The 72,089-nt window shown below is 32.8% G+C and overlaps 2 protein-coding genes and 1 pseudogene across 2 annotated transcripts; 2 read left to right on the plus strand and 1 right to left on the minus strand.

Annotated features, from left to right (window-relative positions):
* The first annotated feature begins 12,894 nt into the window (after positions 1-12,894).
* On the plus strand, positions 12,895-14,397 carry LOC145099645 (phospholipid-transporting ATPase 1-like). Its single transcript, XM_079037182.1, has 4 exons — positions 12,895-12,952; positions 13,090-13,403; positions 13,516-14,125; positions 14,189-14,397. The coding sequence occupies exons 1-4, from the start codon at positions 12,895-12,897 to the stop codon at positions 14,395-14,397; spliced, it is 1,191 nt and encodes a 396-aa protein (XP_078893308.1).
* A 1,151-nt stretch (positions 14,398-15,548) lies between these two features.
* LOC145099646 (oil body-associated protein 1A-like) lies at positions 15,549-34,015 on the minus strand (annotated as a pseudogene).
* Positions 34,016-54,924: 20,909 nt separating this feature from the next.
* Positions 54,925-56,427, plus strand: LOC145097524 (karrikin insensitive 2 receptor CA-like). The gene is made up of 2 exons (XM_079035100.1): positions 54,925-55,579; positions 55,822-56,427. The coding sequence occupies exons 1-2, from the start codon at positions 55,209-55,211 to the stop codon at positions 56,264-56,266; spliced, it is 816 nt and encodes a 271-aa protein (XP_078891226.1). The 5' UTR covers positions 54,925-55,208; the 3' UTR covers positions 56,267-56,427.
* Positions 56,428-72,089: the final 15,662 nt, after the last annotated feature.

Raw genomic sequence — 72,089 nt, forward strand, 5'->3', positions numbered from 1 at the left:
TCCTACCTCATCTTCATTTATCTTTACCATCTAATCATTTTTCAAATTATTGTTTTACTGATTAATTTAATGATTACATATTTTTAATAATCATTAGTAGTTTTAATAACTAATTTATGATTAATAGTTCTTTTTTTAAATTCACAGATAAATCTATTTATTATAATATTATTTAGTTTATTATAGATAACTTATTAACACTATTTCTATAACTAAAAAAATATAAAAATATTTTTACTAAGATATTAATAATTAATAGTTTTTTAATTTAAATATTTATAAATTTATTTACTAAAATATTATTTATTTCACATATTCTATAGATAATTTATTAATACTACTTTATAAAAGATGTGTAAATATTTGTATTCATTTAAAAAAAAAAAAAAAAAAAAAAAAACGACACATTAAACTATTAAAAAGCTATTATTAAAATTGATATTTTATTAGAAAAAGACTACAAAAACTATATTAAATAATGTTTTGATAAAAAAATTGATGTTTTTTGTTAATATATATATATATATATATATATATATATATATATATATATATATATATATATATATATATATATATATATATAAACGATATTGTGCCCGATTGTCTCTGTGTGTCTTTCTTGGGTATCCTATAAACCATAAAGATTATCGTTGTCGTAATCTCCATATTATGAAAATAAATAGCTTTCGTCACATTGTTTTTTACGAAACTGTTTTCCCATTCGGTTTCATGACTCCTGACGCTTCTCCCTCCTATTCATTTCTTGAACATATCCCTTTACATGCTCCCATTGTTTATTCTTATGATCAACCCTTTGTAAGAGGTGTTGCTCCCTCTAATTCAGTTGGTTGCGACCAAACCTCATCCCACGTGCCACTTTCTTCTCCTGCCAAATAGCCCTCATCGCCAACTGATCAATCTTCAGTTCCTCATCCTATTTCGTTTTCTCTGACTCTCTCGTCTCAACAGCCTAACATAGGTTTCACTCCATTGCCGCAAAATGCGCCTGTCTCTCCCACTTATGTGTCCACTCCTCTTAGCGTGTCTACTCCTACTTAGGTGCAACAACCCTCTTCTTCAATTCCACCACCCACCCAGTCTTATCATCTTATGCTTATGCGAGGCAAACATTGAATTGTTAAAACTCTTCATAAACTCAACCTTCATGTATATAGATCTTCCTCCCTTCTTCCTAAAAATTATTTACAATCCTTTAAAGATCCGAATTGGCTAAATGCAATGACCGAAGAATATTCTGCTCTTATTTCTACCATGACTTCGGTTCTTGTACCTCATGCTAATGTTATTAACTGTATTTGGTTGTTTAAAAAGAAAATAATTGCATAGTTGATTCATAACATCCACCACTATCACTCATATTAGTAGTTTTCATATAGATCTTCAATTAATTTTTAACACGACAACAACTTACAAAACGCAAGAAAAAAAATTTCAAATTAAAAAAATTGAATATAATTGACCCTACATGAAATATGATTAACGGATGACTTGTTAAACACATAACATAATAAAAACACATTTTCTCCAAATTCTAATAAAAAAATAATTTATTCTCTTTTTTCTATGTGTCACTCTATTATCGCTCATAATTAATGTCATACCATTTGTCAATGTATTGATTCTCTATTTTAAATTTTAAATTTTAAATTTCTCACTCTAATTACATTAAACTAATAACAATAGAATAAAAATTAAAATAAAATTAATACAGATTATAAGGTCACATATTTATTTAAATTAATGATTATATTTTTATATAATTAAGAAATATCTGTTAATTAATAATTTATTTAAAAAAACTGATTAATCATTTTATGTTTTTACTACGAAAATTTAATTAATTTTGTAACCGTAGTTTCGTGATTATAAGCTAGTTTTTAATGAATAGACAATCAAAACAAACAAATATCTATAAAATTATTTAATGCACTAGAATCCGTTACTATTTACAAAGCAAAAATATATTTGCTATAAATATAAGTACTTTGATTATTTCTTTGAATGTGTTACTGACTTTAAAAGAAATCATGGATAGTTGAATTTAGGTTTCATTTATTCTTACCCCATCTTCATTTATCCTTACCATCTAATCATTTTTCTAATTATTGTTTTACTAATGAATTTAATGACTACATATTTTACTAATTTTTTGTATTTTTAATAACTAATTTATGATTAAATGTTCTTTTTTTTTATTTCACAAATAAATCTATTTATTATAATATTATTTACTTTATTATAGATAAGTTATTAGCATTATTTTTATAACTAAAAAATATATAAAAATATTTTTACTAACATATATATAATTAATAGTTTTTTTAATTTAAATATTTATAAATTTATTTACTAAAATATTATTTATTTTATATATTCTATAGATAATTTATTAATACTAATTTATAAAAGATGTGTAAATATTTGTATTCATTTTTTAAAAATAAAAATAAAACATGACACATTAAACTATTAAAAAGCTATTATTAAAATTGATATTTTATTAGAAAAAGACTACATAAACTATATTAAATAATGTTTTGAAAAAAAATTGATGTTTTTAGTTTATATATATATATATATATATATATATATATATATATATATATATATATATATATATATATATACAGATACGATATTGTGTCTGATTGTCTCTGTGTGTCTTTTTTTAGTATTCTATAAACCATAAAGGTTATCGTTGTCGTAATCTCCGTATTAAGAAAATAATGATCTCTCGACACATGGTTTTTGACGAAACTGTTTTCCGATTCCGTTTCATGACTGCTGATGCTTCTCCCTCCTATTCATTTCTTGAACATATCCCTTTACATTCTCCCATTGTATAGTCTTATGATCAACCATTTGTAAGAGGTGTTGCTCCCTCTAATTTAGTTGGTACCGACCAAACCTCCTCCCATGTGCCACTTTCTTCTCCTGCCGAATAACCCTCCTCGACATCTGATCAATCTTTAGTTTCTCATCCTATTTCGTTTTCTGACTGTTTCGTCCCAACAGCCTAACATGGGTTCCGCTCCTTAGCCGCAAAATGCACCTGTCTCTCCCACTTATGTGTCCACTTCACCTAGTGTGTTTGCTCCTACTTAAGTGCAACAACCCTCTTCTCCCAATCCACCACCCACACAGTCTTATCATCTTATGCTTACACGAGGCAAACATTAAATTATTAAACCTCTTCATAAACTCAACCTTCATGTATATAGATCTTCTTCCCTTCCTTCTAAAAATTATTTACAATCCTTTAAAGATCTGAATTGGCTAAATGAAATGACCGAAGAATATTATGCTCTTATTTCTAACTTGACTACGGTTCTTGTACCTCGACCCCTGAGGCTAATGTTATTAATTGTATTTCGCTGTTTAAAAAGAAAATGAATGCATAGGTTATTCACAACATCCACCACCATCACCCATATTAGTAGTTTTCATATAGATCTTCAATTTATTTTTAACACGCCAACAAGTTACAAAATGCAAGAAAAAAAAAATTCAAATTAAAAAAATTGAATATAATTAACCCTACATGAAATATGATTAACGGATGACTTGTTAAACACATAACATAATAAAAACACACTTTCTCCCAATTCTAATAAAAGAATAAGTTTATTCTCCTTTTTGTATGTGTCACTCTATTATGGCTCCTAATTAATGTCATACGAGTTGTCAATCTATTGATTCTCTATTTTAAATTTTAAATTTCTCACTCTAATTACATTAAACTAATAACAATAGAATAAAAATTAAAATAAAATTAATACAGATTATAAGGTCACATATTTATTTAAATCAAAGATTATAATTTTATATAATTAAAAAATATCTCTTAATTAATAATTTATTTAAAATAACTTATTAATCATTTTAAGTTTTTATTACGAAAATTTAATTAATTTTATAACTGTAGTTTCATGATTAGAAGCTAGTTTTTAATGAATAGACAATCAAAACAAACAAATATCTATAAAATTACTTAGTGCACTAGAATCTGTTACTATTTACAAAGCAAAAACATATTTGCTATAATTATAAGTACTTTGATTATTTCTTTGAATGCGTTACTGACTTTAAAAGAAATCATGGATAGTTGTATTTAGGTTTCATTTATTCCTATCCCGTCTTCATTTATCCTTACCATCTAATCATTTTTTTAATTATTGTTTTACTAATTAGTTTAATGATAACATATCTTTGCTAATCATTAGTAGTTTTAATAACTAATTTATGATTAATAGTTCTTTTTTTTTTTTAATTCACAAATAAATCTGTTTGTTATAATATTATTTAGTTTATTATAGATCACTTATTAACATTATTTCTATAACTAAAAAATATATATATATAAATATTTTTACAAATATATTTATATTTCATAGTTTTTTTAATTTAAATATTTATAATTTATTTACTAAAATATTATTTCTTTTATATATTCTATAGATAATTTATTAATACTAATTTATAAAAGATGTGTAAATATTTGTATTCATTTTTAAAAAATAAAAATAAAACACAACACATTAATCTATTAAAAAGCTATTATTAAAATTGATATTTTATTAGAAAATGACTACATAAACTATATTAAATAATGTTTTGATAAAAAAAATTGATGTTTTTAGTCTATATATATATATATATATATATATATATATATATATATATATATATATATATATATATATATATATATATATATATAGAAACGGTATTGTGCCCGATTGTCTCTGTGTGTCTTTCTTGGGTATCCTATAAACCATAAAGCTTATCGTTGATGTAATCTCAATATTAAGAAAATAATGATCTCTCATCACATAGTTTTTGACGAAACTATTTTCCCATTCGGTTTCATGACTCCTAACGCTTCTCCTTCATATTCATTTCTTGAACATATCCCTTTACATGCTCCCATTGTTTAGTCTTATGATCAACCCTTTGTAAGAGGTTTGGCTCCCTCTAACTCAGTTGGTACCGACCAAACCTCCTCCCACGTGCCACTTTCTTCTCCTGCCAAGTAACCCTCCTCGCCATCTGATCAATCTTAAGTTTCTCATCCTATTTCGTTTTCTCTGACTCTCTCGTCTCAACAGCCTAACATGGGTTCTGCTCCTAAGCCGCAAAATGTGGCTGTCTCTCCCATTTATATCTCCACTCCTCCTAGCGTGTATGCTCCTACTTATGTGAAACAACCCACTTCTCCCAATCCACCACCCACTCAATCTTATCATCATATGCTTACGCGAGCCAAACATTGAATTGTTAAACCTCTTCACAAACTCAACCTTCATGTATATAGATCTTCCTCCCTTCTTCCTAAAAATTATTTACAATCCTTCAAAGATCCGAATTGGCTAAATTCAATGACCGAAGAATATTCTGCTCTTATTTCTAACATGACTTCGGTTCTTGTACCTCAACCACTGATGTTATTGTTATTAACCGTATTTGGCAATTTAAAAAAGAAAATGAATGCATAGTTGATTCACAACATCCACCACAATCACCCATATTAGTAGTTTTCATATAGATCTTCAATTTAGTTTTAACACACCAACAATTTACAAAACGTAAGAAAAAAAAAATTTCAAATTAAAAAAATTAAATATATTTGACCCTACATGACATATGATTAACGGATGACTTGTTAAACACATAACATAATAAAAACACATTTTCTCCCAATTCTAATAAAAAAATAAGTTTAATGTCATACCATTTGTCACATTATTGATTCTCTATTTTAAATTTTAAATTTTAAATTTCTAATTCTAATTACATTAAACTAATAACAATAGAAAAAAAATTAAAATTAAATTAATACAGATTATAAGGTCACATATTTATTTAAATCAACGATTATAATTTTATACAATTAAAAAGTATCTCTTAATTAATAATTTATTTAAAATAACTTATTAATCATTTGAAGTTTTTATTATGAAAATTTAATTAATTTTGTAATCGTAGTTTCACGATTATAAGTTAGTTTTTAGTGAATAGACAATCAAAACAAACAAATATCTACAAAATTATTTAATGCACTAGAATCCGTTACTATTTACAAAGCAAAAACATATTTAGAATAAATATAAGTACTTTGATTATTTCTTTGAATGCGTTACTGACTTTAAAATAAATCATGGATAGTTAAATTTAGGTTTCATTTATTCCTACCCCATCTTCATTTATCCTTACCATCTAATTGTTGTTTTACTAATTAATTTAATGATTACATATTTTTACTAATCATTAATAGTTTTAATAACTAATTGATGATTAATAGGTCTTTTTTTTAGTTCACAAATAAATCTATTTATTATAATATTATTTAGTTTATTAAAGATAACTTATTAACACTATTTCTATAAATAAAAAAATATATAAATATTTTTAGTAACATATTTATAATTAATAGTTTTTTTAATTTAAATATTTATAAATTTATTTACTCAAATATTATGTATTTTATGTACTCTATAGATAATTTATTATTACTAATTGATAGAAGACGTGTAAATGTTTGTATTCATTTTTAAAAAATAAAAATAAAACATGGCACATTAAACTACTAAAAAGCTATTATTAAAATTGATATTTTATTAGAAAAAGACTACATAAACTATGTTATTAACTGTATTTGGATGTTTAAAAAGAAAATGAATGCATAGTTGATTCACAACATCCACCACCATCACCTATATTAGTAGTTTTTATATAGATCTTCAATTTATTTTTAACACGGCAACAAGTTACAAAACGCAAGAAAAAAAATTCAAATTAAAAAAATTGAATATAATTAACCCTACATGAAATATGATTAACGGATGACTTGTTAAACACATAACATAATAAAAACACATTTTCTCCTAATTCTAATAAAAGAATAAGTTTATTCTCATTTTTGTATGTGTCACTCTATTATGACTCCTAATTAATGTCATACCAGTTGTCAATCTATAGATTCTCTATTTTAAATTTTAGATTTTAAATTTCTAATTTTGATTACATTAAACAAATAACAATAGAATAAAAATTAAAATAAAATTAATACAAATTATAAGGTCACATGTTTATTTAAATCAACGATTATAATTTTATATAATTAAAAAATATCTCTTAATTAATAATTTATTTAAAATAACTAATTAATCATTTTAAGTTTTTACTAGGAAAATTTAATTAATTTTGTAACCATAGTTTTACGATTATAAGCTAGTTTTTAGTGAATAGACAGTCAAAACAGACAAATATCTATAAAATTATTTAGTGTACTAGAATTTGTTACTATTTACAAAGCAAAAACATATTTGCTATAAATATAAGTACTTTGATTATTTCTTTGAATGTATTAATGACTTTAAAAAAAAATCATGGATAGTTAAATTTAGGTTTCATTTATTCCTACCCCATCTTCATTTGTCCTTACCATCTAATTATTGTTTTACTAATTAATTTAATGATTACATATTTTTACTAATCATTAGTAGTTTTAATAACTAATTTATGATTAATAGTTCTTTTTATTTAGTTCACAAATAAATCTATTTATTATAATATTTTTTTGTTTATTACTGATAACTTATTAACACTATTTCTATTACTAAACAAATATATAAATATTTTTACTAATATATTTATAATTAATAGTTTTTTTAACTTAAATATTTATAAATATATTTACCAAAATATTATTTATTTTATATATTCTATAGATAACTTATGAATACTAATTTATAAAAGATGTACAAATATTTTATTCATTTTTAAAAAATAAAAATAAAACACGACACATTAAACCATTATAAAGCTATTATTAAAATTCATATTTTATTAGAAACATACTACATAAACTATATTAAATAATGTTTTGATAAAAAAAATTGATGTTTTTAATTAATATATATATATATATATATATATATATATATATATATATATATATATATATATATATATATATATATATATATATATATATATATATAAACGATATTGTGCCCGATTGTCTCTGTGTGTCATTCTTGGGTATCCTATAAACCATAAAGGTTATCGTTGCCATAATCTCCATATTAAAAAAATAATTATCTCTTGTCACATTGTTTTTGACGAAACTGTTTTCCTATTCGGTTTCATGACTCCTGACGCTTCTCTCTCATATTCATTTCTTGAACATATCCCTTTGTATGCTCCCATTGTTTAGTCTTATGATCAACCCTTTGTAAGAGGTGTTGCTCCCTCTAATTCAGATGGTACCGACCAAACCTCTTCCCATATGTCACTTTCTTCTCCTTCCTTCTTCCTAAAAATTATTTACAATCCTTTAAAGATCGGGATTGGCTAAATGCAATGATTGAATAATATGTTGCTCTTATTTCTAACTTGACTTCGGTTCTTGTACCTCGAACCCTGATGCTAATGTTATTAACTATATTTGGATGTTTAAAAAGAAAATGAATGCATAGTTGATTCACAACATCCACCACCATCACCCATATTAGTAGTTTTCATATAGATCTTCAATTTATTTTTAACACGGCAACAACTTAAAAAACGCAAGAAAAAAATTTCAAATTAAAAAAATTGATATAATTGACCCTACATGAAATATGATTAACGGATGACTTGTTAAACACATAACATAATAAAAACACATTTTCTCCCAATTCTAATAAAAAAATAATTTGATTCACCTTTTTCTATGTATCACTTTATTATGAATCCTAATTAATGTCATACCATTTGTCAATCTATTAATTCTCTATTTTAAATTTTAGATTTTAAAATTTTCATTCTAATTACATTAAACTAATAACCATAGAATAAAAATTAAAATAAAATTACTACAGATTATAAGGTCACATATTTATTTAAATCAACGATTATAATTTTATATCATTAAAAAATATCTCTTAATTAATAATTTATTTAAAATAACTGATTAATTATTTTAAGTTTTTACTATGTAAATTTAACTAATTTTGTAACCGTAGTTTCACGATTATAAGCTAGTTTTTAGTGAATAGACAATCAAAACAAACAAATATCTATAAAAATATTTAATTCACTTGAATTCGTTACTATTTACAAAGCAAAAACATATTTGCTATAAATATAAGTACTTTGATTATTACTTTGAATACGTTACTGACTTTAAAAGAAATCATGGATAGTTAAATTTAGGTTTCATTTATTCTTACCCCATCTTCATTTATCCATAACATCTAATTATTGTTTTACTAATTAATTTAATGATTACATATTTTCACTAATCATTAGAAGTTTTAATAACTAATTTAAGATTAATAGTTCTTTTTTTAATTCACAAATAAATCTATTTATTATAATATTATTTAGTTTATTAAAGATAACTTATTAAAACTATTTCTATAACTAAAAAAATCTATACATACTTTTACTAACATATTTATAATTAATGGTTTTTTAATTTAAATATTTATAAATTTATTTACTAAAATATTATTTATTTTATATATTCTATAGATAATTTATTAATACTAATTTATAAAAGATGTGTAAATATTTGTATTCATTTTTAAAAAATAAAAATAAAACACGACACATTAAACTACAAAAAAGCTATTATTAAAATTGATATTTTTTTAGAAAAAGACTACATAAAGTGTATTATATTAAATAATGTCTTGATAAAAAAATTGATGTTTTTAGTTTATATATATATATATATATATATATATATATATATATATATATATATATATATATATATATATATATATATATATATATATATAGAAACGATATTGTGCCAGATTATCTCAGTGTGTCTATCTTGGGTATCCTATAAACCATAAAGGTTATCGTTGCCGTAATCTCCATATTAAGAAAATAATGATCTCTCGTCACATTGTTTTTGACGAAACTATTTTCCAATTCGGTTTCATGATTCTCGACGCTTCCCCCTCCTATTCATTTTTTGAACATATCCCTTTACATCACTACTAGAAAAACAGCCTTTTACGATGCTCATTGCGTGTCGTAAAAGGCTCAGACGACGCACAAATGCGCGTCAAGGAAGGCTCTGTCATAAAGGAAGATGTCACACTTTTGCGCGTCGTCTATAAACGACGCGCATTTATGACGCTCATTTACGACGCGCATTTACGACACGCAATGCGTATCAAGGAAGGCCTTGTCATAAACGAAGACGACACGCATTCGCGTGTCGTAACCTTACGACGCGTGTGTTAATGACACGCAATGCGTATCAAGAAAAGCCCCTGTCAAGAAAGGCCATGTCATAAATGAAGATGACACACATTTTTGCGTATCATAATTTTAAATGTTTAAAAAAAGTATTATTTATAGATTTACTAATTGTCAAATTAAATAATACATTAAAAATCTCATAATACAAAATTAAATACCATAAATAACAAAGATAATTCATTTCACTAAGATGTCAAATACAAATAATTATTCCAATAGTGAGTAAATGTTATAAAAAAATGAACTCATTTATATACAATTGCATTATCTAGCTTACTATGTGCCAACAACTCTCTGTGTGTTTACTTTTGCTTGAGTCTCGTTTCCTCCAAAGCTTTTAGCCACGCCAAAATATGATATCTTAGGGTTCATGTCCAAATCAAGTAAAACATTGCTAGCTTAAATTCATCATGTCCTTGGCGTGAAGTCTTAGATAGAATCTTAACTGCAATCTCCAATCCTTCTAGCAGACCCTAAAGATCATTATTGGCCATGTACCAGGATCAACCTGCAATCTCTTATTACTTGCAACATCTTCTGCCTGTTTGACCAAGGTTGTGCCTTCAGCAGCAACATGTTGCATTGCGTCAAAAAGATAAAAACAGATGACAACAAATACAAATAACTGCATTCTACTTAAAAAAAAAATAGAATCCAAGTCCTAAATCACAAACCTTTTTAAACATACAAGAGACAGGATCCAATCCATGGGGTATTTTTGGAAAATAGTCTGAACATTCTTGACAAATCATCAACCTGCAAGTGAAGGTTAGAAAGGGAATTGGAGCTTGGTAATGCTCATGCTGGTAATTGAAGCTTCAAACGCTAAGCCAGGTAGGTGATGCTCATGCTGGAAATTGAAGCTTGGAATTGCTTTTCCAATTGTACGTACACATACACATGAGATGAGAATAAGAAACTAATGTATTTGATTAGGTTTAGCTAATAATAAGCTAAGGAAGGGGAATGTGCTAAGAAGTAATTATGTATAGAATGAGAAAGAATAATAACCAAAAATCCTGTCTTAGACTTATTAACTTTTCACCTATTTGTCTTTCTTCCTAAAAATATTCATTGGATCTGAATAAATATTATGAAACTTGGTTTATTGAAAGCAAGGATTATATGGTCATGGTCATGGTCATGGTCATGGTCATGTAATGTAGTAGTAGTCTTATTCAATCTGGAAAATTGCAAATTTTGTCCCACTGCCACCCAGGCGAAGAGTAAAGACGTAAATCCCCTTCCTCATAAAGCTTGTGTTATTATGATTATGCTTAAAGTAAAAGACAGAACAGAAAGAATGGGAATGGAGGTTGAGTACCTTATGAAGTAATAGTAGAAGAAATCAACATAAAGAGCTGTTTGTATTAAGCCAGAGAAACGGGCTGAAAACAAACAAACAAACAAACAAACAAAAAAGTCAAATGAAATACATGTATAGACAATAAGAATAAGAGAAAAGCTTTAACTTACATATCCATCCATTGAAATGGGGCTGTGTGACATACCGACAAATCCATTTGAGAATATTCAATGCATGGTATGCCCTAACAATATAATCCAAACAAACAAATTTTCATTCATAGCATCCTATTTTCTAAATGATTATTATACTATTTTTGATCATTTAAAAAACCATTTTTCATGGTTATCCAGCTTCATAATGATATCATGCCAAAATATAGAAGGGAGAATACCCAAGAAAGAAAACATATTGACCGATCAAATTGTCAACATTTCCACTTCGCTGCAGCAGAACCAACTGTGGGAGAATAGCAACAGCTTCCAAATAGATAGAAAATGCCCAAGATATCTGCACATTCCTAATAATATTAAAACTGTACAACCTTATCTATAGCTACATTTTTATATCTTTATAACACTCCAATTAGGCTAAGCTTTTTTTGAGGAGGGCATTCAGGTCTTTTGGACAAGAGCCAGTCCATGTTCTTTTCATATCTTCTTAATAATCAATATAACCGCACTTATTCTCATATATAATTTTGTAATGATTAATTGATTATAACATGTTTCAGCACAAAGACAATGAATTAATTTAACTGTAGTCTGCTTATAATCCTGGCACAAGGTGAAATCTTTATAACATCGGGTGGGTCCACACTGATATTCAAACATAAAACAAGAGCAACACATCCTGTTTTCATCTGTAGTTAAAAAACATCATTTTAGAGCTAACTATAAAAAAATACACTACCAACAACAACCCAACAAATCATAGCCTCTGATTTCAAATGCATAGCTGTATTAGCAATGAATGATCATAATTACAAGAACAGCAACACTAATAGCATGTTGGGTTTAGCATATAGCAACAGAAGCCTCCATCAAATCTCTAAAGCAAATTACTTTGACGATCATGTGAACTCCAACTAACAAAACTAAACCACCCACTACAAGCTTTTTGCTTAATAACTGTTGGTGCAAGTAAGCCAGGTATGGCAAAATACAGCTTTATGTGGCAAGCATACATGATTACTGGTTACCCTACTCATCTAATCAGTAATAGTGGGAAACTAATAGGTCCAACAGAAACAAGGCATACACCTTGTCTGATAGCAGATTATCTCATAAGCATATAAAATGCAAAAGCAAATCGAAAATGATGAAAGGGTAAATGCAGGAAACAACAGATTACCAGGTCCTTAGGCCGCCATTTGGAGACCAACCCACTTTCAGCAGGAAACAAGATCACCACTAGCAAATACACACTTATAAACTTCCTACCCAAGAATCTCTTCATTCAGTTTCATCAAGTGGCTTACATATACTTTTTAGCCATTGCAACTCTCAATCAGCTTCCTCCTCTTGTAGTCTTTGGAAGAACAGTCTCTCTCTTCGCTCTCCTTTTTATTCTCACAGTAACTGCTATAAAAGATGGATACGAGGATTGGAGAAGACACAGATCAAACAGAAATAAGAACAACAAGGAATCTCTTGTGACAATCCCTTGTGACATGGTGCTGATGTGGACAAGTGATCCTAGTGGCATTGCTTACATACAAACCATGAATTTAGATGGAGAGTCGAATTTAAAGACACGTTATGCTAGACAAGAAACATCCTTAATGCCATTAGGGTCAATATCAGGGGTAATTAGATGTGAACAACCTAATAGAAACATATATGAGTTCACAGCTAAGAGAGTTAAATGGTCATAAAGTTTACCTTAGTTAATCAAACATTATCTTACGTGGGTGTCAGGTGAAAAACACAAAATGGGTTATAGGTGTTGTTCTGTATGTTGGACAAGAGACAAAAGCTATGCTAAATAGTGCGATTTCCCCTTCAAAAAGAAGCAGACTTGAACAAGCAATGAACTTAGAAACTATCTGGTTATCTGTTTTTCTATTCATATTGTGTCTTTTTGTTGCTATTGGGATGTGTTTATGGCTGATGAGTCATCAGGATGCAATTGATACGATTCCTTATTACAGAAAGAGCTATCTTATAAAGGGAAAGTTTCCAGGAAAACCGTATAAATACTATGGGATTCCAATGGAGACGTTTTTTGCGTTTTTGCGTTCTGTTATTGTGTTTCAGATCATGATTCCGATATCTTTATACATCACCATGGAATTGGTTCGATTAGGTCAATCTTATTTCATGATAGAAGACAAACACATGTATGATAGCAGTACAAACTCAAGGTTTCAATGCAGATCCTTAAGTATAAATGAAGATTTAGGTCAAATTTGTTATGTGTTTTCTGATAAAACTGGAACACTTACTGAAAACAAAATGGAATTCAGAAAAGCTTCTATTTTCGGGAAGCATTATCATAATCCACCAATTCTGGATAAAGAGAATCCATGTTTGACTTTTTGACATTTGACTTTCTTTTAGTAGTTTTATTTTATAACATTCTTTTTGTCAGTTTATAACATTCTTGTTTCAACAGAAGCAGACATGAAAGGAAAGAAGATAAAATCTGATATTACTGTGGATCCTGATCTCATGGGGTTGCTTCATAAAGGGCTAAATGGGAATGAAAGAATTTCTGCTCATGAGTTTTTTCTAACACTAGCAGCATGTAACACTGTGATTCCAATTCTTAGTCAAAGACATGTTATCCCTTACAATTAAGATATACACAATTAATTATTGGAAAATGTGAGATTTTGTTACCATATATTGAGTCGACGCACCCAACGCACAAATGATGTTCAAATCGGCGTTCCAAAACATTAATCGGTGTTCCCAAACTTCAATCGGCGATCTAAATCATCGTATAATAATTACATAACCAAATTATGTAGTGAAATCACACATTAAAGCAAATTTCAGTTGTATGAACACAAAATAAAGGCAAGTTAAACAAAAGTATGCATAGATTGCTGGAAAGGGATATAGATACATGATGAACTCACCAAAATCATAAACACAGATAGTGACATAGCGAATTTGCAGCGAGAACTGAGAAGGAGAGAAAACCTTATCAGAGAATGAAAGGATGCATCTCTATGGTATGAGCTGATTGTGAGAGAGGTGTCGTTATATAGCTGAATGGTGATGGCGGTTTACTTGATTTCTTCAATTTTACCCCAGACCATGACTATTGACTAGCCTCTAAAAATCAGGTGTGCATGCTGAAATGGTGTTGACACGTGTATATATATATTGTGTGTGTGTGTGTGTGTTGAAGAATAGTTGAAATGAAAAACTTACATGCCAACTAGAAATGGCTCTACATAAGAAAACAAGTGAACTTAAATCCACTAATGTGTTCACTTTCACCTGCAAACCAAAAAAACATAAGTAAGTTTCTGCTTCAAATCAAATCAAAAGTCAAAACCAAACAAAAGTAGATGCATACCATTGCACAGAGATCTCGAAAAGCATCCTCCTTTTGAATATCATCCCGAATTTTGTTGACATTAAGAAATTTAAGTATTGTCAAATGATGTTTTAAGTAAAAATTCTAAGAAAAAGGAAATGAGGTTGAAGTTGTAAAAATTTTGGGACTTACATGGATAAAGCAATATGCCATGCTTGCATGAAATGCTCCGTGTGAGGTGATACAAGCTGAGGACAAACTCATGCAAGTCTACACAGGGTGATTGCACTATTTTCAGTGACTTATTAAGCCCTTCACAAATAACATCAAAAAATACTAGATGATTCAGATGATAAACAAAAAAACAAATAAATAAATAAAGGACATTTGACACTTATAAAAAAGATAACTGATACTTGTCGCCATACTAGTTACTTAGCAGCAACCTCAAGAAACTCAGCTAGGCGTGGGTGCAAATGAGTTGGACAAACCTAATAAACAAAAAACACCAAAAAAAAGTTAATATATAGTTAACATAAACGATTGTTAACAACTAGGCGTAATGAAATTGGATGACTATATTCCCAAATTACCCTTGCCAGGTCTCCAAGCAATGCAAATTGATATCTCGTACAATAGTTTTGAGTCCAACTCCATCAGCATGTGCTTTTGAGTGAATTCCTTGGGATAAAACTTCCATATACGCTCTGTTATCCCTGTTGGTGGGCAAGGCTAACAGCAAATTGACAGGGGTATAATGGGAACAAGATAGCCGAATGATTACTTTATTGAATGATTAAAACTGAATTGTTACACATACTAAAACAGCTAAGACAAAGTAATTTAAATAGGCTAAACTATAACTGAAAGCAAAAAAATAAGCAACGGATCTTTTTACTGGGCAAGTAGTCCACGTGCCCTTTTATTCTCCTAATTACTTGGTCAACATTGACTATCATTTCTCCTCCTCAATGTTGACCTTCTTCTTCAGACATTCCATGCCTATGAGTGCTCTCATTTCAGCAAATTTTATTCTTGGCATTGCTTTTGACAACACATCTGCCTTTTGTTAATCTCCACTCACATGCACCACCTGAATTTGCTCTCTTTCCACACACATACGGATGAAATGATACTTTGTATCTATGTGTTTACTCCTCCCATGATAAACCGGATTCTTTATAAGAGCAATGGCAGATTGATTATCCACAAGTAACTTCACCCTTTGAGCTTTTCTTCCAACAAGGTCACTTAGCAAATTTCTCAACCATAGTCCTTGACAAGAAGCTGCAGTTGCAGCCATGTACTCCGCCTCACACGAGCTTATAGCAACAGTTTGTTGCTTTTGTGAGGCCCATGTTATTACACTCTTCCATTCCTACTAGCTTTAAGATTTTCTTTACATACCCTTGCTGTGTGAGCATAATTCCATCTTTTCCTTGAAATACCTCTATTCCCAGGTAATAGGATAGAAGTCCCAAGTCACTCATATCAAACACCTGCTTCATTTTTTTCTTGAATTCTAGGATTCCCTCTTCACTTGAGCCAGTAACTATAAGGTCATCCACATATACCCCTACAATGAGAATTTGTAGATGTAAAATTGTAAAAGTCGAATATAGTGTTTTGTATAGTTTTGCATTTTATGTTATTTTACTAAGTCATCTTTATGCGAAGTTAAATGTCTAGACTTAGTATATTTTTTGTACACTCATGTTCCCTATAAATAGGGACTGAGGTTAGAAGTAGAAAGAGACTTTTTCGTAACAAATATCTCTTTTCTGCTTATGTTGTAATCAATCTATATCAATATGAGATCTGATTAATATTTACTCTTCGTGTTCTAAATCTTCAATTACTCAAATCAAACTTTGCTTTCTCAAATCTCGGTAACAATTCTCATCAATTGGTATCAGAGCAGGATTCAAACTGCTTCGATCTGATTTTCGTGTTAGAATCATTTGCTTTTTGAGTTGCAACTTTAATCAAAATTTTCCGCGTATTTTGGTTTTGAAAATCACATTTGATCTTCAGATTTGAATTGATTTTGTCTTTGAATTGTTAAGTCGAGTAATCGATTAGTCATTTGTGATCAATTCAATTGATCAAATTCTCTATTTCATCAAGTTTTTCAAGCTTTCTGAAAATTTATGTGTTCATCAATGGCGAACTTCAACATGAATACAATGACTTCCTTCTCTCACTTGCTTGGTTCCTCAACCAAAATTTCGATGTTAATTCCAGAATACTATGATCAGTGGGCTGATAGAATGGAAGATTACTTAAATGGAATTGGTGAAGAACTTTGGAATTGTATCGATGGAACAGTGCAAGCTCCTGTTAATGTTCAACCAATTGGTCCATCTACTACTTTTACTGAAGTTGCTGATCAAGAAAAACGGTTGAAGAATGATGAAAAGAGGTGCATGAGGGAACTAAGAGGTGCTCTACCTCCTGTGGTTTACAATTACATCCGTAGTTGTAAAATAGCCAAGGAGATCTGGAACACTCTAAAAGAGAAGTATCAAGGTAGCGAAAAGACGAAGATCAACTCTGTGAAGCAATGTCTAGTTGAACTGAAGGAATTCAGACAAAAGGATGCAGAAACTCTTGAAAATTACTATGATCGTCTGAATGAGCTTATGTTTCGCTGCAATAGGTATGGAATCACTAGGTCTCTCATGGAGTTCAATTTAACTTTCATTATGGGTCTTCGCAAGGATTGGCGAAGTGTGAGCACGATGATTAAGAATCAACAGAGTTTTGATACAACTAAATTGAATGATCTCTACAATCAATTGAAAACACATGAATGTGAAGTTTCAGAAATGTATGAAGAATCAAAACAAAGTATTGGAGGTCCTTTGGCTCTTGTTTCAAAGGTACCAGAAACTGATGTTAATGAAAAAGATGGTTCAGATGATGAAGGATTTTTGATGAACTCTGATGATGAAGCTGTGGCATTCTATTCAAACAACAGAGTTAAGAAGTTTTTCAAAAAGCCTTTTAATCCAAAAGGAAAGGCTAGTGATGTGAAGAATGCAGTCACAAGAACTGGAGGGGAGGAGAGGAAGAAATTGGAGAAAGCTGATGAGAAACAAAAAGATGAGAAAGAAGTGAAGAAGCTGAAAGGTGATTCAAGAATTTACTGTCACTACTGCAACGGTGCGAATCATTTTGCAGCTGATTGCATGTTGCGAAAGAAAGAAGAGAAGAAGGAAAAAGTTAAAGATGAAGCATACTACTCTGAAAAGATTAAAGAGATACGTACTAAGACCAAATGAGTGTCTTTGGTTGCGAAAGGTGAAACTGACAATGAAGAAAGTGGTACGTATTAGATCTGGTCTTCAGGATCTGATGACGAGGAAATGAGGCATCCCACACATGGAGCAATGTTCGCAAGTTTTGAAGATTGCGAAGAGGAAATTTTAGGAAGGTGCTTAGTATCCAAATCCACAGACAAATCACCCATGACAACCAAGGTACGTGCAATACTTAAATCTTTTAATATTCCTTTATCTGCTTATGATGCTGAAATTGTTTCATTTGATGAAACAGTGGCTTATTTTGATTCTATTATTGTGTCTGCTAGTACTGAAGCTCAAAAATTAAGTATGCAACTAGGTGAGACAATGAGAGAATTAGAAATAAAGAGGAGCAGAGTAGAAAAACTTGAAATGCAGATCAAAAATATAGATTGTGATAGGAATAATCTTACAAATGATGTTAGGTTGCTGCTAGCACAAAGGAACATATATTGTAATTCTGCCAAACGGCTATATGCAAAATTAACTGCTTTACATCATTCTTCTGACATTAGCAAAGAACAACATAGAAAACTGTTACCTTTTCTTGAATATGAACGTGAAAAAGTTGATGTTGTTTCTTATGATTGTGAAAGTACAATTGCTCAATTTGACAAAATACCTGATGATAGATATACATATGGTATTGTCAAAATTGATGAATTTCTGAATGCTGATGAGTTAGTTAACATTGTCAATGAAAGTTTGACAAAGAGTGAACAAGTGAAAATCTTAAAGAAAACAGAAAATTCAACTCTTGCCTCTCAATTCAATTATGCTGATATTGATGAAAATTCAAATAATATGAGTGAAATCAGTGAGATAGAAGAGGAAGAAGAGGTAGATTGTTCTCAATTGTCAATAGTTAATATCACATATAAGATTAAAGGTAAAGAAATTATTGTTGATTCAATATTAGAGGATGAAATTGATAAACCTTTAACTTCACAACATTGTAAGTTTGATAATGTGGAAGTTGAAAGCTGGAAATCTGATGATAATGAAGAAAACAGAGAAGAAAAGAAAGATTCAAATGAAACACCTCAACGAGTTGTGGTTGATCAAGTGTTTGAAAATACAAAAGAATTTGACAAAATTTTAAATGACAAAGGCGCACATTATTTGGAAACCAACACAGTGGTATATCCAAATTTTGTATGTACTGATAAAACCATTTTTCCAAATCAAGTTTTTGTCACTACTGGAAATGCTGAGAAAGTTCATCCTGAATTCAACAAAATGATTGAAAAAGATAATCTAAAGTCAACCACAGAAGGTTTTTTTTGCAAATCAAAACACAGAAGAAAACAATTTAACTCAAAATTCTTATGTGTTTCAAAAACAAAAATCATTACAAAAATGGGTGGTTAAAGGTGAAAAACCAAACAAAATTTTTGAAAAAGTTGAAAAATCAAAGGCTGAAATGAAATTAAATTCTCATGAATTCAAATTGATGGTTGGAAATTATTCAACAGAAAATAATGTTTCAAAAAGAAAAGCAAGAAAAGCAGTTTTCTGGCAAGTTGTGTCAAATGACAAACCAAGAGATGAAAAAGAATAAATTTCAAAAACAAAATCATCTAAATTTCAGAGCAATAATAAACAAACAAATTTTGTTGATAAAAGTCCATATGTTCGCAAATATGACAACAATCGAAAATTTGAGAATTCGCAAAAATTTGCAAATAATCAAAAGTTTCAAAATGTTGGCAAATTCACGAAAACTTCATCAAGTTTGACAGATTCAACTCAAGAAAAAATAGAATTTTCACCAAAACTACCAAATTTTCCAAATCCTTCAGTTTCAAAACAGACCAAAGTTTCATATACAAAAGGAAAATCTGATGTAAGTACAATCAATCGATTGTTTGAAGGGAAAGGAAAAAAAATATCAAAGTGGGAAGTTTTCAAAGCAACAAATCAAGAATGCATTTGACAAGTTCGCAAATAACTCTTGCACTACTAGTTCATCATCTTATCATTTGCAAGTTCCAGTTCAAAAATGGAAACCAGTTATCAAAAATGTGAATGTTGTGAAGGATAAGATTACAATCAATGAAAATCCAAAACTATTGAATGACTATATCTCAATATCTAGATCTAATGATGTTGATATAATGGATTCTGTCACAAACAAAGTGAAAACATGGTTTTTAAATTCAAAGAATTTGTTTCATTCTACTAATGATGGACCCAACAAGTATTGGGTTCCTAAATTCTTTCAATAAATGCAGGTGATGTGTGATGAGCAATATGATTTGAAATGGTATATTGATAGTGGTTGCTCTCGTCATATGACTGGAAGAAGGGAAAACTTGCGAGATTATAGAAGCTTGGAAAATGCAGGAGTAGTCAAATTTGGGAATAATCACAAGTGTCAAGTGAAAGGCTATGGGAAAGTCACAAATGGAAAATTCACTGTGAATAGAGTTGCTTATGTTGAAGGACTTCAACACAATTTGATAAGCGTGTCACAACTTGTTGTTGGTACTGGAAATCAAGTTGTATTTAATGAAGATGGAAGTATCATTTCAAATGCGAAGTCAAATGAAATACTTCTCAAATCCAAAAGATATGGTGATATGTTTACACTGGACATCAAACCAATTGTGGGAAAACCTGCTGTGTGTTTACTATCAAAAGCATCTAATGATCTCAGCTGGCTTTGGCATAGAAGATTGTCACACTTGAACTTTCGAAATATTAATAAACTTGTCACTGAAGATCTAGTTCGAGGGTTACCAGTACTAAAATTTGACAATGATTCTTTGTGTGCAGCTTGCAAACAAGGAAAACAACATCGAAAAGGTCATCCGATTGTGATAGATTCAAAAATCGTAGAACCATTGGAACTTCTTCACATTGACTTATGTGGACCGTCGACTGTTGCTACAATCAATAGAAAGCGGTATATTTTAGTTGTTGTAGATGATTTCTCTCGATTCACATGGGTGATTTTTCTCAGGTTGAAATATGAAGTTGCTCAGACGATGATTGATTTTATTAAAAAGATTGAACTTAGTCTGAAGAAGAATGTACGAAAAATTAAAAGTGATAATGGTTCTGAGTTTAAAAATCAAACTCTTGATATTTTTCTCACAAGCAAAGGCATTTCGCATAATTTCTCATCACCATATACTCCACAACAAAATGGTGTTGTTGAAAGAACAAATCGATCTCTATGCGAAGCAGCCAGGACCATGTTAACATATGCGAATCTACCTCAATATCTTTGGGCAGAAGCAGTGTCCACTGCATGTTTTACTCAGAATCGATCGTTCATTCATCGAAGATTCAATGTTACTCCATATGAAATAATCAATAATCATAAACCTAATGTAAAATTCTTTCATGTTTTTGGTTGCAGGTGCTTTATCATGAATCTCAAAGATAATTTGTCCAAGTTCCAAGCTAAAGCTGATGAAGGCATATTCTTAGGATATTCACAGAATTCAGTTGCATACAGAGTGCTTAATAAAAGAACAAGAAAAGTTGAAGAAACTTTCAATTTAACGTTTGATGATTACTATCTTAAACAAATAGACAGTAAATTTGAAAATAAATCAATACTTGTAGATTCAAATACTCAAATTGATAATTCTGAAATCAATGATTATGATTATGACTTAATTTTCGGAATTCCTGACAGGGCAATTGAAGCAGAAAATAAAGCTCCTGATAATCAAACATCAGAATCCTCAAAACATACTGATGATTCGACAATAACTACAACATCAATAACTTGTGAAAGTACGCCTGATATTCGTATGGAGGAGGAACATACGAGTATTAATGAAGATAGTCAGCCAACTTTCGAGGGGGAGAATGAAGTTATGAATCATCAAGTTAAGGGGGAGCATTCGCAGAATCAACAGGAACATCAAGTTGAAGGGGAGCATTCGCAGAATCAACAGGAACATCATTTTGAGGGGGAGCATCAAGATGAAGATCATGTTGAGGGGGAGCATGATGAAACAGAGACAATTAATCTTGATGAAAATGATGACTTTCATGAACTAAATGATAATTTTTCTGTTGCAGGATCTGAAAATGAAGATATGTATGAAGATGCACCATTAGAATTTGATCATAATTTTCCACCACTTGAGAAATGGACAAGAAATCATCCAAAAGAACAGGTAATTGGTAATCCACAAGATGGTGTGTTGACTAGAGCTCAAATTCGTGCGAAAAATGAGGTACTGAATGCGAACCAAGAACTATGTATGTTTAATGTCTTTATTTCGAAAATAGAGCCAAAGACAGTAAAAGATGCTATGGAACACTCAGATTGGGTTGTTGCTATGCAATCTGAACTGGCTGAATTTGAACGAAACAAGGTTTGGAGATTAGTTTCTAAACCTTCTGATGTTTCAATTGTCAGATTAAAATGGATTTTTAAAAAACAAAACCGACAAAGATGGCAATATTATTCGAAATAAAGCTAGACTAGTGGTTAAAGGTTATTCGCAACAAGAAGGGATAGACTATGAAGAAACATTTGCACCTGTTGCAAGACTTGAAGTAGTTCGCATATTTTTAGCCTATGCAGCTCACAAAGACTTTGATGTTTATCAAATGGATGTTAAATGTGCATTCTTAAATGGAGAACTAGAAGAAACAGTGTATGTTGAACAACCACCAGGATTTATAAGCAATGAACATCCTAATCATGTTTACATCCTAGATAAGGCTGTATATGGATTAAAACAAGCACCAAGAGCCTGGTACGCAACACTTACAAATTTCTTGAAACAATCTAAATTTAAACAAGGATCAGTTGACCCCACATTATTTCGCAAGAAAGTTGGGTGTCATCTAATGCTTGTTCAAATTTATGTTGATGATATTATCTTTGGCTCAACTGATCCAACATTATCAATTGAATTTGAAAATCTAATAAAAAGTCAGTTTGAAATGAGCATGATGGGAAAAATTAATAATTTTCTTGGCTTAAACATAACACAGAACAGGGATGGAATCTTAATCAATCAAGAAAAATGTACGAAGAATTTGCTTGAAAAGTTTGGAATGTCTAATAGCACGAAACTCAGAGTACCAATGGCAGTAGGAACAAGACTAACTCCTTCGTTAGATGCTCCTGCTGTTGATTTAACACTTTATCGAAGCATGATAGGGTCTTTATTGTACTTAACTGCAAGTAGACCTGATATTATGTTTTCGGTTTGCAATTGTGCTAGATATCAAGCTAATCCCAGAAAACCTCATTTGACTGCAGTGAAAAATATTTTTTGCTATCTTAAGGGAACAGTTTCTTTAGGACTTTGGTATCCTACGAAAACGGGGTTTTTCATTCAAGCTTTTTCAGATTCTGATCTAGGAGGATGTACTTTGGATAGGAAAAGTACGAGTGGTGGATGTCAACTATTGGATGGGAAGTTGGTGAGTTGGCAATCAAAGAAACAAACTTGTGTGGCAATATCAACCGCTGAGGCAGAATACATTGCTGCTGCTGCTTGCACTTCGCAAATTATTTGGATTCAGAGTCAACTTCGTGACTATGCAATAAACATGAAAAAGATTCCTTTGTATTGTGATTCGCAAAGTGCAATTCGCATTTGTCATAATCCAGTACAACATTCAAAGACAAAACACATTGCTCTTCGATATCATTTTATCAAAGATCATGTGGAAGATGGGAATATTGAAATTCATTTTGTTAAAACAACTGAACAACTTGCTGATATTTTTACAAAACCTCATGATGAAAAATCATTTGTTAGAATTTTAGCAGGTTTGGGGATGATTAATGCGAATTCAATTTCAAAAACCCATGCCTAAAAGTCTGGTTCAGCAGTTATGAGTCAAATTTGTTCAGCGGTTACTGTTCATTCAGAGACTTCGCATGGCTTCGCATCCACATCTTTTCGCATCTGAGATCCTAACAACTAAGGTAAGGTTTACGACTAATTTTTTTTTAACTTTTGAAAAATTAAAAATCCAAAAAGATTTTATTTTTTATGTTTTTTTAATTTTGAAAAATTCAAAAATCACAAAAATATTTTTGTTTTCTTTGTTCTTTAAACTTTGTGTGCTGAGAATTTAATACAGGGCTAAAATGCGAAGATGTCATAGTTATGTGTTTCTACGGGAAGGTATCAAATTTCCTTTAAAAAACTAGTTAGGATGTCCCTAGAAGCATGTTGCTGTATGTAGACCAAAAGCCTCAACAAGACTCTATGTGTGAAAAGAAAGCCTTAATGAAATTATCACATGAAAATTTCTTCCCAAAAAGGCTTATATTCGCATAAGTCAAAAGAGCTACTTTACTCTTCTCAAATGAGTTCAGAGTTTTCTGTTTTGTCCATTATAACAGAGGTATACTTTGATTCTTATCCAATCTTTTTATACCAAACAATTCTTACACTCCAAATTTTTGAAGAGATTTATCCTTGAGGTCTTTGATCAAACCAATCAAAACCTAGACAAATCACAAGTCTATGTTTATGATCTACCATCATGAGTCCGTGATGGAAGTGAAACCCAAAAATCATAAACCTTAAGGAATTGACGGGGAACTTTGTTCCAGATTTTTACGAAACCTTTGTTTCAGTATCAAAAATTTCGAAACTTCAAATCATATTCAATTCGCATGTGTGGTCTTGATCAAATATTCACAACCAACAATGTTTGTTACCCAACAAGATCCAGAACAATTTTTTTTGAATATGATTTCTGTGCAAGTTTCATTCGCAAATCCAAGTCATGATAAATATTTTCACAAGCCAACTTGTCACTGACTACACTGGTCAAACAAGTAATTTCATTTACAATTTCTCACCTTATGTTAAGGCTGATATGTAATGAAATTTAAAACCAATCCAAAATGTCTTTTAAAAGAATCCCTTCGATACTTCTCTACAAGTATTCGATTGTAATTCACAGGAAACTACACAAGCTGTTGATTATCTCTCTTGATGATTAACGAAGCAACCTTTGCCTGGGGTTTCACTGCATTCATGTCAAATTAAATTTTTGACATCACAAAATTCCAAATTTTTTGTTTCTCATCTTATTCTGTTGACACAATGCACACACGAAATCCTTGAGGTTCTGAGTAAAACCAACTCAGACTGATGATTTCGCAAATCTGGCATATGACTTCACTTTATATCCCAAAAGTGAAAGAGCCTTGACTCCATGCGAAGGGTTTTAACGGTTTAGATTCTATAACGGGAAACTTGACAGGCTGTGTACTCAAGATGCCATGATCCGATTTTCAAGGTGCCACATCGGATAACATTAAATGCATCCCGCTTTAATTTCAAATCAATTTGAGTAACCTATAAAAGGGGGATCAAGAACACTATATACGGTTACGCAAACAGATTTCTCACAAACCTCTAAAGTTTCAACCTTGATCAAACTTCATCTTTTTCAAACCCTAAAAATGGGAGCCACTCAATCCAACACTGATGAAGTTCTTTCTCAATCCCTGATGAAAATCCAAAGCACAAACTATCTAGTTGATCCAAATGTATCTTCTTATCCTGAAGGCTTGAAGATGCTTATCGTTGCCCTGAAACGATCACCTCTGTCAACTGCCATGTTTAGTTCCTTCTCTGTTCCGATGACATGGTTATCCTTGGCAGCTTCAACGACATCATACAATCATACAGTGGATGTGATAACATTCAACTTAATCAACAACAAACGGGTCAAACTGTCCAAGAAGATGTTTGTTGAATTCTTGCAGATTCCAAACAACCCTCCATTTGTCAAACCTGTTAACTCTCAAATCATTCACATGTTCAACAAGATGGATCATCAACCAGAGCTTGAGAAGATCAGTGACTTTCGAAAGTCTGGGTTGCCGTGCATATGGAATTTCTTATTTGGAAATTTTCTCAGATGTCTTACAGGAAGATCAGTTGGACTGGATAGAGGACGAATGGAAGTATATGCCATGGTTATGGGCATATACTATGATATAAACGTTGATTATGCAACCCAATTATGGAAGGAATTTGTTAAGAGTCTTAAAAACACAAATTCGAAAAAGGAGATTTCTTGTGCAAGATATTGGAGCTTGATTATGGAGAAGGTCTATGAAAAAGAAGCAATTCCAGTAATGGAGCTGAATGAGGTGCCTTTGGAGGGATAATTGAAGACATTCATTTTGATTCAGAGGAGGAGGATATTCCTGATCATATGCTTATGACAGAAAAACAATTTAAAATCCTGAATCAGAAGTTGAATGCTATTATTCAGTCGCAAGCTGATTCCGGCAGGATGTCTTCTATATCAGCAATGGAGATTGATGTAATGATCAAAGGTGCTGAGAAGCGTATTATGGAGAAGGTTGATCAATCTGACAAGAATAATGAGCTTCGCATTCAAGCACAAGGGAGCAATTTTTCTTCAGTGGTCAAGGATTTGAAAGCTGTTGCAAAAGAACGTCATGCTCTTTTTGTACAGGGTGTGAAGAAAGTTCGGGAGGATGTCAACTATAAGCTTCAAGAGTTGAAATCTGAACTTGCGAAGGAGCTTCAGGATATTCATACTCAAAATGTTGAAGTTCAAAAGCAGATTGCGGAGGTTTCTTCAAGAGTACAAGATTTTGTTGATGTTCCTATTCTTGAAGCCCATAACGAAGAAACAAAGGAGAAGCTTGATCAGCTAACCAAGTTGGTGTCTGAGCTTAAAATGGTGGTTTCACAATCTTCAACTACACAAATTCTCACTCCTGATTTCTTGTCTCTAAGGATTAATACTTTCGAACAAGCAATTCAGAAAGCTCTTGCTCCACTCGCCAATTTTACTTCTTTACTACCAAAGGGTGCCCCACCTGCTTTCACAGGGGTGCAAGGGGGAGAGAAAAGTTTAAGTAAAGAAGAGGATGCGAAGACAGTTGGAAAAGTTATATCTACTCAGCATATAACTACTCTTCCCATACTTACGAAGCCAATTTCCTCAACCACAAAAACGATTGCCAAAGGAATCGTTATTGGAGAAAAAGAAGGAGGTTCAAGTTCAAAACCTCAAACAGATATGGTGGGAAAAGGAAAAGGGATTTTATATGAAAAATCAAAGGAGGAGAAGAAAGCTGAGGCTGAAGCAGAGTTGGAAAGGATGAGGCAAATACAAAGCATCATGAGGCAGAGGGCAAGTGATCCTCCCACGATGAACAAAGGAGATCCTGCGAAGCTTTACTCTTACGAAACTATAGAGTCAAAAGTGGTAGGGAGGAAATGTATGAATTCGAGAAGAAGCCAAAGAGAAGTTATGATATTGCGAATTCAGACAATTGTCAGCTGGATTTTCCAATAAATGAAATGCTATTCATCACTGCTCAGTACAAGACTAGTGAGAAGTTTGATAATCCTGATGATTATATACACATGAAAATCAGATTTCATGCTGTTTTGGGGAAGAATCCAGATGAAGTTTGGTCTTTAATGAAGATCAAAAAGGTGCTGACAATCAAGAAACACATATTGTTTGAAAACATGCTTCAAAATTTTCGTTATTTTGTTATCCGAGCAGACAACAAGCAGTATGACTTCACTGTAGCAGATTTTCCTATGATGAACTGCAATGATTTAATTCAAGTGGCTCTGATTTTGAAGCATATGGAAGAAAATAATCTCAAAGGCTCTGAGACTGAAGTGTTCAAGATAGGTTTCGCACATGTTAAGACATACATCGATAATTACTTCGATTGTTTGGCCCTTATAGATGAAGAACCGGCTAATGTGTTGGGAAGAGAAGTAAACGTTCCTTGGGAAGAAACTTTATCTCAATCAACATTATCGAAATATGTTGTTGGAGAAATATGTCTGAAACCGTTCAGCATGGTGTTTTCTGGAAGAGATACAAAAGGGAAACCTAAGAAGTTCTTGTTTAAAGTCTCAGAGGTGGAAAGATATAATTCTTCGCAATATACGCACTTTATTGTTCGTATGAACAATTGCAAGAAGAACAATGAAGGAGACAAGAAAGATCTCAAGAAGGTGATCTCCTGGTATGGAGAAGTGCGAAATACAATCCACTCAGCTGTTCAAAAGCTTATGGGATGAATAGCTTCGACTGTTTACAAAGGGGGATAATGTAGATGTAAAATTGTAAAAGTCGAATATAGTGTTTTGTATAGTTTCGCATTTTATGTTATTTTACTAAGTCATCTTTATGCGAAGTTAAATGTCTAGACTTAGTATATTTTTTGTACACTCATGTTCCCTATAAATAGGGACTGAGGTTAGAAGTAGAAAGAGACTTTTTCGTAACAAATATCTCTTTTCTGCTTATGTTGTAATCAGTCTTTATCAATATGAGATCTGATTAATATTTACTCTTAATGTTCTAAATCTTCAATTACTCAAATCAAACTTTGCTTTCTCAAATCTCGGTAACAATTCTCATCAGAATTAAGTTGGATTTATGTACCTTATAGATTGCTTGTTCTTGAGCACATCTGGTGAATCCTAGTTGCTTGAGTGACTGGTTTAGCTTCATGTTCTAGGCTCTTGGAGCCTGTCTTAGCCCGTACAGAGCCTTCCGGAGGCGATATACCATATTCTCCTTTCCCTTTACTAAGAACCCTGTTGGCTGAGATACATACACCTCCTCCTTGAGGTCACCGTGTAGAAACGCAGACTTGACATCTAAGGGATGTACAAGCCATTTTTCTCTTGTTGCTAGTGCTAGTATTAACCTTATAGTTTCCAAACGAGCCACTGGTGCGAAAGCATCTTCAAAGTCGACGCCTTTTTCTTGAACATACCCCTTTGCGACTAATCGGGCCTTGTGCTTGATCACGTTTCCTGTTGCATCTCTTTTCAACTTAAATACCCATTTTAACCCAATTGCCTTTCGGTTTGGTGGCAATTTGGTGAAAACCCAGGTATTGTTTTTCTCGATCGATTTCAGTTCCGCCTCCATAGCTAGCTTCCAATTTCTTTCAACTGATGCTTCCTCAAATGTTGTGGGTTCATCATCGATCAACAGCAATTCTTGATTTTGTTCATACAGCCTTCGTACCTCGTCATCACTCATTCTCTCGGTATTCTCGTAGATTTCATTAATTGAACGAAGTCCCTTTACTAGGGTGTCATCAAATGAGGCTACTGACCCACCATATCCATAATTTCTTGAGGATTGACCTGAAGGTGTTGCTCTCAACCCATCTCCGGGTGAGGTTACCAAAGGCGATTCTTCAACAGGTGTGTTACCTGTTCCAAGCTCAGAAACATGCGAGTAATTGTTAGTCGGTGTCGAAGGGGTTACGATCACATCATCTGGAGGTTGTTGTTCTTGGGCCGGCTGTAGTTAGGTTGTATCTTGGACTAAAACATTAGTCCAATAAGGTGTGGTAAGTGGCTCTCCAATTATTTCTTCATTCCAGGCCCACGATTTTGATTCATCAAAGACAACGTCCCTCACTATTACAATTCGCCGACTTCTGGGATTGTAAAGCCGATATCCCTTTGTTCCTTCTTCCATTCTGAAGTGAATCATAGTTTCACTTCGATCGCTCAGCTTGGTTAAGCCACGCAATTTCTTGACAAACCCTATGCACCCAAAAACCTTTAGGTGTGCGATCGAGGGTTTGGAACCCTTCCAGGCCTCATACGGAGTCGCATCCTTGAGCGCTTTCGTGCCAATTCTGTTCAACAGGTACACCGAATGACGCACAGCTTCACCCCAAAACTGGTCTGATATCTTCATGGCTTTGAGTAAGGACCTTGTCATCTCCAAAATCGTTCAATTGCATCGTTCCACAACGCCATTTTGTTGGGGCGTGTGTGGAGTCGTCAATTGACGTCGTATGCTAGCTTCTTCTCAAGAATTCAAGAATTGAGTGGAGTTGAACTCACCCCCCGGTCGGTTCTCAACATCTTGATCTTACGATCGCTTTCTTTTTCCACCTGTAACTTGAATTTCTTGAACATGCCAAAAGCTTCATCTTTGGATTTGATCAGGTACACCCACATGTATCGGGAATAATCATCGACAATTAGCAAGAAGTACTGATTGCCACCCTTTGTTGCAGGTGTGATGGGTCCACAGAGGTCCGTATGTAATAATTGGAGCGGTTCCTTAGCTCTCCATTGGGCCGCTTTTGGAAAGCTCTGTCTAGGTTGCTTAGCTACCATACACCCTTCACACACCTGTGTTGGATGAGATATGAGAGGCATTCCTGTCACCATCTGCTTTCATCTCATTTCTTCCAACATTCTGAAATTCGTGTGGCCCATTCGTGCATGCCATAGCCATGAGTCATCAACCATACTCACAGCCAAACACGTAGGCTTCCCAGGTTTGAGTTTTATCTTATATAATCTATTTCTTGACCTCTGTACCTTCATAATCAAACACCCAGCTTCATCATACATCCTCAGGAATTCCCTCTTCATTCCTATATCATATCCCTCCTCAGTCATCTGTCTCAGGCTTATTATATTGCTATGTAGAGCTGGGATATAATATACATCTGGGATAATGAACTGATCACCATTTTTGCAATCAAACAGTAAAGTTCCTTTTCCTTTGATAGGAACCTTAGAACCGTCTCCAAATCTTACTTGTCCAGACACTTTTTCATCTAGTTCTGCAAATAACTCTTTAGAACCAGTCATGTGGTTACTAGCCCCATTGTCTAGGTACCACATGTTGTTATCTTCTCTTTCCTTTAACTGGTTCGGATACACCTTCTCCTCATTTAGAAGAACCATACTTGTTTCTTCTTCTCCATGTACAGTTAACAGTAGGGCAGGTCCATCTTCATCTGCAGCTAAGTTCACCTCCTGATCTTGCTGCTTTTTGGCTTTACATTCGGAAGCATAATGGCCGAGTTCTTGTCACTCGAAACACCTTATATGGCTTTTTTCTCGTGGCTTCCGATGGGAGTTATTTGCTTCCTGTCGTGAACTACCACCAGAACGTCCGCCTCTTCCACGAGTCGACCCCCGACCCCATGGACCACCTCTTCCACCTCTGTCACTACGTGTACCTCTCCCCCGACCCCCAGTCTTGCTTGGACTTCGATGACTTATGGAGCCCTCCGATTTTGTAAGTAACAGGGCATTATCAGCACCTGAGTTTGCCTTCCGGAGCTGGAGTCAGTCTTCATAAGCCTTTAAGTGCCCAATTGCCTCCTCAAATGGCATAGATTCCATATCGGAGCTTCGCTCAATTGATGCCACAAGATTTATAAACTTTTCCGGGATAATATCGAATAGCTTCCTTACCAATTCTTCATCTTCCAGAATTGCCCCTGCACTTCCAAACTTTGAAATCATAGCAGATATCTTCCATGCATATTCATCTATGGTCTCCGTTTCCTTCATCTGGAGTGCCTCGAATTCGCTTTTTAGTACCCATAACCTCGCCTTTTGGACCCTCTCTGCACCCACATACCGTGACTTTAGAGAGTCCCAAACCTCCTTGGCTGTCTTCTTCTTCGCAGCCTGTGCTAGCATCTATTTCGGGATCGACTGAAAGATTAAGGCTCGAGCTTGCTTTCTCTTTTTCTCATCCACAACTACACCGGTTTGCAGCTCAATGGCATCCCACAACCCATGGGCATCCATAATGGCTTCCATCTTGATCAACCATGTATTGTAATTTGATGATGTTAGCATCAGCCATTGGAGAGGATACGGGCTATCTTTGGGTGGGTTTGATGAGGATGAAATTGTCATGGTGTCGTATCTGATGATCTTGGGCATACACAAATGATCAGAACCTCAAAGCTCTGATACCACTTGTTGGTGGGCAAGGCTAACAGCAAATTGACAGGGGTATAATGGGAACAAGATAGCCGAATGATTACTTTTATTGAATGATTAAAACTGAAATCTTACACATACTAAAACAGCTAAGACAAAGTAATTTAAATAAGCTAAACTATAACTGAAAGCAGAAAAATAAGCAACGGATCTTTTTACTGGGCAAGTAGTCCACGTGCCCTTTTATTCTCCTAATTACTTGGTCAGCATTGACTATCAATCCCTTTCCTTTTTGAACAAAACACCATAGAGAGAATCCAAATATGTAATAATAATCGATCGATAGAGTTTCTACATAAGTTTTAGGTGATCAAAAATGGCGGAAATCAGGAAATGTAAATTGTACCTTTAGCGAGATTAGGGTAAAGCCATCACGAATTAGATCCATCATTACCTGTGGGAGACCTAGGGGAAGTTGATCGCCTCTATCCACCTGCCAAAAAAGTGAATCGTCTTCCCATAAGTTTTCGGCGCTTTCTCCCGATCTTGCCGCTCAACCGGACCAGGGACACCGGGAAGGAAAAGGACGTCGCTCTTCACCACATACTCATGGATGTGCCACATCGGCTTTTCTGATTTCGGCAAGGTAAACAATAGTTTTTATGTTATGATGTTTTCAACTCCTATTAACCGGCCATCAGCGACTGGACGATCGTAGATCAAGCACTGTCTCATATCCTCGTTTTGATAGCGACGGAGACGGCGACATAAATGGAAGGGGGATATCAGAGCACAAAATAGAGAGACAGGGGAGGCGATAGAGAAAAGAGTCGAATGAGTGTTTAAAAAAGCCCTAGAAATTATCTCAATGATTTTCTGATATATGAATTGTTGAGGTATACAGCAGAGATGGTATCGTGATTAGGGTTTGCAGAGAAAAGAGAAGAATAGAACGAAGGGGATCTTGAAGCGGGGTATTAAAAATTTTAATAATTTTGAGGGGATTTCATTTTCCCCTTTCAAGAACGCGCATTTTAGTAAAAATCATAAAGCGACAATCACAAAGGACGGGCGTTTTAGATAAAGTGCCCTCCGTGTTTTTATTTTTTTACATTAGTCACTAATTTAAGGGCACGCAATAATGCGTGACCTAAATCCTCAAATTTTTTGAACAGACGACACGTTTTTATTGTCACTCTCTTTTGCATAACATAAATCAGTGAGCGTCGTGATTTGCGCGTCGTAAAAGGGTCTTTTTCTTGTAGTGCATGCTCCCATTGTTTAGTTTTATGATCAACCCTTTGTAAGAGGTGTTCCTCCCTCTAATTCAATTGGTACCGACCAAACTTCCTCCCATGTGCCACTTTCTTCTCCTGCTTAATAACCCTCCTTACCATCTGATCAATCTTAGTTTCTCATTCTATTTCATTTTCTCTGACTCTCTCGTCTCAACAGCCTAACATGGGTTTTGCTCCTTTGCCGCAAAATGCGCCTATCTCTCCCACTTATGTCTCCACTCCTCTTAGCGTGTTTCCTCCTACTTAGGTGCAACAACCCTCTTCTTCCAATCCACCACCCACCCAGTCTTATCATCTTATGCTTACACGAGGCAAACATTGAATTGTTAAACATCTTCATAAACTCAACCTTCATGTATATAGATCTTCCTCCTTTCTTCCTAAAATTTATTTATAATCCTTTAAAGATCCGAATTGGCTAAATGCATGACCGAATTCTGCTCTTATTTCTAACATGACTTCGGTTCTTGTACCTCGACCCCTGATGATAATGTTACTAACTGTATTTGGCAGTTTAAAAAAAAATGAATGCATAGTTGATTCACAACATCCACCACCATCACCCATATTAGTAGTTTTTGTCACATCCCAAAACCACGAACGGCGAAAACGTTCAGGGATGGAGGACGCCATGTACAGTATCACAACAGTGTAATATAATAAACAAGCAACAACATCATCCATTGCATTACAAGTAGAGTTTTAATACATGTGTGTTCTTTCATTGTAGTAAGACACCAAAAATATACAATCAAAATAAAAGACGAGTCTTGTCTGCTCTGTCTTCTCAAAACCTGGCCATCGTACCTGTCTACTGTTGACCTGAGAATACAAGTTATTTTGAAAGAGAGTATCAACTTTAAAGCTGGTGAATTCATAAGTAATTAAGTGTCATTTTCTTGCTTATGAAAATCTATTATGAAGGCCATGTAAACCTTTAAATGAAAATGTTGATGTAAGTATGAAAAACCCTAGAAAATCCCTTATTTTCTATAAGTATGAAGTGTAGTCTTCTACCAAGACCTGAATGTTTTGTTATGACTATGTAGTCTTCTACCAAGACCTGAATGTTTTGTTATGACTATGTAGTCTTCTACCAAGACCCGAATGTTTTGTTATGACTAGGTAGTCTTCTCCCAAGACCCCGAATGTTTTGTTATGACTATGTAGTCTTCTACCAAGACCTGAATGTTTTGTAAGTAATATGATAGCTTTTCCTTTCTATTGACTAGTACTAGAGTACTTAGTTTAACTCCTCGTTTATGTGAAAGTATCACAAAATAAAGTAAACAGGAAAAATATAATCATGTAAGTGTTATTATCTTGGGTTACCAGGACAAACACGACATCGCCGAATCGAAAGATAGACCCTATGGACATCCGAAGAGTGTCCCCTCATCCTCTGTAGCGGCAGCAGGGTGGAGGGAGGGTTAGTCCCAACATCGATCTCCTAATATCGATCGTTAACCTAATGATCCTCCGAAGATTCAAACCTCATCCATTGTTGCAACAGTTGGATAGAGGGATGGTTAGTCCCGTCACTGACTACTAACTAAGTAACAACCTTAGACATCCGTAGACGTTCATCGACCACTGGTGCTAATCAGTGGGGTTCGGAATGGTAAGTCCCGCCGAATTATCCCATTGAACTGGGATAGGAAAGATAATTTACATAGTAAATACTAATAAATCATCTTCGTAGTTCTAAGTACAGGTATCCAGGTAAGTAAATACAGGATAATGCACCTAAGTAACAGTGTTCCTGTATGGTATTCATGTAAGTGTGTTCATGTAACAGGTAATTATATGTAAACATATTCATGTATCATGAAATCCTAAGTACGTGTACTCATGTATCATGTAAGGTATTGGTATCGACTCATGAATGAACTGACTCTTGTGTGATTCCTTGTAGTAGTAATAATGTTTGATATCTTCTGACTATCCCTATGATAGTTAACTAGAAGGTAACTGGTTGTTTACGTAGGTGTATGCACTCTTGCTACCCAAGAGTATTGGAAACTAAATGAAGGGTGAAAACTATAATCTCTAACATATAAATGAACATATGCGCATAAGTATAGTTTGATTCAAGAAGGTAAAATAATGTTTTTGCAAGATATCTAGGAGTTTTGAACAATAATTAAGAATGACTTGATGTCATTTTAATAAACATTTCAAAACTAATACTTTTGTTATCAAGGTATTTTAAGATAGAAAACCATTTCATGTGACACCTTTTGAAATATGTGAAATCTACTGAGTGAAAACACAGTTATAAAATACATAAGATTGATTTAATAACATACTGTTTTCTACTTGTATCCCCCCCCCCCATTAAAACGTTTAAAATCATTTAAAACATTGATTAAGGGGTATGAACTCACCTGTAGTTGGTGGTTCGGATGAACTGGACGGTGTAGGATTGCTAGGTGTCAAGTGAGGACTTGTACACACACTATGATCCTAATGAACATATAATCACACATATATGCACTCAATTAGTCTCTAATTACTAATTGATAATGTTAAGACATCCTAGACATAATAAACACTTTATATAAGTGTTTTAATCCCTAAGGATTGCATCTAAGCTATTGTGGGACAAGGCACTTGTGTTTAGGGTTCCAAAGGACCCCATATATGCATTTACTCCTCATATACCAACACACATGGAGTTTACGGTTGTCAACTCTTGAGATTACAGCCGTAAACTCCCAACCATGGGTGTTCGGTGTGTTTTGAAGTTCCAAATGATTCCTAGAATTATTCCAACTTGGTGGTTAAATTCTTGGAAGGGTTTAAGGCCTAGAAACACTCCCTAGAGGAGTTTACGGCCCCATGGCCATTTCCTTTGGATTTTACGGCCGTAAACTCCCTTGGAATGGTGTTTTTGTTGTTTTCAAGTCTCTTGCATATGAAGGATAGGTTCTAGACTTTTACCTAAAGCATATGAAGGCATTAGGCACACTTTGGTGCCCCTTTAATGAGTTTACGACCCATGAACCATGTCATGGCCGTAAACTCACTTTGCAAGGTGATTCTTTTTTGTTTAATGCCCTTGATTTATTGGGAACAAGTCTAGGTAAAAGCCTAAGGCCTTAGGTTCCTTGAAAGCACCATTTTGTGTATGATTTTGGAGTTTACGGCCTAAGAAACTCTTGGGCCGTGAACTCCCAAACTTGGGTGGTTTTTGCTTGATTTCATGTCCCTAACACACTCCTATACAAGTCCAAGGCAGTTGTATATCACGGGGGACAGTCTAGGCTTCGTTTCGGGAGTTTACCACCCAAGAACACCTTGGGGAGTAAACTCCTAAATCTAGTGATTTAGCCTTCTAAATCATGTTATTAACACATATAAAGCTTTCTAACACTACTAGAAAGAGGTACTCACGATTTGGGATAAAAACCCGAAGATCCGTGAGAGAGAAAATGGCTTTTCTCTAGTTGGAAATGCGAATAATGAATGAATTTGGTTCAGAATTCTATTTATAGTCCTGAGATATTTTTGGCAGAAAATATTTTTATTCCTGAAATGATCTCTAATATAATAGAGTGTTGGAATAACAGTGTTTCACAAAACTCTAGTGCACCCACTCTCCTGATATTTCCTGAAGTGTAAACCCTGAATTACTCAAACTTATACGAAAAAGTCTGAAAATTAACTGTGACTGCTATAACTTCTATTGAAGTGGTATAGTTTGTACAGAATGGAAATTTCGGATTGTCACAGTTTTCATATAGATCTTCAATTTATTTTTAACACGACAACAACATTCAAAACGCAAGAAAAAAATTTCAAATTAAAAAAATTGAATATAATTGACCCTACATGAAATATGATCATCGGATGACTTGTTAAACACATAACATAATAAAAACACATTTCTCTCAATTCTAAGAAAAAAATAAGTTTATTCTCCTTTTTCTATGTGTCACTCTATTATGGCTCCTAATTAATGTCATACCATTTTTCAATCTATTGATTCCCTATTTTAAATTTTAAATTTTAAATTTCTCATTCTGATTACATTAAACTAATAACGAGATCGCCGCAATTCGCCTTCGTCATCTAGACAGAGGCCATGAACGAGATCGGAAACCACATCAAATCTTTCAGAGGAAAGTGACCGCAACTCGAGCCGAGACTAGAGGGTATGGGGAACGTCAAACAGCGTTGGAGAAAACGTGTGGTAAAGGCAGAACATCAAATGACAGAAGCCAGGGCAGGAGTTAGGTCAATGTAGACTTTCATGTCTTCATTCTATGGCTCACGGAACATCACCCACCGCGAGTAGTGTGTACACTACTGACAAAATCGATAAAGACTCAAACTACTAGAATACGTTTAAACACTACCCCTCACATGCATGAATTCGACCCTTCAAATTTAGAGACTACGCCGTCCAAGAGGGTTGTGTCACTATCAAAATTTGTCGTACCATAATGTAATGTGGACCTTCTATAAGGTCAAACTTTCCAGAATTTATCGTACCAAAATTTGTCGTACACTAAGAGTTCTGTAATGTGTTCCTTTAAGGACTTCACCAATGGAAAACCCGATTCTTTCAATGGAAGCGGGGGAGTCATCACACTGATGCAATGGTTCGAGAAGACCGAATCGATCTTCGAAATTTGTGCATGCCCTGAAACAAGCAAGGTCAAATTTGCAGCTTGCAATTTCTCTGGCCGGTCCCTTACTTGGTGAAACGGCCACGTTAAGTTACTGACGCTTACAGTGGCTAACTCGATGAGCTGGGAGGATTTGAAGGCAATAATGATGAAAGAGTATTGCCCAAGGGGCGAAGTGCAAAAGCTAGAGCAAGAACTGTGGAATCTCAAGATGACAGGCTCTGACCTTGCAGCTTACATCGACCGATTCTGTGATCTAGCACTCCTTTGTCCCGCGATAGTCACTCCTGAGGGAAAAGAAGGTGGGACGTTACCTCTGGGGATTGTCTCCCCAAATTCAAGACAGTGTGTTGGCCTCAAGACCAACTACCTTTGACAGTGCCAAGGAGTTGGCACAACAACTCATCGACCATAGGTCCAGCCATGACACTGTAACAACCACTCCTGAGCAAGACAGAGGGACAAGCAACAAAAGGAAGTTATGGAACAACAAGAAGGACCAACCAGCCCAGGACTCCACCAAGAAGCAACAGACTGTTGTTGTTCATGCTGCCACAACTCATGCCACTCTAGCACCCATAAATTGATACGCTGGAAATCTTCTGAAATGCAACAAGTGTAACTTCCATCATACTGGGGTTTGTCGGGAGATGCATTGCAAGAATTGCAACAGGGAGGGACACACTGTCAGTTTCTACAAGGCACCGACGCGACCCATCAACCAAGTCCCCGACTTTGGAGCAAGCCTAACTTGTTACAAATGCGGTGAAGCAGGACACTTTAAGAGAGACTATCCACGGACAAGGGATGCTGCTAATAGTGGAAGGGTACTTATGATCACCGCATGAGAGACTTCCCCGGATACCGCCTGTGATTAATGGTACGTGCTTCTAACCGTCACATGTAGGTTTTAAATCCTTACTAAGATTAGTGTCAATTTAAGATTTATTATCATTGGATCTAGAGAACACGACAAAACACGAAGAAGTCGTATCGCTTATATAAAAACCCATGATTTGTACTGGTGAGCTTTTGATGGCTAGTGTAAACATAAGTTAACTTGGTCCTTGCCATATCAATGTCGTATATTACGAAAAGTATCCCCCATCTTTTCCCCAAATTCTTAAATTCCCAGTTAAAATGCAAATTTCAGGACAAAATTCCTTCTAACGGGGGGATGATGTGACAACCGTCAAATTTTGGTCAAGTCAAAGTCAAACAAAGTCAATAAGTCAAACCGGTCAACTCCGTTAACCCTGGTATACTAGGGTTTACATTATGTAATTACTGTACAAATCATTATTTTAATGAGAAATCATCATTTGGAAAGTTCGTGTATCTAGATTTCGTTAACCTAAAACTGTGGTAAGTAATGAACCAAAGTGATAAAACAGTATTGCATACTCATCAGGAGTGTGTAAGATCCTTAAACATGGCTTAACGGGGTGTACGAACCTTGCGTTACGAAGCCAAACACTCAAAAAGGTCACAAACATAGTCTTTCAACCTCTCTCACTCTATCTCTCTCTACCTCAAATGTCTCCCAAATCTCTCCAAGTATGTGAAATCTCTCCCAAATCTCTCTAAGTATGAGAAATCTCTCCAAGTATGTGAAATCTCTCGTAAATCGCTCTACGTATGAGAAATATCTCCAAGTATGTGAAATCTCTCCCAAATCTCTTCCAAATCTCTCTCAAAAGTTCCTTTATCTTTTTTATAGTCTTTCGGGTCATCCCGACCCTTAACCGGGTCAAAAATCGCTTGAAACGGGGTAAAAACGGGTAAAATAGCCTTATGGACCCGAAACCCCTCTTTAAGGGGCGAACCCTCTTAGAGCCGAAGGTCGCTTAAGGAATCGAACCCTGCTGAACCGAAGTGACCGAGACCGAAGTCGAAGCTCCTTGCGAGCCGAACCCGAATCACCATTGAACCGAACCCGAACCCTCCCCTTCGGACTAAACCCTTCGCCATCGCCCCTCTGACCCTCGCACCTTCGGTCCCCCATGAGAGAAGCCTCGCAGATTCAGCCTTTCTTCCCGGTTTTCGACCACGACTTCGTTTTAGGCCCGTTTTTCATGAATTTTGCGCGGGATTTTCACCCAAAATTATATTTTAACATATAAGAACCCTTAATTCATAATTAATCATGTTTTTTAGTGTAAATCTTATCCAAGATTAGTGGGTAGGATATTTTGGGTGGAGTGTTGACTTTGCTTTAGTGTATGACACAAGCAACCACGCCATGCCCACTCCATGACCCACCCTTGTCCTTCCACCATACCTAGTCATTCCATAATACTTTTCCCCTCATTTCCCAGCCACACACTTGGTCAAGGGCTAGAAAACCCTCCTCTCTCCACACATATTTCTCATTCCTCTCATTTTCCACCAAAGAACAAACTTCATTTTCTCTCACTTTCTCTCTCTAAAATTTCTAGATTCAAGGCTATTCTCCAAGCTTTTCTTCTACCTTTGGTAAGTATTATCATCCTCCATATGATCATTTCACTTCTTTCTACTCAAATCATAGATTTCTTACACAAACTCCTTCATATTTGTGTTAGATCTTCGAATCTTCAAGACATCTTCTAAGTGTTCTTGAGTTGAACACTTCTCTTCTTCAACATCCATCCACTCTACATTTTCATGTTTTCTTCAAGTTTTTTTTTTTTTTGGGGGGGGGGGGGGAATACAAGTTAAATCACCATAATATAACTTAAATTCTATCATCAGCTTTCAACAGGAAAGTTGAGTCGCATTCATGGACTGTTTTGACCTTCATGAACTATTTATTTTCCAAAACTGTTTAATATGCAAATAGTTCTGGTTAATACCTTTAAAATGACTACTTGCACATCTCCACACGATGTTTCTACAATTTATGTCGATTTTTACAAAACATCCTATCATTTCAAAAACCACTTCGGACCAGTCTGTGAAGTTGGACATTTTTACACAAGTTAAAGTCACTAAAAATCATGATATAAATTATGAATAAAATAGACACATTTTCTAAACTCTCAGAGTTTATGGATTCTGATTTCGACTTCAAATGATTTTTCTATGATTTTTTTAAGAACAGGAACAACAAGGTTAAAACTAGAAAATGGTTAACAATTTCATTTGCACCATGTAGCTTGTTGAGCAAGGTGTGTGTTATTATATATATATATATATATATATATATATACACACATTTTGTTGATAGTACATACTATTTACCCTATTCTAAAGGTACGAATCATATACAAGGGGTTACTACCTTTACAAATAATATTAATAAATTATAATAGGCATAGTTAAGCCTATTATACACCACAAACAAATATGCTAAACTATAATAGGTATAGTTAGGTTGCATATGCATTACAAACATTATGATAAACTATAATAGGTATAGTTTATGTTACAATTACATTTCAACCTCATTACGAAAGGTTTTCTTTTCATATAAAATGGGTACAAATACAAAGTATCGGGTCTGTACAAAGGGGTACATTACAAATTACCGGGTTTTCATATAGAAGGGGTACAAATCCAAAGTACCGGGCCTATGCAAAGGGGTACATTACAAAGTACCGGGTTTTCATATAGAAGGGTTACAAATACAAAGTACCGAGTCTATACAAAGGGGTACAAATACAAAGTACCGGGTCTATACAAAGGGGTACATTACAAAATACCGGGTTTTCATATATAAGGGGTACAAATACAAAGTATCGGGTCTATACAAAGGGGTACATTACAGAGTACCGGGTTTACACAAAATGGTTTTAGGATATTAGAACTACAATCTATCTAGAATTTGTTAGTTTCCAGTTATAATTGCTATGTGTATATGTCAGAGTTATATAAGAAATTAGTTGCGATCGACTTAGAATTGGTAGGCCCGCCTTACTTCCTGTTCCTTGTTTGGTTGTGGACCTAGTGCAGACCCATTATATTCGACGGTTTATTTAACTTGAATTTTATATAACTTATATACACTGGGTGATTATAAAAGAAATCTATGGGTCCTTCTAGGGTACATTATTGCATAACATAGGAGCTTTCCTTATACATTTTATAAAGAAAATATTGGATTTTCTGGAATCGTACTCATTTGCTTTTACAAGGAAAATGACATCTTTATCAAATTAAACTTTGATGAACTCACCGACTTAATTGTTGACACTTTTTCAAAACTACTTGTATTCTCAGGGAATCAGTAAAACAGGAAATCAGCAGCTTTTGAGGATGGAACGCTAAGGCGTTAAACATTTTACTTTTGTCAACATAATGTAATTGATTTAGAAACATGTAACCTCATACTATGGTGTAACTTTTTCAATTATATTTATGTTGGTTGTTTTTACTTTTACTTTAAGCACTATTATAGTCGTTGTAATACTATACATGAAGTCCTCCACCCCGGACGTTTCCGCCATCCTTGGTTTGGGGGTGTGACACCCTCCTCGCCATCTGATCAATCTTCAGTTTCTCATCCTGTTTCGTTTTCTCTGACTCTCTCGTCTCAACAGCCTAACATGGGTTCCACTCCATAGCCGCAAAATGCGCTTGTGTCTCCCACTTATGTCTCCATTTCTCCTAGTGTGTCTGCTCCTACTTAGGTGCAACAACCCTCTTCTCCCAACCCACCACCCACTCAGTCTTATCATCTTATGCTGACGCGAGGCAAACATTGAATTTTTAAACCTCTTCATAAACTCAACCTTCATGTATATAGATCTTTCTCCCTTCTTCCTAAAAATTATTTACAATCCTTTAAAGATCTGAATTGGCTAAATGCAATGACCGAAGAATATTATGCTCTTATTTCTAACATGACTTCGGTTCTTGTACCTCGACCCCTGATGCTAATGTTATTAACTGTATTTGGCTGTTTAAAAAGAAAATGAATGCATAGTTGATTCACAACATCCACCACCATCACCCATATTATTAGTTTTCATAAAGATCTTAAATTTATTTTTAACACGACAACAACTTACAAAACGCAAGAAAAAAAATTTCAAATTAAAAAAATTGAATATAATTGACTCTACATGTAATATGATTAACGGATGACTTGTTAAACACATAACATAATAAAAACACATTTTCTTTCAATTCTAATAAAAGAATAAGTTAATTTTTCTTTTTCTATGTGTCACTCTATTATGGTTACTAATTAATGTCATACCATTTGTCAATTTATTGATTCTCTATTTTAAATTTTAAAATTTAAATTTTAAATTTCTCACTCTAATTACATTAAACTAATAACAATAGAATAAAAATTAAAATAAAATTAGTACAGATTATATGGTCACATATTTATTTAAATCAACGATTATAATTTTATATAATTAAAAAATATCTCTTAATTAATAATTTACTTAAAATAACTGATTAATCATTTTAAGTTTTTACTAAGAAAACTCAAAACATATCTGAGTTAAAATAAAATATATAAAGCTTAACGGTATAACTATGCAATTTCATAGAATCGTTAAACTATTATTTAATGATTATGTTATTAAGGAACTATATTTTTGTTTATTAAGTCAAATAATCAATATATTTTAAGTCAAGAGTACATGATATATATGTAAGTTATCTTTTTAATTGACATTAAAAGTATACTAAATCTAAACAGTAAAATTGATAAATTGTACCAATGAACATATAAACTCTTGAATAACAATTTTGCAGTCATAGTTTCATTACTTAACATATGTTTTTTTTTCTTTCCATTTGTTTTTTCTTTCCATTAATTAAGTTTTATATCCCGTAATATGTTTTTTGCATTGATAAACGATGGATGTTTTCATATATATATATATATATATATATATATATATATATATATATATATATATATATATATATATATATATATATATATATATATATATATACACACTAGGCGAATGCCCGCGCGTTGCGCAGAAACACCTATATAGTTGAAGTCTTTACAAATATATGATTTTTTAAATATAACAGTAACGTCGTTGTTAAATTTGATATAATAATTTGTATATACTAAATTGATATAATATATTGATTATTTTGAATTATATGATAATATATACATTTATTATAACTTCATAATCTCAATCGCTTGAATGACTTCTACCCGCGAGTTACACATGAATAAAATTAAATATAACATATGATTTGATATTATTTATAGTTGTTTTTATTGTTAATTAATTTTTTAAAATTTATTTGCTTAATTTTTTAATTTCTATCATTATAATTATTTAAAACATCAAATATTGTTTTTTTATTTTAAAGCTAACAATATAATCATTTATATATATAGTTGTTTTTAACGGTTGTTATTGTAAGTTAATTTAAGTTATTTATTTTGAAACTTTTAACGATTATAAAAATATATTTAAGAAATATTTTCGTTAAATTGAGATTACAATTTAGTTATTGCTTTTATCACTATAATTTATCACTTTTAACTATTTACAAAATATTCTTTAGTTTTTTTAAATGGAACTGAAATTTATATTTGAGTTGATATTGTAATGTGCAGAAACACCTATATAGTTGAAGTCTTTACAGATATATATTTTTTAAAATATAACACTAACGTTGTTGTTAAATTTGATATAATAATTCGTATATTAATTTTATATAGTATATTGATTATTTTGAATTATATGATAATATATAAATCTATTATAACGTCATAATCTCAATCGTTTGAATGACTTCTACTCGCGAGTTACACATCAATAAAATTAAATATTATATATAGTTTAATATAATTTATAGTTGTTATTTTTAACTAATTTTTTAAAATTTATTTGTTTAATGTTTTAATTTATATCATTATAATTATTTAAAACATTAAACATTATTTTTTGATTTTAAAGGTAACAATATAATCATTTATATAGAGTTATTTTTAACTATTGTTATTATAAGTTATTTTAAGTTACTTATTTGAAAATTTTTAACGATTATATAAATATATTTAGGAAATATTTTAGTTAAACTGATATTACAATTTAGTTTTTGCATTTATCACTATAACTTATCACCTTTAACTATTTACAAAATATTATTTGGTTTTTTAGTGGAACTGAAATTTATATTTAAGTTGACACTGTAATGTTATATTTAAATTAACAATTTAAGCATTTTGTTGAAACTGTTCAAAGATTGTAGCTTTAAACTGATAATGGTTTACATACAACAACATTTTAAATCTAATAAATTAAGTATAATATGTTAAAATTTAAAGACATAACTTTATAAATAGAAGTAAAGATATTATTTTAAAATTGAAATTTAGTCTATTTATAATTACACTTTAGGTTTGATATTTATTTAACCTTATTAACCAACTTACAATCATTATTATAAAGACACTACAATTTATCACTTTTAACTATTTATAAAATAATCTTTTGGTTGTTTAAGTTAAATAAAATTTATATTTAAGTTGAGCCTATAATGTTATATTTTAATTAATATTTTAAGTATTTTATACAAATTGTTCAAAAATTATACCTTTAAAATGATAATGATTTACATCCAACAATATATTAAAACTAATAAATTAAGTATAATGTGTTAAAAGTTAAAAAAACATAGTTTTATAAGTAGAATTAAAGATATTATTTTAATATTGAAATTTAGTTTATATATGAATACACTTTAGATTTGATATTTATTTAACCTAATTACCAAATTATAATTATTATTATAAAAAAATTGAAAAGTCATGGAAGTTTCAAATGAATGTGGTGAAAGGAAAAAAAAATGGGGGTTTCAAATGCGTGAGATTCAAGAAAAAATGCTAGCTTTATAAGTATGTATGATATATATAATAAAAACCTCTCCTACATGCCACATGTCAATCTTTTAAAGCAATTTTTAGCCACGTGTCATCGTTATAGAGCTCTTCAGTGTTTTTTTTCCCGCCCATCCGTTTTATGTAAAAGGTTTAGAATCAAATTTTAAAGAATTACCAAATTCAAGCCGGTAATTTGAAAACCAAATCCCTAAATCTAAGGCCAATTTCAAAAGAATGTTCTACAAGCAAATAAGAGTTTCCAACTTTATGTGAGAATTAGGTCCTAAATTACCAATATTTTCTTCCTGATTACTAACAACGACAACGATGAAGGTAATCTCACGAAATCAGCTCCAAGGTTGTAGACATCGTTCAATTCTTCAAGCACATCGTCTTAATCCTTTGATTCATCGATCGATTGTTGAACATTCTTCCACAAAAATCAACGATTCCTCAACTTCTTCAAATATTCAAGTAAGATTTTTCTTTTCTCGAGATCTAATATCGATTTTGAGTTTTGTTTGATGTCGATTTCCCGTTTTGTTAACGAAGGAACAAAGCACCTTTATCTGCTATGATTTTATGATGCCAGACTTGATTTTCATTTATTGCGCCTTTGATTTTAGGAGCCGGTAGGATTTTCTTCGATCTCTGCAGTGATTTCTGATTTTTTGGTTTTTTATTTGATGATTTTGAAGGTATGTTGAAATTATACCTCCATGATTTTTGCTCACTATGGATTTGTACATGTGCTAGGGATTCAACTTCCAAGAATTTGCAAATGGAAGCCACATGGGAAGCTAATATCAGTAGCTTGTTGGATAAAATCAAACCACCGCTACTCGAAGATGCAGGTCTTGAGGATTGTGCACTTCCTTCGGACTCAATACAAGAAGCGTTCCCGAAGGCGGCCATGCTGTCCGCTCACATATTTTCCACGACTCCGGTGATGAATCAGAAGGAGATTGCATCAATGATCTATGGCCTGGAAACGAATCAGATAGACTCATCGGATTTACAAACTATCAATTTGATTGTTTAAGTTCATAAATGGGTTGAATGAATATACTTCCACTTCTTACATCATCCTAATTTCATTTTACAAACTATCATTTTTTATGTTTTTTGTTTTAAAATATCAAGATTAGAGAAATTATGGTGTTTAGAAAATTGGCTAAGCGGTAAATGATTTGTGTGATGTGTGGAGTTTAGAAAAATTATATGTGTGATGTTTGTGTGATGTGTTGTTTGCATGTAAGTTCCTTAATCACCTTCACATTTGAAACGGTTGACGATTGATTTCACAAAACACTCTTTATTTTTGTACAATTATAACTGGACACATGAATCCTGTTTGCACCCACTGATTGGCTTCAAGCATTGATCCAATGCAATATAACATATAAGACATATTGATATCAGTTATGACATCTCCATCTCTAATAAGGTAGGTTATGAAATGCCTAAGATATGTCAATTGCAATCATATTTGTTTGATTGTTGCAATGATAGGAGGGCGGCTGCAAGTCGGGATAGATACGACTTCTTATAATCAGATTTAAAGTCTAACCCTCACAATCTGAAGCTAAAGGTGAAATCTTTGACTTAATATCATCTTTTTTAAATTATTCCCCATTTTGTTGATTTAATTCGGATGAAGTGGTGACATAAGAGGCCATGATGAATATTCAAGCATCTGGTGGTCATGGTTTAACAATGTTGATGTAGTGTTGTAGATACATGGTTAGGATAGTTGCAACAAATCATTTGGTGTACAAATATTATAGGTCATGACCGAATCCTTTTTACATAATTGAAAAGGGAATAACCACTCTTGAGATAGTCAAGGAGGTTAAATTTCCCATACCAGCATGTTGATATTAAATTTTCTATTGATTGACTTCAATATTATGGATTTTATCTAAATGAAGAATATGATAAAAATATAAATATATACATACATTAATCTCAAGTTTTTTTTAGTGAAACCTTATAATATGGTTAACGTATTTTGTAACTAAACTAATTCATTATTTAATAAAGATATGTATGGTATTTTTTATGGTTAATTGTTAAAAAGATACTAATGGTAATTTTGTTTTATGGTTAATAGTTAAACATTAATTATTAATTTAACATATATTTAGTTTAGTTTTAAACATGTTAATGATTTATTGATTTTGATGCGGTGCAAAGCATCAACTTTACACAGGTTTTCGAAGAGTTTTACATTTTTTATTGTTCGGGACGGGTAAAAAGATTTCCTTTCTATATCTCTTCCGTTTACAACATGATGATATTAATTTAAAATAACGAGAATATGGTTATGGTTAACATATTAAATTTTGTAAAAAACTTAATGATTGCAAATATATTAATAATGATTACTTATTTTTATAATTTGTATGTTATTTTACTTTGCAAACGTTTCCATGACTTATAACAAAGTGTTTATATATATATATATATATATATATATATATATATATATATATATATATATATATATATATATATATATATATATATAAAAGAAGGTTTTTACGGAAAACAATGTTATTTTAATTTCCACAAGTAAAGTAATAATGAAGGGTGTAGGATTAATAAATTGAGGGTAGAAATAACAACTCCTATAGATTTATCGACGGTGCATTTAGTTCCCAATTTTTTTTTCTTTTCTAGAGACGAGTTTTATATAATAATAAATTCAGTCTGTATGCTTTATATATCATTGATATCGTAAAATTCTGTGACCGAGAAATATGTTATTATTATTTTGTGGGGTATCTGTAATAAGTTGCTTCTGGATTTCAGTAGCTAATATTCTTTTTTATTTAGACTACGCGGTATGGGCTAAAAACGTTGTTATTAACGACGTGGATCAACTAAATCACCATTCTGACGGGGAACACTGCCCCCCTTCCCCCCTTCTCGTTATAGCTGGTTATTGTTGCTTCTCGTTGACGTTACCACCGGATGAAATGCCCAAAATTTTGAACGTTAGCCCCTTGACCGTTGACAACGGTCACTTGATTAAATAAAACAATTTATTTTTTCTAATTATAAATACATTTCATTCTCATACATTTTATACACAATTTTTATTTCTTTCTATATTTTATAAAATCTACTTCTACTTTAACAACAAAAAATGGAGCAAAATCCAAACACCATCCATCAAACTAAAATTCAAACACACAACCACCACCTCCAACACAACCATCTGTTGAAACGCAAACAGGAATGAGAGAGAAAGCTATAGCGGTTGATATGGAAAATGAGAAAGTTATACATTGGTGGACACCGAATGAAGAATGCTTTGGCACAAGCGTTGTGTGATACTTCAAAAGACGAATGTAGCGACAATAGGATGAAGAAATGTGCTTATTGGGAAGAGGTGCTCAAAAAATTTCACACTATTTTGAAGAAAAAAACAAATCGCAATACGGACATGCTTAGTAGCAAATGGATTCAAATTAGCAAGAGGTGCACAAAATTAAATGGTATTTACAATCGGCTTAAGTAGCAACAACAAAGCGGAACCAATGACTTTGATTTGTTCAAAGCTGCGAAAACAATATCGGGTCGAGATGGGACATGTGTTTGAGTAAGAGATAGTGTGGGAGTTGGTGCGATTTGATCTACTATGGAATAAAATTCCTACATCATAGTAAAATGTTATGTATTAGGTTTAATTATTATTGTCTTTTAATATTAACGTTGTTTTTATTGTAATCTTAATTTTAGTAAAATGTTATGTATTAGGTTTAATTTTTTTTTTAATATTATGTTTTATAGAAATATATTTTATTAGATATTATGTTTTATTTAAAATATATTTATTTGAACAAAAAAATTAAATTCGGAAAAAAAAAGAAATAAATAAAATGGAAAAAAGTTGGTGTTATAATATGCTCTTATCATGATAACCATTTCTTCATTTGGTGTTATAACACTATTGGTGACATATGAGGTGTCACCAAAATGATGTAAAAACTAGTTGCGCATACCCAATGCTCTTAAAAAATATGATAAATTAGAAGAAACAATTTAGAGAGGTAAGAATGCAAATATACAAGTTGCTTATATATAATACATACTAGTTGTAAGACCCGTATGTTACATATTTAAACAAAAATTTATTTAAATTTGAAATTTAAAATTTAAAATTAGAATTTAAAATGAAACATATTCAATAGTATATGAGTTGTAATATTGTAATTTAATGGTTATTTTCAACTAAGATAATTAATAATTGAGGTGTAAATATGGTGTGTTAATTAAAAAAGATAAACAATGAGAAAATGACGCATGGAAAAAAACATTTATTAAAAAATACCAAAAAATGACATGTGTCCAAGTTAATGAGAGAGTGACATGTGACAAAAAAAATTTATGAACATGGTCTTTGTGGTTACCAATATTTTCTTCCTGATTACCAAGAACGACAACGATGAAGGTAATCTCACGAAATCAGCTCCAAGGTTGTAGACACCGTTCGATTCTTCAAGCACATCGTATTAATCCTTTGATTCATTGAATGATTGTTGAACATTCTTCCACAAAAATCATCGATTCCTCAACTTCTTCAAGTATTCAAGTAAGATTTTTTCTTTTCTCGAGATCTAATATCGATTTTGAGTTTTGTTTGATGTCAATTTCAGGTTTTGTTAACGAAGGAACAAAGCACCTTTATCTGCTATGATTTTATGACTCCAGGCTTGATTTTCATTTATTGTGCCTTTGATTTTAGGAGCCAATTGGACTTTGTTCGATCTTTGCTGTGATTTCTTTTGGTTTTTTTTTTTTTTTTTTTTTGATGATTTTCAAGGTATGTTGAAATTATACCTCCATGATTGTTGCTCACTGTGGATTCGTACATGTGCTAGGGATTCAACTTCCAAGAATTTGCAAATGGAAGCCACAGGAGAAGCTAATATCAGTAGCTTGTTGGATAAAATAAAACCATCGCTACTGGAAGATGAAGGTCTTGAGGATTGTGCACTTCCTCCGGACTCAATACAAGAAGTGTTCCTGAAGGCGGCCATGCTGTCCGCTCACATATTTTCCATGACTCTAGTAACGAATCAGAAGGAGATTGCATCAATGATCTATGGCCTGGAAACGAATCTGGAGGTGATAGACTCATCGGATTTACAAACTATCAATTTGATTGTTTAAGTTCATAAATGGGTTGAATGCATATAGTTCCACTTCTTACATCATCCTAATTTCATTTTACAAACTATCATTTTTTATGTTTTTTGTTTTAAAATATCAAGATTATGAGAAATTATGGTGTTTAGGAAAATGGCTAAGCGGTAAATCATTTGTATGATGTGTGGAGTTTAGAAAAATTATGTGTGTGATGTTTGTGCGATGTGTTGTTTGCAAGTAAGTTCCTTAATCACCTTCACATTTGAAAGGGTTGATGATTGATTTCACAAAACACTCTTTATTTTTGTACAATTATAACTGGACACATGAATCCTGTTTGCACCCATTGATTGGCTTCGTGCATTGATCCAATGCAATATAACATATACGACATATTGATATTAGTTATGACATCTCCATCTCTAATCAGGTAGGTTATGAAATGCCTAAGACATGTCAATTGCAATCATATTTGTTTGATTGCTGCAATGATAGGAAGGTGGCTGCAAGTTGGGACAGATACGACTTCTTATAATCAGATTTAAGAGTTTAACCCTCACAATCTGAAGCTAAAGGTGAAATCTTTGACTTAATATCCTCTTTTTGAAATTATTCCTCATTTTGTTGATTTATTTTGGACGAAGTGGCGACATAAGAGGCCATGATAAATATTCAAGCATGTGCTGGTCATGGATTAACAAGGCTGATGTAGTGGTGCAGATACATGGTTAGGATAGTTGCAACAAATCATTTGGTGTACGAATAATATAGGTCATGACCGAATCCTCTTTACATAATTAAAAAGGGAATAGCCACTCTTGAGATAGTCAAGGAGGTTAAATTTCCCATCCCAGCAGGTTGATATTAAATTTTCTATTGATTGACTTCAATATTATGGATTTTATCTAAAGGAAGAATACGATAAAAGTATCAATATATACATACCTTAATCTCAAGTTTTTTTAGTGAAACCTTATAATATGGTTAACGTATTTTGTAACAATACTAATATCATTATTTAATAAAGATACGTATGGTATTTGTTATGGTTAATTGTTAAAAAGATACTAATGGTATTTTTGTTTTATGGTTAATTGTTAAACATAATTATTAATTTAACATATATTTAGTTTAGTTTCAAACATGTTAATGATTTAATGATTTTGATGCGGTGCAAAAGCATCAACTTTACACAGGTTATCGAAGGGTTTTACATTTTTTATTGTTAGCGAATGGTAAAAAGATGTCTACAACATGATGATATTAATTTAAAATAACGAAATATAGTTATGGTTAACAAATTTTGTAAAAATCTTAATGATTGCAAATCTATTAATAATGATTACTAATTTTTATAATTTGTATGTTATTTTACTTTGCGAACCGTGGTTTCCACAGGTTATAACCTATTATATATATATATATATATATATATATATATATATATATATATATATATATATATATATATATATATATATATATATATATATATATAAAAGAAGGTTTTTTACGGAAAACAATCTTATTTTAATTTTCCACCAGAAAAGTAATAATGAAGGTTGTAGGATTAATAAATTGAGGGTAGAAATAACAGCTCCCATAAATTTATCGACGGTGCATTTAGTTCCCAATTTTTTTTTCTTTTCTGGAGACGAGTTTTAGATAATAATAAATTCAGTCTGTATGCTATATGCATCATTGATATTGTAAAATTCTATGACCGAGAAATATGTCATTACTATTTTGTGGGGTATCTTTAATAAGTTGCTTCCGGATTTCAGTAGCTAATATTCTTTTTTATTTAGACTACGCGGTATGGACTAAAAAACGTTGTTATTACCGACGTGGATCAACCAAATCACCGTTATGACGAGGAACACTGCCCCTTCCCCCCTTCTCGTTATAGCTAGTTATTGTTGTTTCTCGTTGATGTTACCACCGGATGAAACGCCCAAAATTTTGAACGTTAGCCCCTTGACCGTTGACAACGGTCACTTGATTAAATAAAACAATTTATTTTTTCTAATTATAAATACATTTCATTCTCATACATTTTATACACATTTTTTTTATTTCTTTCTTAATTTCATAGAATCTACTTCTACTTCAACAACAAAAAATGGAGCAAAATCCAAACACCATCCATCACACCAAAATTCAAGCACACAACCACCACCACCACCTCCAACACAACCATCTGTTGAAATGCAAACAGAAAGGAGAGAGAAAGCTATAGCGGTTGACATGGAAAATGAAGAAGTTCTATGTATATTGGTGGACACCGGATGAAGAAAATGCTTTGGCGCAAGTGTGGTGTGATACTTCAAAAGACGAATGCAACGACAATAGGATGAAGAAATGTGCTTATTGGGAGAAGGTGGTCAAAAAATTTCACACTATTTTGAAGAAAAAAACAAATCGCAATACGGACATGCTTAGTGCAAATGGATTCAAATTAGCAAGCGGTGCACAAAATTAAATGGTATTTACAATCGGCTTAAGAAGCAACAACAAAGCGAAACCAATGGCTTTGATTTGTTCAAAGCTGCAAAATCAATATCGGGTCGAGATGGGACATGTGTTTGAGTTCGAGAAAGTTTGGGAGTTGGTGCGATTTGATCCACTATGGAATAAAACTCCTACATCATAGTAAAATGTTATGTATTAGGTTTAATTATTGTTGTCTTTTAAAATGAAAGTTTTTTTTATTGTAATCTTAATTTTAGTTTTTAAAAATTATGTCTTTTTTTGTTTTTTTTTTAAATTATGTTTTATAAAAATATATTTTATTAGATATTATGTTTTATTTAAAATATATGTATTTGAACAAAAAAATTAAATTTGGAAAAAAAAAAAGAAATACATAAAATGGAAAAAAGTTGGTGTTTTAATATGCTCTTATCATGGTGACCATTTCTTCATTTTGTGTTATAACACTATTGGTGACATATGAGGTGTCACCAAAATGATGTTAAAACTAGTTGCGCATACCCAATGCTCTTAAAAAATATGATAAATTAAAAGAAACAATTTAAAGAGGTAAGAATGCAAATATACAACAAGTCGCTTATATATAATACATATTAGTTGTGAGACTCGTATGTTACGGGTTGGATAAAACAAAAAAATTAAATATGAAAGTTTAAACAAAAATTTATTTAAATTTGAAATTTAAAATTTAAAATGAAACATATTCAATAGTATATGAGTTGTAATATTATAATTTAATGATTATTTTCAAATAAAGCAATTAATAATCGAGGTTTAAATATGATGTGTTAATTAAAAAAGATAAACAATGAGAAAATAGCACATGGAAAAAACATTTATTAAAAAATACCAAAAAATGATATGTGTCCAAGTTAATGAGAGACTGACACGTGACAAAATTATTTCATTTATTAGGGCATCCACAATGCATTGAATTCATAGAGTTCAATGGATAGTCACATCATCTTTTTACAATTCATACAACTCTATAAATTTTTTTCTACAATGCATTGAACTTTACAAAGTTCAATAGAATATTACAAAATGTAATTTATAGTAAATATTTAAGAATTAAAAACTTTTCTTATTCTCATTGAAAAATTCAATGACCATTGAACTTCAAATCCATTGAATGCTAACGTGACATCTCACAATGGTAAAGTTTTATCCATTCAATGATATATAGATTTGTCACCTTATTCAACTCTTCCATTAAACTCACCATTGTGGATACTTTCTATATGTAGAAATCTGATTTATGTATGGTAATTATATAAATAGAAGGACATATACTTTAACATTCAAACATAGATCTTTGAAACTAAAAGTAATATCCTAAGAATTTCAAATCAAAATTTTATTCTGAATATATCTGCATGTATCTTGTATTCCTCATCTCTAGAATATATCGGTATATATGTTCTGCTTTGCCTCTTCTGGACAACGCAGCCAATCAATTGTCAGAACCTCTTTGTCCCCTTTTGTTATTCCCAAGAATACAATGTGATCTATGGCTTGCCACTGTCCTCACATCGAACAATTCTAGTTATCTTCTCATGCATCATGCTTCACATACACGCAATCAAACCTCTCTAGATTATTATCATTTATCAAACAAAGCTGAAAAAAGAAAAAAAAAAAAACCCATACATGTTTTGTCGATAGCTCACCAGTGATCACCCTAGTATAAGAAATCTGATCCCTTTCAAAGCTCCGACCACGAAACCTTTGCGTAAAATCCACCATGGGATCTGTTGTCGAACAAGCTCACAATGTTAAGATCTTAGGTCGTGGCAACCAGACAGTAGTCTTGGCTCATGGTTTTGGAACCGACCAGTCAGTATGGAGGCATCTGGTACCTCATCTCGTTGAAGATTACAAGGTTGTTCTGTACGATAACATGGGGGCAGGAACAACGAACCCAGAATACTTCGATTTTGATAGATATGCGACTCTTGAAGGTTATGCGTATGATGTTATCTCGATTCTTGAAGAAGCTAGAGTTTCATCATGTATATTTGTTGGTCACTCTATGTCGGCTATGATAGGGGCACTCGCTTCCATCACTCGTCCTGATTTGTTCTCCAAAATCCTCATGATTTCGGCTTCTCCGAGGTTTGTCAAACAATTATGCTGATGTTGTTCTTTTGATACTATATTTGGATGTATGTTGACTTTTAGAAACGGTTAGATTTACATGATGTGATTACGTAAGGATTAGGTTAGCTAGCTATGAGAAAAAAACCAAGTTGTTAATTACCATTTAACACAAAGATATTTGCTTAATATGGTAAGTTTTTTTTTTTCTATCCAAATCATATGATAACCTAATTCACACGATTAAGATGATTGTTAAGGTTTGTGAATGATGTGGATTACTTCGGAGGGTTCGAACAAGAAGAAGTTGACCAACTATTTGAAGCAATTCAGTCAAATTTCAAAGCGTGGTGTTCTGGTTTCGCCCCGTTGGTAGTTGGTGGTGACATGGAGTCGGTGTCTGTTCAAGAATTTAGTCGGACACTTTTCAATATGAGACCCGATATAGCGTTAAGTATTGCACAAACCATTTTCCAAAGCGACATGCGGCCTTTGTTGAGTCATATTACAGTTCCTTGTCACATCATTCAGAGCATGAAGGATTTAGCAGTTCCGGTGGGTGTCTCGGAGTACCTTCACCGATACCTTGGTGGTGAGTCTATTGTTGAGGTCATGTCAACCGAAGGTCATCTCCCTCAATTGAGCTCGCCGGCTGTTGTGGTTCCGGTGCTTCTTAGGCATATCCGTTGTAATATAGCTGTGTAACTGTATTTAGTTTCTATCTTCGGTTTATCTTCGTTGTGTGAACTATGGTTGATAAAATGTTTTCTTGAGTTAATAATAGTATTGTAAATATTTGTGCATGTTTTTCTCTTTCTTGTATTTTAGTAACACTTTTTGTATCTAATGAATGATCTTTTACTCTTTTTTTTTTTTTTTTTTTTTTTTTTATCTATATAGTACGAGATAGGTTAGCATCTACGGGCTCAGAGATATTGATTTTCAGAACAGGGTAAGAACAATATCTAAACAAAAATATTTATTTATTTATATTCAAATAAACATTACGTACATATTAAAACATTAAACTTGCTTATAAAAAAACAAAAGCTTCAAGATGCTTATTCTCTTCTTCAAAGCATTTGCCAAACTTTATCTATGGACCCAATAAGAATATAACAAGTACAGACTTACAGTTCTGTTTAGAATAGAACGTGATAACCAAATACCCGATTTTAGAAGGTGTTGCATCCCTCAGGCCTCAACCTTTATATTTTTTTCCTGTTGATTTGATTCAAACAAAATTTTGTTATCCATGATCAACACGCCTTTCTTTTATTAATTATTACCTTGATTGTCAAAATATGCGAGGAAGAAAGAAAACTAGTTTTCTTTTGTCCTTGATGCATATTATAATATAAATAACATGCTTTTGAAACATATGTACTTTCAAATCATTGAGGGTGGACAAAGAGGATAAATCATGGAGCATATAAGTCTTTTTATAAAGGGTTTTAAGACTTATAAATATATGAAAATATGACTCATTTTTTCTTTCTTTTGACTTCTATAACTGTGAGCAATAAAGACTGAAAGAGTATGGGTTTCTAGTTTTTTTAAATTAAAATCCATTCTCCTTAACTTATAGACTTTATGTACTAGGGACATGGGGTCTTGAAGCTAGAGGACTTAATGGATAAAGACGTCTTTTAAAGGTGTTTAAAAGTGCTTACATCTCATTGATTCAAGGTTGGAAGAATTCGAATTCTAGCTAACTCTTTCCCTTATCTTTATATCCTAAGTGTTTAAGATCATATATAAGCATTTGATACTTACAAACTCTCTTTCAGTTATTACTTGGGTTTTGACTTAAAGCTTAAGAGTGTTCTTATTGTTACAAAAATCCAAGACTAGCATCTTATCAAGTTGATGAATTGTTGGTGTTTCTAACTAAGATGAATTTGTATATCTACATTCTTCATCAACTTCCACCCTCCCGCGAGGAATCAAAGTCTTCAAAGGTTGCATTCTTTTCTTCCTATGGTTGTTTTAATCTTTCCCTGTTTGCAAAATTATCCTTGGTGGGTTAAAATAGTTTTAAGTTTATTCATAATTTTAATGCTTCCATTGCCATTTCTAGTGTTTTTAGAAACAGATTTTTGAATAAAATCGAACATATCATCTAGCACTTAAAATGCCTCAGAAATTACAGAAATATAATTCTGAACATAATTAAAATTCTACACTAAATCAAAATTCTGACCTTGCTTTTTTTTTTTTTTTTTTTCTGGATCTTTAGACCCACTTGGACCAACATCTTATTCACTTTATGAACATGACAATCCTTCTTGAAATGAGCATGTTTGTTACAATTCCCATACACCAATTTAGACTTTTTGTTAGAAGAGTTATCATCCTTTCCTTTATACTTCCTTTTTCCTTTAGACTTTTGAAATTCTTTGATCCATCACTTTAGTATTGTTGTGAAGTTCTTGAGTTCTTAAATACTCTTCAATCCTTAAGTGAATTACAAGTTGAACCAAAGTTAACTTTTCCTTACTATGTTTCAAAGTATGTTTAAACTCTTTCCAGGACGAAATCAATTTGTCAATGATGACAGCCACATAGATAACTTCATATATCTTCTAATTATGTTGAACAAACTATTCCAGAATCCTTAACATTTCATGGAATTGTTCCATTACAGACCTGGTATCAGCCATCATGTAACCCATGTAATTACTAACCATAAACTTCTTACTAGAAGCGTCTTCAGCCATGTACTTGGATTGGAATCCGATAATCCCTTTACAGATTCAACATTTTGAAACATTAAATAGGGTGTCAAACATACCAGTTAGAATGTGACCACGATAAATGTAGTCATCATTCTCCCTGTTTGTCACACTCCCAAACTGGAACGACGGAAACGTTCGGGGGGCGGAGGATGTCATATATAGTATCACAACAATTGAATAATAGTAATCAAAGTAACAACAACCATTGCATTGATAATATAGTGTTTACATTGTTTGAAACATTTTTTGTATAACATCAGAATGTATAGTAAAACTATAGAAGAGACACCATGAATTGCTCCGTCTTCTGAAAAACCTGTAGTGTACATGTTTACTGATTCTCTGATAATACAAGTGATTTTGAAAGTGTATCAACATTTAAGTTGCTGAGTTCATAATTATGTTTTTGTGATGGAAATCTTGTCTTTGTTCTTTGAAAAACGTTAGTATGTTTCTCTAGAAAATCCAATATTTTCTTTAGTAAATGAAATATAGTCTTAGGACTTAAGACCAAAATGTATGTTTGTTACTTTACACTGTAATAGTATATTGTAGTCTTATTAATGAATAAAACCATATCATGAATGTTTTCCTAAACTGTATGTTGTACTAGTGTATACTATACTAGGGAAGTAGTGTATCATAGTAGTGTTTGTAGGAAACCTTTGTATGAATGCCTGAATCCCACCAGCTGTAGTGTAAAATAGTGTATTGTAGCTTCATTATTTAAAATAAAACCATTGAAGTAGTGTTAATCCCGTAAACAATGTTTTAGTTAATACTATTGTGAGTTTCATATAACCATGCTAAAATGACTAGTGGCCTCTACGACGTTCTTCAGGCGTCATAATATTATGACATTTGTTCTAATGACTAGTAGCACCCCGGGCTTGCCGGCCTAGCTGTTACAAGCAGCTCAGGTGTGGGATTGTCAGTCCCGTAATGATCTATACACAAATTCATGCTCTCCCTCTAGGAGACTCTGGTTATAGTTTATAGGACTTGAACTTATACCCTGATGGGTACAATGAAGTAGTGTTTCACAACCCTGTATTAACTAGTTTACGTGTAGTGTTATAGTGTTCTCTTGTACTTGAAAGTGTATGTATTACCTTGTAGTAGTGTACTTTGTAACGTAAAATAATTTTACTTAAATAATTATTTAATAGTGTATCCTTGAAATAGCGAAATAGAGTAGTGTTCCATAAACTATACCTATTATAATTTATATATTTGTTTCTGTATATTGTTATTGAACTTGTAAAATAATGTAGTGTTTCCCAAACTATACCTATTATAGTTTAATTGTATGATCTTGATGCGTTTATTGAACTTAGTAAAATAGTGTAGTGATTCACAAACTATACCAATTGTAGTTTAAATGTATGCTCTGTAACGGACTGAAACATTTGCAATTTAACAGTGTGTATAAAATGGTAGTAAGAGATTCGTGAAAAATACCCTTTTGCTCGACATATTACAAAAGGATTAAAAAATATATATAAATATATTTTGATAAAATGCAACGATAAATCGGTTTGAAACAATAGCAAATGGTTTGAACTGTTTGAAATCTTTTGAATATTACCACAAGAGTCCTTGTGTTTTACTTATATTCCCTCCCCCCCCCCCCCTAAAACATTGAAAAATAATGAAAACGTAGGGGTATGAACTCACCTCGAACGTAAGTTCGTGTTTGAATAGAGAATTGTAGTGACGATCCTCGGCTAGCGTACGTGGAAATAGTCGTATCCTAAAATAGTTATTTCTGACGTCGTATTTAAATTAGTAAGATATTAATTTAAATAATATATTGAATAATGAATTAAATAATAATTAAAGTGTTAGACAACACTCTATTTATGTAAGAAATACTTACATATATAATTTGGAAGTGTGCTAGGTGTTTTTGGTTGGGTATGGGGGGGGGGGGGGGTTTTCGGTGGGCTTGGAGGGTTTTCGGTGTGTTCTTGGGTGGAAGCTTGAAGATTTGAAGATTTTTCTTGTATTCTTGGTGTTCTTGGTGGAATTATGAAGATCTGGGCAATATTCTATGAAGATATGAAGGTTCACGGATGAGTTTTGAGAGCAAAAGTGGGGTGTTTACGCTTTAGAAAGTGAGAAATGAAGTATGTTTACGTAGGAATACTTATATATAGAAGAGGTTTTAGGCCTTAATGAGCCTTAAACCTTTTGTTTTTGGTCAAAAGTAGTCCAAAGGAAGTGATTTCGGTCCTTTATGACCGAAATCCCTTTTGATTTTGTTCCTAAAATCAAAGGGTAAAGGGTTTGCGGTCAAGAAGTCAAAGGGTAAAGGGTTTTCGGCCAAGGCTTTTCAAAAGCAAGTGTTTTTGGCCAAGGCTTTCCTAAAAGTATGAGTTTTCGGCCAAGCCTAATTCTAGACCGAAAGCTCTATATACTCAATGAATTATCATATTTTAAGTTAAGTGTAAGCCCCTTTATTTGAACTAGTGAAAGCTTGGTTTGATCTAGTGTGATTTTATGTTAAGTATTTAGCTATACTAGCATACTTCAACACAATCTTCCACATATACTTGCATATAAGTTAAGTGAACATGCACTCTAGGCATTCAAAGTTCTTATATCAACAAGTTATGTTTTGAATTTACCTATACATGATTGTGGTTTAGAATCTTATTGATTTGATAATGACGGGTTGTTACACTCTTTGGTCTCCTCCTAATTGCTTCCAAGGTTTCATTTTCAACAAATTCAGAGTAGTAAGGAGGAAATGCATATTCTTCTGCCATCTACAAAATTTTTTCCATTCAAACTTGATCAAATGTTCAAATTTGCTTGTCATGTCTTTCACAGAATCTCCATTCTCCATTTCCATAGAATACTTCAATTTTTGTTAGAAAATCTAGTGTTTCAATTGCTTGGAATACTAAGAAACATGATTGCACTATAGAATTGAAGTATTTCGATGGTACTCTCGAAATCCCAATTGGATAAAAGTCAAAAATCAAGAACAAAGAATGGAATGTGTTATATTCTTGTGTGTACCATAATTATGACATAAGACAAAATAATAACTTATATATCTGAAAACTGCCAAAAGTATCATAAGGCAGTTTCCAAATTCTCATAAAACTGCCACTAAAAATGGGTTCTAGATAAGGGTCAAGGTAAGGGTCAAAACCAACTAAACCATAGCCAGGGGTTGCCACCCCTTAAATCCCGCTACCAAGGGCGCTACCCCCAGAATCCCATTGGTTCTGGTGCTTCGCCCCTAATTGACAATGTATTTGAATCTTGAATAAACTCAAACAAGTGTGCACTCTGCATCACCCTTCTTGTTCAATATTTATCAAGATTATATTGGTCAATAAGTTAATCCCATTACACTTAAATAATATTAGTAATATAAATCACCAACAATGACTATATATAAAGTTAATTTTAAGAAGACAATATATCATTTAATTGATTTGTTAATAAGTCCATAAATATATGTTTTTGTTCCAAAATGTGATCATATTTGAATCCTCTATGTCACAAAATATTGTCCTATCTTAACTTTAAGCCAATTTCAAAGCTTATAAATAAAGAATTGGTTTGTGAGATTCTGAAGATCAAGTATGCGCAAGACAAGATTTTAGTTGCTTGTGAACAAGGTAAGCAACACAAGCCACCTATTACCTAATAATGTTCTTTTATCAAAAACCATATTTCCTTATTAAATATAGAACTAATTAGTATTCTAAAGACCTAAAGTATAGTTGGTATGACATATACTGTAGTTATTGTTGATATATTCTCAAGGTATATATGGATTATCTTTTTTTGGCAAAAAATGAAGTGACTTATAAGATCATATCATTCATCAAGAAAAAGGAGTTATCACTTGTAACACGCGCAGATACGGGCTAGTAAAATAAGTGATAAAACGATATTTTGGCAGAAAATTATTTAGGATAAATAATCTTAACTGAAGTTATAGTATATGTGACAAGTTTTCTGTACATATAAAGAACGCCTAGATCTGACTTCGTAAGTGGAAGTTATGATTTTTTAATATTTCAGCGTAGCAATATATAGCTAAGAAACCGAAATTAAAATTGGTCGATCGTTAAGAAAAACAATCCAAACGAGAGTTGAAGATCTCGTCAATACCTATCCATCGATATAAAGACAATCGCGAACGGATACCATACAAGAGAGTTGTGAATTCTTAACAGACTTTAAGATTGTAAGCATGTTATAATTATAACTTTAAAAATAAATTCAAACTAGCCAGCAGAGTCTAAATGAAAGTTGTAGATATCGTCGATAGATACGTGTGGATATAAAACCCGTTGAAAATGGAGCTCATATGAAGAAGATAATTTTTTTTGAAGAAACTAAAATTCTTCGCATGCACTCATGCGCAACGATAGAGTACGTCACGTGCACTGAAACTCTACCTAGAATGCAACATGTGGCATTACATAGAAAATGACACATCATCACTTCCAACCAAATACGTAGCACGTAGGGACTAGGTGGGCGGTGTGCCGTCCAATTTCAGCTATAAATATGAGTCAAATCTCAGACCATTCTCACACCCTCCATACGTTTCTCTCTCGATTTCTATCAATTTTAAGTCCTTTCTCCCTTACGTGTTTAGTCGGTGAAGCCATGCAGTGTCTGATAACCGGCGATTAGGAGCTCTTGAGTCAGAATTTTGTCCGCTTAATTCCCAGTTTTCATCAGTGTGCTCTCTAAGGTAAGCTACACTTATTTGAATTAAGTGTAACTTTTAATTATAGTCAAAGTCGTTATTATGAAACTATAATTAAGATTTTGCAGTAATTCCATGTCATTATATTGATTTATCTACTTATAGGGATGATGTCTAGGTTGGATTTAGTGAGGTGTTTAAAGTGACATTTCCAAATAGTATACTTTGTATACCAAACAGACCCTACATACGATATGATCCTACCTTGTTGTTACTTACTTGATAGATCTTGATGTAGAAATTGGCATTAGTGAGGAATCTAAACTATCATTAGTCGTCAGGAATATTCAGATAAGTGACATACATAACTAGGTCACATCATAGGAAATGTCATGGAGTTTGGCGGAGCGCTGCCAAATTCTCCAGTCAGCCACCTAAGTCAAGTGAGTGCATATTTACTTTCTACTTACACATAAATACAAGTATTCTAAATGCTTAATTGTTAGGTGTGTTGTCTTTGTTGTGTTTAATGTAGTTGTACAATATGATTGTTACTTGATTTAATCAAATATTTATCATACTTAATAATATGATTGCGTAGTTAAGGGTTGTACGAAAAAACAAACGAGAGGTTCTGATAGGGCTGTGTGAGATAGTGGTTGTGATAAGTTAGCAAAAGTCATGCGAAATAATAAGTCGTGTCTAACGTGTCTATCCAAAGTACTTTTGTACTACTAATGTTTGCAGATATATACCTATCTAGCTTAAATTTAAAACCTAACTACTTATCTACTAATGCACATATATGTAGTTTACCTAGTCAATTTATAATATAGTAAAGTAAGTTGGGTATCGATCACATGAAACAGATTCAGTATACTAAAATAACTACTATAAATTCATCTAAAAGCAAACAATAATTAAAGATGGTTTTTATCTGATTTTGCAAGTTCAGATTAACTTAAAACTAAGCAAACACTTTTACTAAAAATGGTTGTATTCTTTTTTTTTTGGAGTTCTTTAACATAAGACAAGTAACTCATTGCTCATTTAATTATCATCATACAAGGAGTGAGATGGTAAATGGGCAACAAGTTGTGCCGCAAAGCCTTTTCCCACCTTTTTCCTACAATTAGTTCTTATAAGGATTAATGAAGTTGGTTACCAATTTATATGTAATTAGCAATTTTTTCCAATCTACTAATATTTTTACAAATTCATGTACTACTATGTAATGGTCATACACTAGCAAACATATAATTAATAATAATAATAATAGGGATATGTAATGTAAGATATATCTAGATAATTATCTATGGTCAAGACAATTAATCAAACACAATTATGATCAAATTATGTTCTCCAACAAAGGTAAAGTTGTCAGCTTTATTACTTAATCTAAGATGTGGTTAATCCTAGCTCTAGTAATTTAGTGGTCACTAAACTACTAGGTAAGGAAATACATGCAATATAATGGTCACTAACTACACTAAACTTGAATTGAAGCAACAAATATGAAAACTTTAACATGCTAGGCAATGATAATCAAACACATGCACAAACCAAATTAATATAATCCATAAAATAAGAGACCGACTCATAGTTTTAGGTTTCATCTAACTAAACGAAAGTCTACTAAATTAGCTACTCATGGTAGAAGGTAAACACTATAGATCATAAGAATTCAACATGTCTGTATCAATGGAAACTGAATGTGATGTGTAGTCTGATGGGTTTTATACATAGAAAACAATCTTATTTGTGCATGCAACTCTAATTGTTTTGGATCTATATTTTCTCTATTAGACATACAAGCATTGAACACAAAGCTTGAAACCCTATGAGGCATGTACTATTATCTAAATCAACATAAATTAGGGTTTAAATACATACATTGATTGTTACATAACAATAACAATGATTCCTTGTAGATCTTGAACTCTTGAGAGCAAGTGCCTCAAATGTGACACCTCTAATGGCTTACAAACACTCTATGCAAGAGGATAAGAGGAGAGAGGAGGAGGAAGCACTAGAATTCGACTCTACTAGGGTTTGATAACTTTGGGCCGAAATTCTAAGGGGTTGGGGTCCTTATATAGTTGTTGGTTGCTTAGTCCCAAAATTAGGGTTTTGCTGGAGGAAACCCTAATTTCCAACTTAGGGCCTAAGCAGTCCATGAACTTCTTATCAAAGAGCCTTGGACGAAAGCTTATAGGGCCTCCATATAATTTTCATCCACTCCTTTCTAAGGGGTCCAATAGCTCAGTTTCACAATATCAATAAATTGCAAAATAACCCGTGCATTTTTAATTAATTCATTTAATCCCAAAATTAATTCTAAATTAATATATGATTAAATATTAATTAAACAACATGATTTCTATATATTATTCTCATAATACATTAATAAATCATTTATATCAATTTATTATTCCAAATAATAAATTCAACCTCTCTCTCCAAAAGTCATCATGTCAATTTGCTAAAGTGAAGGCAACCCAAAATGATTGTGCTATTATCAATTCAAGTATATACTAATTATAGTTATGGGCTTAGACACCTAATCCAACAGTATCCCACTTGGATAAGTCTAATAACTATAATTGCAAGTACAACTTAAAAAATTGACTAGCACATTGTAGCTCTCAAAAGCCACTGTCAAACTCTGACCTAGTCAGTTACATGTCCTAAGATAAGGGATCATATAATCCTCCGTTCTACAAGATATCATGTGGAAAAATGACATGGAACATAATCATTCTCATTTTCCAACAGTTTGTTTCTCGATTTATGATTTGTAATGACAAAGAACTTAATTGAACACATCAGTTTAGTCCTATCAGGGCCCGACACATAAGTCAACACCATATCATCGAGGGGCCCAAGATATCGCATTTTCCCCTTAGGGTAAAAGGAACAGATAAACTTTGACTTTATGCTTGTACTATTTACTCATCAAATCGTACACAACAATACATTTTATAACATCAAGTTACTGACGCATTTAGTGCTTTATCAATGCACAACCAATTTGTAAACAACAACTCATATATCTCAGTTTAAAGACGTCTCAAAATTACTCGCTATAAATTCCATGAAGTAATTCTCGGAGCGTGGGTTAATTCAATACTTAAATCCCTATTTCAAAAGTACTCGTGAATGTTGCAGCAAACCATTGCTATGTCTAAACCCTTAGACAAATTGCAATCCAATTCACGACAGTCTTAACTCACTACTTACTTCCAAAGTATGATCAACTATGGATGTTTCAAATAAACAAATTATCCAGGAAGTAAAACATGGAAAGTTGAAACATAATGATAAACAACTGACAAAAGATAGTAAACAATACTCATAAATAACTCTCCATTACTTAATCATCAAATGTCAATTACATTTATTTGGTACAAATTTCAAAACATCTTCTAATCACTAAAACTAATATCATCCTTCAGACCATTGCTCCTTGCATGCTGAACACACTTAATCCTACTCAGAACCTTTGTGAGGGGATTTTCAGAATTCTCTTTAGATGATACGCACTTCACGGCTAGGCTTCCTTCTTCCACACGATGTCTGATAAAGTGATATTTTCTGTTGATATGTCTTGATCTACCATGATCTCTCAGTTCCATAGTTAAGGCAACCGCTCCTTCTATATCTTAGAAAATTTCCATAGGCTCCTTTATGGATGGCACTACTCCAAGATATCCGATGAAGTTTTTCAACCATATAGCCTCTTTCGACGCTTCACTTGCCACAGTGTACTCTGATTCACATGTTGAATCAGCCACCATTTCCTGCTTGGAACTTTTTCAAGTCACGGCGCATCCATTAAGGGTACACACCCAACCAGGATGAGAATGAAAGTTGTCTCTGTCTTTCTGAAAACTGGCATCGCTATATCCAATAATTCCTAATTCATCACTGCCACCAAGTACAAGGAACCAGTCCTTCGTCCTTTGCAGATACTTAAGAATGTTCTTGACCGCTATCCGATGAGTTTTACCTAGATTTCCCTGATATCCTCTAACCATTCTCAAAGAAAAAGCCACATCTATCATAGCATACATGATCGATCCAACGGCGGAAGCGTATGGAACTCGACTCATTTCTGCTATCTCGACATCAGTACTCGGACTCTGAGTCTTACCCAGTTTGGTATTGCTTTGGATAGGTAACTCCCCTTTCTTGGAATTCTACATCCTAAAACGTTTTAGCCCCTTATCCAAATATGTATTTTGACTAAGTCCAATTAGTCTTCTACTCCTATTTCTCAAAATTCTAATTTCCAAAATATAGGCAGCCACTCCCAGATCATTCATAGCGAAACACTTTCCAAGCCAAGGCTTAACTTCCTGCAAAGTTGGAATTTCATTTCCTATAAGTAGTATGTCATCAACATACAATACTAGGAAGGTTAATATACTCCCACTAGCTTTGAAATATACACAAGACTCTAGGAAAACCAAACTCTTTGACTTTCTCGTCAAAATAAAGATTTCATCTACGAGGAGCTTGTTTTAATCCATAGATTGATTTCTCAATCTTGCACACTCTATTAGGGTACTTAGCATCCACAAAACCCTCTGGCTGACTCATGTAAACATCTTCAACCAACTTTCCATTAAGGAAAGCGATTTTGACATCTATATGCCATATTTCGTATTCATGAAACGCAACTATAGATAACATTACCCTAATAGATTTAATCTTAGCCGCTAGTGAGAAGGTTTCATCATAGTTAACCCCTAGGGTTTGAGTAAATCCCTTCCTAACCAGTCGTTCCTTCAACATGTGTAACTTTCCATCCATGTCGGTCTTCTTCTTGAAGATCCATTTGCACCCAACTGTCTTTCGACCTAGAACACTATCAACCAAATTCCAAACATAGTTGTGATACATGGACTTGATCTCACTATCAATTTCCTCTTTCCACTTAGCAGACTCAAGGCCCGCCATAGCTTCATTGTAGTTAGAAGGCTCATCCAAATTTACCAGTGTACTATCCCCGATAAACGTATCAGCATCTGTAGTTACATGGAAACTATAAAACTCAGGTGTCATTCTAACTCGATTGAAACGCCTAAGAGGTAATGACTCATCAATAGGTTCAATAGGAATTTCTTCCTCAGGTTGAGTGCCAGTGTTAGAGGTTCTTTCATCGCTTGATTCTTGAATTTCTTCATGATCTATTGTATTCCCACTGTCCTATTTGCATATGATTTCTCTTCGCGAAAGACTCCTCTTCATTCTACGAAGACCACATTCTTAGTAGGTCCGTAGAACAAGTATCCAAACGACTTTTGTGGGTATCCGACAAAAATACATCGCTCACTTCGAGGTTCAAGCTTGTCGCGAGTCTCTCGTCTAACGAAACCTTCACAACCCTGATACTTGATATGTGTCAATGAGGGAACCTTCTATGTCCACATATCATGAGGTGTTTTGGCAACCTTATTTGTTGGGACTAAATAATGAATATGGGCGAGAGTCTCTAAGGCATACCCCCATAATGATATTGGTAGTGAGGCTTCACTCATCATGGAACGAACCACGTCTAACAAGTTTCGATTACACCTCTCAGCCATACCATTAAGTTGTGGTGTCCTAGGAGGTGTCAATTGTGAAACAATTCAACATTCCTTAAGATAGTTGTGGAACTCGATACTAAGATGCTCACCACCTCTATCAGATATGAGCATCTTGGTCTTCCTGCCTAATTGATTTTCGACTTCATGTTTGGAATCTTTGAACTTTTCAAAGGCTTCTGACTTATGCTTGATCAAGTAGATATAGCCATATCTTCTATAATCATTAGTAAAAGTCACATAAAATCGATTTCCATACCTTGTGGTGGATCTGAAGGGCCCACACATGTCTGTGTGTATAAGATCCAACAATCCTTCACCTCTTTCACAAGAGCCAGTGAAAGGTGATTTAGTCATCTTTCCAAGCAAACAAGATTCACATGTATCATCTGACCTTAAGTCAAATGATTCCAACACTCCATTCTTTTGGCGTTGGGCAATGCATTTCTTGTTGACATGTCCAAGACGATAATGCCACAATCATGCCTTGTCTAAACCATTAGACACATCAATTTGCAATACAATATTTCCTAAATTGTCTACAACCATCACAGTTTCATATACACCATCACAGGGTAATGATTCAAAATAAAATACACCATTATAATAAGCATTAATAGAACCATTTTCATAATTGAAAGAATATCTAAAACCTTGTCTGTACAAACCATGAAAAGAAATAATATTCCTCGCTATCTCTGACGAGTGGCAAAAAAAAATTTAAATCTAAACTCAACCCATTTCTAAGCACTAAAGAGTAAATCCTAATATTGGTATTAGGTGACGATCTCATATTTCCCATAATCAGGTTCATCTTCCCATGCTCCACATCCTTACTTCTTCTAGTCCCTGCAAGTCAGAGCAAATGTTAAAACCACATCCTGTTTCAAGGACCCAATAATTAAAATGCGATGAGTTTTTAGATTGAATAGTGTAAATACCTGTTGAGGTTGGCTTCATTTTGCCATTGCTAATGTCCTGCAAGTATTTGGGGCAACTTCTCTTCCAATTCCCCTTGTCATGGCAGTAGAAGCAAGTAGCCTTTTTGGGGTCAGAGACGGGGGGGGGGGGGGGGGGGGGGGGGGAGGAAGAGCATCTGAACTAGACTTGCCTTTAGAGTCATTGCTTGACGACCCGACTTGAGACTTTCCCTGCCAGTTCTGCTTCGAGGGATCTTTCCTCTTTTTCCCCTTCCCTTGCCCAATGGACAAGATAGGAGCAGCAACAATAGGAGGAGTGGAGGCAATACTTTTTCCCTTCATTCCACTCTCAGCAAGCTTTGAAGCTGACTCAATGTAACTTCCTCCTTGTTCAGATGATCATAACAAGAAGGAAATGAGTGCAAGAGTATGTCAATAGCCAATTCCTCATCAAAGTTTACGTTGGGTTTGAGCAAATGATCTACATAACGTTGCATGCATTGCAAGTGGGTCGCGATGGACTCTCCATCCTTCATCAGGCTGGTTATGAGGGACTTCACAATTTCATACGTCTCTTGACAAGTTCGTTGATGGTACTTTTCCATCAAGTCCTTGTTCACCTCATATGCCCAATAGTCCTCATAAAACCTCTGAAGCTCAGGAGTCATAGTGGCAACCATGATGCACGATACTTTGGTCGCATCATTGCAATGTCTCCTATACTCAACAATTTCTTCTGGAGTAGCTTTAGTTTCATCGATCTTGTTCAGCTCTTTTTCGAGAACATATTCCCTTGTCCTCGAATCTCAAAGCCATATTGATGTTGCGGATCCAATCATTATAGTTGGATCAATCAAAGGTGACTTTTGAGTAGATGCTCAAGATCGAGAAGTGGTTGGTGTTGTTGTTGGACATGGAGCCAGAAGCGTTGTTTGAAGTTGACATCTGAAAAAGAAGAAGGACAAGTTTTGATTAGATAAGGAAATCATTAATATGACTCCATGAAATATTAAGTCTAGGACCCAACACAATAATTCACTATTCAGAAAAGGGATGTCATAAGCCAATTCTAAAATATTTGAAGGTAGGTAAATGATGATTTACCAAATTCATCACGAAAAACAAAATTTTAAACGAATTAGGTTTATATGAAATTACTACATCTTTTGAGATTCATTGAACTATTAAATGTCATGTTTAATCTCGATTAGGCACCTTCCATGTGTGACTGGGATACTAAGGAATCACAAACAAGGTGTGAATAACCCTGCAAATTAGCTTGGTACTCTGGATGTCATTTATCACCTAATCAATGTGTCGGTTAACCACACACGCTCCATTGATCAATGATAATTTACGAGACACCCATTGCCATCTTTTATAAGTCCATACTAGTGTACCGGTTCACCACACACGCTCCACTAATGACTCATAAAGTGCAATGTGCAATTTCATGGGTTAGTATTAAATTCACATTTTCTTAAAGCAGCTAAGATTAGGAATTTTATAAAAACATTTAGTTACTTTATTTATTCCATTATACTTATTAATGAGAATTAAGTGTCATATCAAACTCGTTCGGCTAACAACCCTCCACCAATCAAGGAAGCGGTGGGTGAGATTGGACACCCGTTCAACTACCATTTTATAGGCAGTTTCCTTATACCCCTCCCCACCTTTATATATCAGTTTCGTGAATGAGGCGTACTACCAGTTCGACTGACTTGTCTTATACGTATAGTAAATATTTAAACTTTTAATATTACATATAGTCTAAGGGTATATTTTAAACATTTCAAAATACTATGGTTTTTAAATCTATTTAAAATTTCGAAAATTAAAAGTCATTTAAATTTAAATTTTAAAATTTAATAACCTTGATTTAATTAATTATCGTTTAATTGAACTTTTAATTAAATTATTAAACCAACTAAGGATTATCCATTAAATTAAATAAATTAATTCAACCTAATCCTTTACTCCCTAGATTTCGAAAATGGGTAAGAATAATTACAAGATTTTATAATTATCTAGTAAACAATTAAAAGATAATTAAAAAAATACAATTATCCTATACAAAACCCTAATTTTGAAATCCATGACTTAGGGTGGAAGGAAAGGCTTTCAACGTTGCCTAATTTTCAAAAACCCTAGGGTTAGGAAACCCTAGATCTCGAAAATATGAAGTCCAAAGGAAAGGTTTTTAGAAAAAAAAAACTAGGGTTAAAAACCCTAATTGCGAACATCATAGGCCTTAGGGTTTAATTGCCACAAACCCTAATTTCTGTCAAGTTCAATCAATTGTATCGAATCTAACTGAAAACAAAAACCATACGCTATGATACCACTGTTGGATTTTATACGTAGCAAACAATCCTATGTATGCATGCAACCCTAATTGTTTTGGATTTATGTTTTCTCTATTAGACATACAAGCATTGAACAGAAAACTAGAAACCCTAGGAGCCATGTACTATTTTCGAAATCAACACAAATTAGGGTTTAAATACATACCTTGATTGTATATAGAAATAAAAATAAATCCATGTAGATCTTGAACTCTTGAGAGCAAGTGCCTCAAATGCGATACCTCTA

Source organism: Lactuca serriola, chromosome 4 (assembly GCF_051521515.1).
Source record: "Lactuca serriola cultivar US96UC23 chromosome 4, Lser_US96UC23_V15, whole genome shotgun sequence".
Taxonomy (NCBI): Eukaryota; Viridiplantae; Streptophyta; class Magnoliopsida; order Asterales; family Asteraceae; genus Lactuca; species Lactuca serriola.

Coding starts and splice junctions, on each gene's coding strand:
- LOC145099645 (XM_079037182.1), top strand. CDS start 12,895: ATGCAAAAGCAAATCGAAAATGATGAAAGGGTAAATGCAGGAAACAAC. Junction 13,404..13,515: donor CATTAGGGTCAATATCAGGG/GTAATTAGATGT, acceptor CGTGGGTGTCAG/GTGAAAAACACAAAATGGGT. Junction 14,126..14,188: donor TCTGGATAAAGAGAATCCAT/GTTTGACTTTTT, acceptor TCTTTTTGTCAG/TTTATAACATTCTTGTTTCA.
- LOC145097524 (XM_079035100.1), top strand. CDS start 55,209: ATGGGATCTGTTGTCGAACAAGCTCACAATGTTAAGATCTTAGGTCGT. Junction 55,580..55,821: donor ATGATTTCGGCTTCTCCGAG/GTTTGTCAAACA, acceptor ATGATTGTTAAG/GTTTGTGAATGATGTGGATT.